Source organism: Nyctereutes procyonoides, unplaced genomic scaffold (genome assembly GCF_905146905.1).
Source record: "Nyctereutes procyonoides isolate TBG_1078 unplaced genomic scaffold, NYPRO_anot_genome, whole genome shotgun sequence".
In the NCBI taxonomy this organism is placed as follows: domain Eukaryota; kingdom Metazoa; phylum Chordata; class Mammalia; order Carnivora; family Canidae; genus Nyctereutes; species Nyctereutes procyonoides.
Genome location: NW_026575135.1, coordinates 72,249,381 through 72,320,165, shown reverse-complemented (window position 1 = coordinate 72,320,165; position 70,785 = coordinate 72,249,381). Strand labels below are relative to the sequence as shown.

General features: G+C 49.2%; 1 protein-coding gene and 1 non-coding gene across 6 annotated transcripts; both read left to right on the top strand.

Moving 5' to 3' along the window:
• The first annotated feature begins 26,570 nt into the window (after positions 1-26,570).
• On the top strand, positions 26,571-26,643 carry TRNAK-UUU (transfer RNA lysine (anticodon UUU)). Its single transcript has one exon. It is a non-coding gene; the product is annotated as a tRNA-Lys (tRNA).
• Positions 26,644-30,449: 3,806 nt separating this feature from the next.
• FLT4 (fms related receptor tyrosine kinase 4) lies at positions 30,450-70,046 on the top strand. Of its 5 annotated transcripts, none has more exons than XM_055302128.1 (31): positions 30,450-30,553; positions 43,880-43,976; positions 44,545-44,789; positions 44,993-45,105; positions 45,227-45,389; positions 45,581-45,720; positions 46,040-46,208; positions 46,477-46,594; positions 49,294-49,448; positions 49,535-49,697; positions 51,261-51,384; positions 52,445-52,553; positions 53,534-53,896; positions 54,183-54,329; positions 54,430-54,561; positions 54,728-54,834; positions 55,132-55,267; positions 55,719-55,823; positions 56,111-56,224; positions 56,377-56,465; positions 56,593-56,743; positions 57,243-57,337; positions 57,705-57,827; positions 58,920-59,031; positions 60,319-60,418; positions 60,763-60,868; positions 61,429-61,574; positions 62,650-62,770; positions 63,832-63,917; positions 68,166-68,279; positions 69,001-70,046. In XM_055302128.1, exons 1-31 carry the CDS (start codon positions 30,484-30,486, stop codon positions 69,104-69,106), a joined length of 4,119 nt encoding a protein of 1,372 aa, XP_055158103.1. In that variant the 5' UTR covers positions 30,450-30,483; the 3' UTR covers positions 69,107-70,046. The 5 variants fall into 5 exon arrangements, with proteins under 5 accessions (XP_055158103.1, XP_055158106.1, XP_055158104.1 ...); XM_055302131.1 differs by having other exon boundaries at positions 51,258-51,384; positions 63,832-63,893; positions 68,166-68,262; XM_055302129.1 differs by having other exon boundaries at positions 51,258-51,384; positions 63,832-63,893.
• Positions 70,047-70,785: the final 739 nt, after the last annotated feature.

Here is a 70,785-nt window from a genome sequence, read left to right as displayed (position 1 = left end):
GAACTGACTTCATCAAAATTTAAAATTTTTGTGTTTTAAAGTACACTATCAAGAGACCGAAAAAAAAAAAACAACAAGAACTTAACAGAGAATGGGAGAAAATATTTGCAAATCATACATCTGATAAGGTTCTAGTATCCAAGATATATAAAGAACTCCTATGAGTCAAAAAGACAAACTACACAATTTAAGAAATGGACTAGGTGCTTGAAATAGACATTTTTCCAAAGAAGATATATAAATGACCAATAAGGACATGAAAAGATGTTCAATGTGATTAGTTATTTGGGAAATGCAAGTCAAAACCACATTGAGATACCACTTAACACCCACTAGGATGGCCATAATCAACAAAATAAATATCAAGTGTTGGCCAGCACATGGAAAACTGTCACCCTCATACACTGCAGATAGGAATGCAAAATGGTGCAGCTACAATAGGAAACCATTTGATGGTTCCTTAACAAATTAGAATTACCACAGGACCTAGCAATTCTGCTCCTAAGCACATGCCCAAAAGAATTGAAAACAGGTACTCAAAACACATACCTGTACACACAAGTTCATAGTAGCGCTATCCATAGTACCCAAAAAGTGGACACACCCTAAATGTCCATCAGTGGATAAATGTATAAGCAATATGCAGTCTATCCATACAATGAAATATTATTCAGTCACAAAAAAAAATTAAGAGCTGATATAGACTACAACATAGATGAACCTTAAAACTATGCAAAGTGAGAGAAGCCAGACACAAAAGGCCATATATTGCAAGGTCTTATCTATATCTAGAATAAGCAAATTACAGACACTAACAGCTGCCAGGGGATGAGAAGCGGTGAAGTTGGGATGGCTGCTTTATAAATAAAGCATCTTCTTTTGAGGAGATGAAAATGTTATGCAACTAAATGGTGGTAATGGTTGCACATTATAAAGTACTAAGTCCCACTGAATAGCACACTTTAAAGTGGCTAAAATTGTGAATTTCATTATGTGAATTCTATCTCAACAAAAAGGAATAGATTACTGATGCAATGACTTAGATGAATCTTAAAAGCATTATGCTAATTAAAAGAAGCCGCTTCAAAAAGCTACCTAGTTACTTCATGATTGCATTTGTTTGATATTCGGAAAAAGGCAAAGTAGATTAGTGGTTGCCAGGGGTGAATGCTGCAGGACAGCATGAAGGAATTTGGGTGTGATGGAATTGTGTATCTTGGTTAGGGTAGTTGATACACCCATCTGTGCATTTGACGAAATTTATAAAACTGTGTATCAGAATTTCATTGTAACTAAATTTTAAAATAAATTTTTAAATGGGTATAGTATGAATCATGTCTTTTATTTTCTAAATGCTGATGCTTTGACATGTAGAGTTTTGTTGATCCTGGAAGGACTGTCCCTCTCAGGTTAGCTAACTCCTAGAGATAGTAAACAACTTCTAGGAAAGCAAATGTACCCTTCATATGCAAACCACATAACCCAGAGCCCCCACCCCCAACCACCTCCTTTATAGGCTTTCACACTCTACCACCTGCCCTAATAACTCAGCACCAGGTATCAGATGTCCAAGGGGCAGCCCCTATACCCCAGAGCCACTGAAATTACTCAAAACTAGCCAATCCTAAATCTGCTGACCCTGCCTCACCAGGGAAACTGGTGGAAACTACTGTAAAGGCTGTCGCCCACAATTGCTGCCTCTCCCTCAGCCTCCTGCCTGACCTCCTGCATCCCGCCCCCTTACTGTGGCATTATGTTCCCTCCTCCTGGGATCTTTCCAATGGTGTCGTCTCATCCTCTGTCCACCAAGCCAAAGCTATATAATTAAAAAAAAAACCTATATTTTAAAACAAACAACAAAATTTATTCAGAATCACCAAGACACTTCCCCAAAAAATAAAGAGGTGTGATTTGCTATACCAGACATCAGGATTTACTTCTGATTATGCCATAATAATTAGGATGGTTTGGCAGAAAGATAGATAATAGAATAGAGCAGAGAGCCCAGAAACAGACCTAGGTCATATACAACTTTAAAATAGGTCCTAGGTGACAGAGCTTAATAGTTCTGAAGATCTGGGAGGCTTCTCAATGTATATATTTTAAGTTATTTTGGATTTTTGGTAAAGATAACTGTCTTACTTAGTTTCATGAATGGAACATTCATTTCTTTGTAGGTCTTCTATGTTGTTCTTCAAATATAAAGGGAAGTTTGGCTTGTTGCACCAGCTGCTTCACAAGGGCTCAGCTCCTGTCACTGGAAGCATGCAAGCCGAAGCAGAGGCCGCCTGCAGAGGGTACTGTGCAGGGCTGGAGGACAAGCTGGATCACCTCTCAGAGCCCTTCCAACTTGTTTCCCACTCAGTAGTTCTGGTAGGCTGTTCATACATGTGTCTCCAAGAGCTCAACTGATAAGTTCCTGTTGAGTGAGCAAGTACGGAGAAAAGGCACAGACAGTAGGGGTGTGCGGAGATCTCTTGGCATGCCAGGCAGCATTCCTCACATCTGGGGCCCTTCCTGTTTGCATAATGCATCCCCCAAGATATGGCCTTTGCTTGAGACCATAGATGGCAGAGACATCTCCAAACCAGCAACAGGGTAATGCTATGGGGCAAGTCAGTTCCCAAGAAGAAAAGTGAAGATGAATATAGCACCTACCTGATAAAGTTCTGGTGAGACCAATTGATTAAAAAGGAGCAAGGAGCTCTCACTCATTCACCTCTGTATCCGAGTTCCTGTCACAGGTAAGAGTGCAAGATGTAACTATTGAATGAATAAGAAAATAAATAAATGCATTGGGTACTTTGCATGGAGGCTGGCCTGTCAATACCCAGTAAATATAACTGGATCAGTCACCTTCTCTAAAGAGGGGTCTTCTTCTCTGAGCACAAGTACCCCAGTACAGATAGAAAGGGGAAAGATGGACCCTCCTGACTCACATTGTCTATGCAGATCTTCCTCAAAATACTTCAGCTCATGTCTCCAGTGTGCTTTTCTCTATAGGTATAAAATATGTGAATTTGAAAGAGCATGCTAAAAATCATTCATAAGGCCTCACTTTGTGCACAGTTTTTGAAAATAATGTGAACCCTTCTAAATTAAAAAAATTATTGGGGCAGTGATTTTTTTTTTATGTTTCTGGACTTTCTTTTTTAAATGTTTTTATTTAAATTCCAGTTAGTTAACACACAGTGTTATATTAGTTTCAAGTGTACAATATAGAGATTCCGTTTCCATACATCACCAAGTGTTCATCACAATTGCTCTCCTTAATCCCCATCACCTGTATCTCCCATTCCCCACCCCCCTCTGATAACCATGTTTGTTCTCTATAATTAAGAGTCTGTTTCTTGGTTTGCCTCTCTCTTTTTTCCCCCATTTTGCTTGTTTGTTTTGTTTCTTAAATTCCACATATGCGTGAAATCATGATATTTGTCTTTCTCTGACTGACCTATTTCACTTAGCATTACACTCTCTAGCTCCATCCAAGTCGTTGCAAATAGCAGAGATTTTAAAGATACCCAGTCTTAGGTGCATGGCTGCACGACACAATACAGCCACACGATGGAGCCATTTAGGCGGTAACCAAATTGTCACTGCTGTTGCTTAGGACCTTGCAACCCAGGCCGCTATGCCCCATATTTCACCTGCAAGTGGTCTGTGACTCTTTCTTTCTTTCTTTCTTTCTTTCTTTCTTTCTTTCTTTCTTTCTTTCTTTCTCTTTCTTTCTTTCTTTCTTCTTTCTTTCTTCCTTCCTTTCTTTTTCTTTCTTTTCTTTTTCTTTCTCTCTCTCTCTTTCTTGTTTTTTGTCCATGACTATGCTGTTTTAAAATTTTTATCACACTGCCAGCTGTGCTCCAAAGAAGTGCCACAGTAATGTACCACATTCATTGGGTGGCAGCATTAGTGCCAGAGCTGAGAAACACAAACATGAATCAGTGCTTGAAATCACATGTGCTACAATGTTATGAGCCAAGGAAACTTCTACCACAGTATGCCATGCTATAATCCCAGAGAGTGTATGAAGAAAAGACTGTTAAAGTAGAATCACATAAGAGCCATTGATAGACAAGCACCAAGAAAAGATACACACACACACACACACACACACACACACACACACACGCACATATGCATGTTTAAGGGAAAAATTACCCTTGATAAAAGTATATTTTCAATTATGCAGTGTCTTCAGAAGCACATTATTTCAAACAAAATGGAACCACTTGAAAAGATTGTGTTCCTAAATTGGCCCCCCAGAGATGGATAGAAGGAATCAAATCCTATTCCCCACAATAGCCCATTAGTTAGTTGAGCACCAGTGCTGCCCCCATGTGGACCAATCTCAGGGGAAAATCAAGTCAAGGCCATGCCCTGTGCAGTGGGAGGGCATGAGGATGAACAGTCAGGGTGGCTGGCCTGTAGGATGGGGTCAGGGCTGCTGGTGGGGAGGGGCTCCACCTGGGCATCTTCCTTCCTGCATTCAGGTGGACCCTGAGGCCCAGATCAGCAGCGCCCTGGCCACGAGCTGGTGGCACAACAAGCAGATCCTCAGATCTCTTCATCCTTCCCACATGTCTCCCTGCCTTCCTTTCTTTTTCTCAAAGAGATCACACCATGTTTGCTCTGTCATTTGCTCCTTTTTTTTCACTTAATCATATCTCATGGACAACTCCCACATGAGTGCATATAAACCACTCAAGAGGGTCCACCTTTCCCCTTTCCACCTGTACTGTGGTACTTGTGCTCCTCTGGAATGCCCAGGTAGCTCAGTGGTTGAGCGTCTGCCTGTGGCTCAGGGCACGATCCCGAGGTCCTGGGATGGAGTCCTGCATCAAGCTCCCCCCAAGGAGCCTGCTTCTCCCTCTGCCCATGTCTCTGCCTCTTTTTCTGTGTCTCTCATGAATAAATAAATAAAACCTTTAAAAAAATAAAGCAATCACCTCCTTTTAAAAGCTGTCTGGTATTCCACAATCTGGAGCTCTATTAATTTACTTAAGTCCCTTCTTGGGCTTTTCTCTGTCTCACAAATGTGGAGGTTTTCACATAGATACATTGTACTTCAGAGACACAGAAATCCATGGTTCTTCATCCACAACTGAATGAAATTACTATCAGGCAACATCCTCCATTCCCACAGATGGCGCAAACAAACTGCCCACACATTTGATTAGTCATTTCTAGACTGAATTTCAGATCCTCCCAAGACAACTCAGGCTCTTTTGGGTCAATGCTCAGTCTGTCAAGGCTCCTACAACTCTCCATCACCTCCCCTCTTCCCTGAAGGTAATCTAAGTTTGGGAGTTGTAGACTCCTCGGAGTTCACTCTCCACCCTCAGCAGCTCTGGGCAGAGTTAGGGTCTCTGCTGTCTGTGATCACTGGCATGTGGTCAGCTGGCCCAGTGCCATGGCCTTGTTGTAACTCTGGCTTCTCCAGAGCACACCTGCTGGAGTGCATTGTAGAAACCAGTTCCAGGACCTCCCTTCAGCCTCCCTGGTATGTAGTGCATGAGGCCCACTCTGGGAGGCTTGGAGGCAGCTCCTTCAGCCCTTGCTTGTCTATCTTCCACAGGCTAGGGACCTCCAGCACTGAGCTGGATGTGAACTTCTCTGTGGTACTCATGTTATTCCCCGGCAACCCCCAAGGAAACAAAGCACTGCCTCCATGCCCTGAATTATCCCTTAATCTTCATCTCAAGACCACCTTCCTGGGACTATGCCTAATTACTGAGGACACCAAGTAGGATTAGGTCTCATCAGACTCAGGCCCCTACACTTCTTCCTGTCTACCTATGACACACGTCTTTCCCAGGGGAAAAAAATTCATAGCAACATCCCTCTTTTGTGGTGTCATTTTTTTTAACTCTATGATCTGAGTCTTCCATTCTTCGCCATTTCAGGAGTTCAACCCAAAATTTCTTCCTAACACTTGCAAATCAAAAGCTGTCTATTTTCAGGCTGGTTTCTCTACTCTTAGCTTGATTATTTTTTAAAGTTTTTATTTTAATTCTAGTTAGTTAGCATACAGTGTTCTATTAGTTTCAGGTATACAATATAGTAGATTCAGTACTTCCAAACATCACCCTGTGCTCATCATCAGTGCCTTCTTAATCCCCATCACTTGTTTCCCCCATCCATCCCACAGCTCTTCCCTCTGGTGACCATCAGTTTGTTCTCTATAATAAGGAGTCTGTTCCTTAATTTCTGTCTCTCTTGGTTTCCCCTTGCTCATCTGTTTTATTTCTTAAATTCCACATATCAGTAAAATCATATGGTATTTGTCTTTCTCTGACTGACTTATTTCATTTAGCATTCTATCTTCTAGCTCCACCCATGTTGTTGCAAATGGCACGTTTCATCCTTTTTAATGACCTGGTAATATTCTGTTGTGCGTATATCTTCTTTATCTATTCATCTATCAATGGACACTGGGGATGCTTCCATAACTTGGCTATTATAGATACTGCTGCTGTATCAGGGTGCATGTACCCCTTTGAATTATTTTTGTATTCCTTGGGTAAATACCCAGTAGTATGAATGTTGGATCATAGGGTAGCTCTATTTTTAACTTTTTGAAGAAACTCTATATTGTTTTCCAGAGTGGCTGCACCAGTTTGCATCCCATCAACAATGTAAGAGGTTCCTTGTTCTCACATCCTCACTAACACCTCTTATTTCTGTACTGTGAGGTAATATCTCATTGTAGTTTTGATTTGTATTCCCTGATGGTGAGTGATGATGAACATCTTTTTTCATATGTCTGTTGGCTATCTGGGTGTCTTCTTTGGGGAAATGTCTGTTCATGTCTTCTGCCCATTTTTAAATTGGATTATTTGCTTTTTGGGTGTTGAGTTTTAGAAATTCTCTATATATTGTGGATACTACCCCTTTATCAGACTATTGTTTGTTGGGATTTTTTTGATTACTGATTTAATTTCATTGATGGTTTGCAGTCTGTTCAAATTTTCTATTTCTTCATGTTTCAATTTTGGTAGTTGGTACGTTTGTAGGAATTTATTCATTTCTTCTATGTTGTCCAGTTTATTGGCATATAGTTTTTCATAAGTTTCTCTTACAATTGTTTGCATTTCTGTGGTGTTGGTTGTTATTTTTCTCTCATTGGTTATTTCATTTATTTGGGTCCTTTCTCTTTTTTCATAGTAAGTCTGGCTAGAGGTCAATCAACTGTATTGATTTTTTTTTCAAAGAATCATTTTCTGATTTCATTGATCTGTTCTGTTGGGTTTTTTAAGTTTCTATGTCATTTATTTCTGCCCTGATCTTTATTATTTCCTAACTTCTGCTAGCTTTAGGCTTCATTTGTTCTCTTTTCTAGCTCATTAAGGTGTAATGTTAGGTTGTTAATTTGAGATCTTTCTTGCTTCTTGAGATAGGCCTATATTGCTATATGCTTCCCTCTTATGACTACTTTGGCTGCATCCTAAAGGTTTTGGACCCTTGTGTTTTCATTTTCATTTATTTCCATGTATTTTTTTTTCTTTAATTTTCTGGTTAACCCATTCATTCTTTAGTAGCATGATATTTAACCTCCACGTATTTGTGGCCTTAACAAATATTCTCTTGTAGTTGACTTCAAGTTTTATAGCAATGTGGTTGGAAAATATGCATGGTATGATCTCAATCTTTTTGTACTTATTAAGGTCTGATTTATGACCCAGTATGTGATCTATTCTGGAGAATGTCCCATGTGCACTGGAAAAGAATGGTATTCTGCTGCTTTAGGATGAAATGTTCTGAATTTATCTGTTAAGTCCAACTGGTCTAATGTGTCATTCAAAGTCATTGTTTCCTTGTTGATGTTCAGTTTAGCTGATCTGTCCATTGATGTAAGTGGGGTATTAAAGTCCCCTACCATTATTGTATTATTATTGATTAGTTCCTTTATGTTCATTATTAACTGTTTTATGTATTTGGGTGTTCCTGTGTTGGGTGCATAAAAATTTACAATTATTATTTCTTCTTCTTGGATTGTACCCTTTATGAGTATATAGTGTCTTTCCTTGTCTCTTGTTACAGTCTTTATTTTAAAGTCTATTTTGTCTGATACATTGTTACTCTGGCCTTCTTTTGACATGCATTTGCACCATAGAAGTTTCTGTAACCCCTCACTTTTAATCTGTAGGTGTCTTTAAGTCTCTCTGGTAGGCAGTATATACATGGGTCTTCTTTTTTGTCCATTCTGTCACCCTATGTCTTTTGATTGGAGCATTTAGTCCATTTAGATTTAAAGTACTTATGATAGATATGTTTTTATTGCCATTACTTGTTTTGTGGTTGTTTCTGACAATTCTCTCTGATCCTTTCTTGGCTCTCTTTCATGGTTTGCTGATTTTTATTTAATGAAATATTTGAATCTTTATTTTTCTCTTTATTCTTTGCAAATTTTTTATATATGATTACTGTTTATATATGGGTTTTTGATATATGGTTACCGTTATATTTGTATATAACCTCTTCTGCAGATAGCAGTCTATATTAAGTTGATGGTCATTTAAGTTTGAACACATTCTTTGTTCCTCTCCTCCTCATATTTTAGGTATATGTTATCACATTTTATATTATTTTTTGTGAGTTCTTTGACTTGTTTTTTACAGAAATATTCATTTTTTACTGCTTTAATGTTTCCAATTTTATACTGTCACTTTTGGTTTCTCCTTTCCACTCAAAAAGTCTCCTTTAATATTTCTTCCAGAGCTGGTTTAATGGTCACAAATTCCATTAGTTTGTGTTTGTCTGGGAAACTCTCATCTCTCTTCTATCCTGAATGATAGTCTTACTGGATAGAGTAGTCTTGGCTGCAGATTTTTCATGCTCAGCATATTAAATATATATTGTTCCACTCTATTTTGGCTTGCAAATTTTCTGTTGAAAAATCTCAGACCTTATGGGTTTTCCCTTGTAAGTTACTCTTCTTTTGTCTTGCTGCTTTTAGAGATTTTTTTCCTTATCACTATATTTTGGAAATTTAATTACAATATGTCTTGCTGTGTGTCTGCTTCTGTTGATTTTGATAGGAGTTCTCTGTGCCTCCTGGATCTGGGTATCTGTTTCCTTCCCCAAATTAGGGAAGTTTGCAGCTATTATTTCTTCAAATAAATTTTCTGCCCTTTTTTCTCTTCTTTTTCTGAGACTCCTACAATACAAATGTTATTATGTTTGATGGAGTCACTGAGTTCCCTAAGTCTATTACAATTTTGTGTAATTCTTTTTTCTCTCTCTCTCTTTTTCAGCTTGGATTACTTTTCATTGTTCTGTCTTCTAGGTCACTAATTTGTTCCTCTGCTTGGTCCATCCTCTGTTCATTCCATCAAGCATGTTTCTCATTTCATTTATGGAAAGCTTTACCTCTACTATGCTATTCCTTACCTCTGTATTAAGGACCTCCCTGATGTTCTTCCATTCTTTTCTCAAGTCCAGTGAGTGTCCTTATGATAATTGCTTTAAATTCTGTACCACTCATGTTGCTCACATCTGTTTTGCTTAGATCTCTGGCTCTGGTTTTGTCTTCTTCTTCCATTTGGAATAAATTTCTTGGTCACCTCATTTTATCTGCTTCCCTGTGTTTCTGTGTATTAGGAAAGTCATATATGTCCTCTGCTCTTGAAAGTAGTGACTTTTGGGGCATCTGAGTGTCTCATTTGGTTAGGTGTCTGCCTTCAGCTCAGGTCATGATCTCAGTGTCCGGGGGGCACAAGACTGGGCATGGTGGGGTGAGTGGGTGCGACTTACAACAGTGGCTGAGGTCATGGTGGCTGAGTGCTGTGCTGTGGCTGGGCAAAGTGCACACAGAGGTTTAATAAGACTTTCCCTGAACCTTGGGCCAAGTGTCTGTGCAGCCCTATATCCTTCAGGCAGCTCTGTGTTTGTGTCAGGGAGTAGGGGAGAAAAATGGTACTTATCAGCTCTCTCATTTTGGAGGACATCCCCCAACATGCCCACAAATCTGAATGGAAAAAAATCTGTCTCCTATTTGCCCTGGCATTGTGTAAACTGCCATTTTTATTTTTATTTTTTATTTTTTATTGGTGTTCAATTTGCCAATATATAGCATAACACCCAGTGCTCATCCTTTCAAGTGTCCCCTCAGTGTCCACCACCCACTCACCCCCACCCACCCCCACCTCCCTTTCCACCACCCCTTGTTTGTTTCCCAGATTTAGGAGTCTCTCATGTTCTGTCTCCCTTTCTGATATTTCCCACTCATTTTTTCTCCTTTCCCCTTTATTCCCTTTCACTATTTTTTATATTCCCCAAATGAATGAGACCATATAATGATTGTCCTTCTCCGACTGACTTATTATTTCACTCAGCATAATACCCTCGAGTTCCATCCATGTCAAAGCAGATGATGGGTATTTGTCGTTTCTAATGGCTGAGTAATATTCCACTGTATACATATACCACATCTTCTTTATCCATTCATCTTTCTTTTTTTAAAATAAATTTATTTTTTATTGGTGTTCAATTTGTCAACATATAGAATAGCACCCAGTGCTCATCCCCTCAAGTGCCCTCCTCAGTGCCCGCCACCACATCTTCTTTATCCATTCATCTTTCGATGGACACTGAGGCTCCTTCCACAGTTTGGCTGTTGTGGACATTGCTGCTAGAAACATCGGGGTGCAGGTGTCCCGGCGTTTCACTGCATCTGTATCTTTGGGGTAAATCCCCAGCAGTGCAATTGCTGGGTCATAGAGCAGGTCTATTTTTAACACAGTTTTCCAGAGTGGCTGTACCAGTTCACATTCCCACCAACAGTGCAAGAGGGTTCCCCTTTCTCCACATCTTCTCCAACATTTGTTGTTTCCTGCCTTGTTAATTTTCCCCATTCTCACTGGTGTGCGGTGGTATCTCATTGTGGTTTTGATTGTGGTTTTGATTTGTATTTCCCTGTATTTCCCATTTTTATATTGCCTTTCTGTGCAGGCTGCTGTCTTCTCAAGGTGGTGGCCCAGCTATCATTTACCCTCCCTGTTCACTTAGTGCTCAGTCAGCTGACTTTTAAAGCTTCAGGCCCTAGATCCCACTGATTTTACAAACTCATGAAATTCAGACTCTCAGTTTATTTATTTTTTTTATTTTTATCTTTTTTAGAGAAAAAGAAAAGAGAGAGTGCGCAAGCTGGGGGAGAGGACGATAGAGAGAGGAGACAGAGAATGTTGAGCAGGTTCCATGTTCAGTGCAGAGCCCAGAGCATGGCTCACTCACAAATCTGAGATCATGACCTGAGATAAAATCAAGAGTCAGATACTCAAATGACTGAGCTACCCAGGCAGCCCTCAGCCTCTCTGGTTTTTAAAGCCAAACATTATGGAGATTAGTATTCCCTCTGTGAGCTCCTGGATTTCTCTGCCCTGTCCACACGTGCAGCTCCCTTCTTTCTGCCAGCAGGTTCCCTCAGCCTTTGTGACCTTCCTTTCTTTTTCTTTTTTCTTTTTCTTTTTTCTTTTTTCTTTTTCTTTTTCTTTTTCTTATGTAGGGTCCTTGACCGGCATGGGGCTTGAATTCATGACCATGATATCAGGAGTCACATGCTCTACCAACTGAACCAGCCAGGCATTCCTGACCTTCCTCAACTTCTACCTGTAGCTTCTTCTCTATATTTAGTTGTGGAGTTTGTTCTGTCTTTGGATTACTCTCCAGTTTGTTGACTTGGTTGTGGATGATATCTAGCTGTAAACATGGGATGTGGTAAGCTCAGTTCTCTTACTCTGCCATCTTTCCCAACACTTCTCTCTGCTCTGAGCTTTAAGACATTGAATTTCAAAGTCAAAGGACAGTCATTATTTGGTGATCCTTCTGCTTCCCATCCTCCAGAAGACTATTCTGGGCATGTACATGGATGGTGGCAAGTTGTAAGGGTGCAAAGAGAAAAGGTCTTCATGCTGTCAATTTCGCTGAATTCTCTTGATCAAAGTAAGACAAGAGGATCAAGAGACAAGATATCAACATCAACTCCTTATGCAAGAAGTGGCAAAGTCACATTGTAAAAGTGTATGGATACAGGGACATGTAAGGGATGGTGGCCATCTTTGCAATATACCACATTAATAGAAGGGAAAAATGTAATAATAATTTTTTAAAAACCATTGAACCCAACTTGAGCTATAGATTGGATGGAATCCAAATCAAATTCCCAGCAAGTTATTTTGTGGATATGGACAAACTGATATTAAAGTTTAAGTGGAGAGGCAAAAGACCACAATAGCCAACTCAATATTGAAAGTGAAAAACAAAGCCAGAGGCCTGGCACTACTTAACTACAAGACTTACTATAAACATACAGCAATCAAGACAGTGTGTATCAGAAAAAGAATAGGTAAATAGATCAGTGGACTAGAATAGAGAGTAGAGAAATAGGCGCACATAGATATAGTCAACTGATCTTTGACAAAAGATCCAAGGCAAGACAATGGAAAAGATTCTTTTAAATAAATGGCACATTTAGAACAATTAGACAACCACATGGAGAAAAATAAATCCAAACAGACCTTATACCCTTCACAAAAATTAACTCAGAATGGAGCATAGACCTAAATGTAAAATGTAAAACTATAGTACTACTGGAAGGTAACATAGGAAAAAAGCTAGATGACCCTGGGTATAGCAATGAGTTTTTAGATGCAACAACAAAAATGTGGTCCATAAAAGAAATAATCAGACTTCACTAAACTTAAAAATTTCTGCTCTGTGAAAGGCAATGTGAAGAGAACAGTGAGACAAGTCACAAACTGGGAGAAAATATTTGCAAAAGACACCTCTGATAAAGAACTGCTAACCAAAATATTAAAAGAACACTTAAAACTCAACAATAAAAACAATTTAAAAAGTGAGCCAAAAACATGAACAGGCATCTCACCAAAGATGACATATGGATAGCAAGTAAGCACATGAAAAGATGCTCAGTATCATCTGTCATCAGGGCATTGCAAATTAAAACAACAATGAGATACCAAATAAGAATGGCCAAAATCCAGACCACTGACACCACAAAATGCTGATGAGGATATAGAACAACAAGAACTCTCACTAAGTGCTGATGGGAATGCAAAATGGTAAAATCAATTTTGAAAGAAAGTTTAGTGGTTTTTTTAAAAAAACTAAACACACACATACCACATTGATCCAACAAAGAGCTGAAATGTATGCTCACACAAAAAGTTGCACACAGATGTTTATAGCAGCTTGCTTTATGATTGCCAAAACCTGGAAACAACCAAGATGTCCTTCAGTGGGTGAGTGGATAAATAAACTGTGGTATATCCAGACAGTGAAATATTATTCAGTGCTAAAAAGAAATGAGCTATCAAACTATGAAGACATAGAGGAAATTTAAATTTATATCACTAAATGAAAGAACCCAATCTGAAAAGCCTACATACTGCATGATTCTAACTATATGACATTCTGGAAAAAGAAAAAACTATGGAGACAGTGCAAAGATGAGTTATTGCCAGGGGCTGGGGTTTAAGGGAGGTTGAACAGGCACAGCACAGAGGAGTTTTTAGAGCAGTGAAACTAGCCTGGAATAGTGGATATTTGTTAACACCCATAGAATGTACAACCCATCATTAACCCTAATGTCAACTATGGGCTTTGGGTGATAATGTGTTAATGTAGGTTTACCAATTATAATAAATGTAGCAATGTGGTGAAGCATGTTGATAGTGGGGAAGGCTACACATGTGTGGAAGCAGGGGATATATGGAAAATGTCTGTGCCTTTGCTGTGAACCTAAAATTACTCTAAAAAATAAAATCTACCAAAAAACATTCCATTGGACATGATACTGTACATAGAAAACCCAAGAGACTCCACCCCAAGATCGCTAGAACTCATCCAGCAATTTGGCAGTGTGGCAGGATACAAAATCAATGCCCAGAAGTCAGTGGCATTTCTATACATTAACAATGAGACTGAAGAAAGAGAAATAAGGAGTCAATCCCATTTACAATTGCACCCAAAAGCATAAGATTCCTAGGAATAAACCTAACCAAAGAGGTAAAGGATCTATACCCTAAAAACTATAGAACACTTCTGAAAGAAATTGAGGAAGACACAAAGAGATGGAAAAATATTCCATGCTCATGGATTGGCAGAATTAATATTGTGAAAATGTCAATGTTACCCAGGGCAATTTACACATTTAATGCAATCCCTATCAAAATCCCATGGACTTTCTTCAGAGAGTTAGAACAAATTATTTTAAGATTTGTGTGGAATTAGAGAAGACCCCGAATAGCCAGGGGAATTTTTAAAAAGAAAACCATATCTGGGGGCATCACAATGCCAGATTTCAGGTTGTACTACAAAGCTGCGGTCATCAAGACAGTGTGGTACTGGCACAAAAACAAACACATAGATCAATGGAACAGAATAGAGAACCCAGAAGTGGACCCTCAACTTTATGGTCAAATAATATTCGACCAAGCAGGAAAGACTATCCACTGGGAAAAAGACAGTCTCTTCAATAAATGGTGCTGGGAAAATTGGACATCCACATGCAGAAGAATGAAACTGGGCCATTCTCTTACACCAGACACAAAGATAAACTCAAAATGGATGAAAGATCTAAATGTGAGACAAGATTCCATCAAAATCCTAGAGGAGAACACAGGCAACACCTTTTATGAACTTGGCCACAGTAACTTCTTGCAAGATGCATACATGAAGGCAAGAGAAACAAAAGCAAAAATAAACTCTTGGGACTTCATCAAGATAAGAAGCTTCTGCACAGCAAAAGAAATAGTCAACAAAACTCAAAGACAACCTACAGAATGGGAGAAGATATTTGCAAATGACCAATCAGATAAAGGGCTAGTTTCCAAAATCTATAAAGAACTTATTAAACTCAACAGCAAAGAAACAAACAATCCAATCATGAAATGGGCAAAAGACATGAACAGAAATCTCACAGAGGAAGACATAGACATGGCCAACATGCACATGAGAAAATGCTCTGCATCACTTGCCATCAGGGAAATACAAATCAAGACCACAATGAGATACCACCTCACACCAGTGAGAATAGGGAAAATTAACAAGGCAGGAAACCACAAATGTTGGAGAGGATGCGGAGAAAAGGGAACCCTCTTACACTGTTGGTGGGAATGTGAACTGGTGCAGCCACTCTGGAAAACTGTGTGGAGGTTCCTCAAAGAGTTAAAAATAGACCTGCCCTACGACCCAGCAATTGCACTCCTGGGGATTTACCCCAAAGATACAGATGCAGTGAAACGCCGGGACACCTCCACCCCGATGTTTCTAGCAGCAATGTCCACAACAGCCAAACTGTGGAAGGAGCCTTGGTGTCCATCGAAAGATGAATGGATAAAGAAGATGTGGTTTATGTATACAATGGAATATTACTGAGCCATTAGAAATGACAAATACCCACCATTTGCTTCAACGTGGATGGAACTGGAGGGTATTATGCTGAGTGAAGTAAGTCAATCGGAGAATGACAAACATTATATGTTCTCATTCATTTGGGGAATATAAAATATAGTGAAAGGGAATAAAGGGGAAAGGAGAAAAAATGAGTGGGAAATATCAGAGAGGGAGACAGAACATGAGAGACTCCTAACTCTGGGAAAGGAACAAGGGGTGGTGGAAAGGGAGGTGGGTGGGAGGTGGGGGTGAGTGGGGGGCGGGCACTGAGGGGGGCACTTGACGGGATGAGCACTGGGTGTTATTCTGTATGTTGGCAAATTGAACTGTAATAAAAATAAATAAAAAAATTTTTGCCTTTGACAGTCTGAAAAGTAGGTCTTGATAAGATATTCCTGGAGTTCCAAAAAATCTGAGCTAAATAAATTACACAAAATGAAAAAAAAAAACCTATCGAAAAACATTCCATTGGTTCATAAAGATAGGAAAGAAGAAATAAATTAACAAAAATATAGGACAAATAGGAAATAAATGGCAAGATGATAGACATAAACCTAAACGTCTTAGTCATTACATTAAGAATAACGAATGGCCTAAAGCCAAAGATTGTCAGTCTAGGTTTGTTTTTTTTTTTAAGTCAACTAAATGGCATTTATGAAACTTTTTGAACATAAGGGAACAGCCAGTCTGTTATGCTATAATGCCTGTTTTGAATATTTGAATTTTATGCAACACAGTTGATACATTAGGAAACAATTTGACCATAACACAAATTTTGCATTTGCTCATGTGTGAGTTCATTCGCAAGAAACATTAGTAAATGCAGAAAATTGTACCCAATCCCAGCTGATTCAGCTTCTGATTCAGAAGTGCACAAAAGCACAAAGGCACAAACTTCCAACACCTAGCAGCCACCTTGCTTCACCATGTGTTTTATGAGCTATATCCACCCATATTTGATGTAACAATTTTCCATTCTGTCTGATTTCAGATAACCTCCCTTCCACTACTTCACACTGACTCATAAGCTGCAACAGTTCCAACAACCATTTTCACAAGCAATCTTGAGCCTTATTTGTGGTAAAAATGCCATATTTATTGCAGTGTTTATCTACTTCTTAACTATTTAATGTGTACTACTAGCACTAGTAACTGTGCTACTAATTCATGTACTATAAAATTCATCCATTTAAAGCATATAATTCAATGCTTTTTTGTATGTTCAGACAGTTGTACAACCATCCCAGAATCAATTTTAGGTTGTATTACTTTAAAAAAAAAACCTGGTACTCTAGCTATCACTCTCTTATACTCTCATGCACCAACCCTAAGCAACTGCCAATATACCTTTCTGTTGCTATATATTTGCACATTCTGGAAATTTTGTGTAAGTGGATTCGTATAACATATGGTCTTTTGTGACTGGCATTTAGCGTAATGTTTCAAGGTTCATCCATGTTGTAGCATGAATCATTACTTCATTCCTTTTCATAGCAGAACAACAGTCCATTGTATTGATATACCCCCATTTAACTTATCCATTCATCAGTTGGTAGAAATTTGAGTTGTTTCACCTTTGGACTATTCTGAATAATGCTGCTATGAACATGTGTTTATACATTTTGTGTGGATATATTTATTCATTTCTCCTGTATATACACCCACCAGTGAAGTTGTTGGGTCATATGGTAATTCTACTTAACTTTTTGAGGAACTACCGGATGGTTTCCAAAGTAGTTCCCACAAGCAGTATATGAGAATTCCAATTTCTTCACTTCCTCTGCAAAACTTGTTATTTTCCATTGTTTTAATCATGGTCATCCTAGGAGGGATGAAGTAGCATTTCATTGTGATTTTGATTTGCATTACTTTGATGACTAATGATGTTGAGCATCTTTCATGTTCTTATTAGCCATTTGTGTCTCTTCTTTGGAGAAATGTCTACTCAGATCCTTTGTCCATGTTTAACTGAATTATTTGTCTTTTTATTACCATTATAAGAGTTTTTTATAGATTCTAGACACAAGTGCCTTATCATATGTATGATTTGAAAGTATTTTCTCCCATTCTGTAATCTGTCATTTCATCCTCTTGCTGGTATCTTTTGGTGTACAAAATTTGCTACTTTTGATAAACCTCAATTTATCCATGTTTTTCTTCTGTTGCTTCTGCTTTTGGTGTCATATCTAAGAATCGCTTACCAAATCCAAAGCCAAAAAGGTTTACCCCTTTGGTTTTTTTCAAGAGTTGTACAGTTCTAGCTCTTACATTCAGATCTTGATACATTTTGAGTTATTTTTTGTATGTGGTGTGAGGAAAAGGTCCAACTTAATTCTTTTGCATGTGACTATCCAATTAACTGAGCAGTTTGCTAAATAGACTATTCCTTTCTCATTGAATTGGTCAGTTGGCAGCTGTCAAAAATCAGTTGACCATATACAAATAAGTTTATTACTGGACTGTCAATTCTATCCCATTGATCTTTATATGCACATTATGCCAATGGATTATCATTGTTCGGTGGTAAATTTTGAAAACAGGAAGTTGTGAGTCCTTTAACTTTGTTCTTCCTTTTCAAGATTGTTGGCAATCCTGGATACCTTAGGTTTCAATATAAATTTTAGAACAGCCTGTCCATATCTGCAAAAGGGTCATTGGAATGTTATAGGAATTACATTGAATCTATAGTTCTATAGTTTGGGGAGTATTGTCATCTTCACAGTATAAGTCTTCCAATCCTAGAACATGAAATAGCATTCCATTTATTTAGATCTTAGAAGTTTCAACAATATCTTGTAGTTTTCACAGTGTAAGTTTTTCACTTCTTTTGTTAAATGTATTTAGGAATAAATAGGAATGTATCTCCCAGTCCCCTTCACCCATTTTGCCCAACCATTCCACCATTCTCCCCTCTGGCAGCTATCAATTTTTCCTCTGTATTTATAGGTCCTATTCTGATCTTTGTTTATTAATCACTTGGGTTGGGTTTTTTTGTTTTTGTTTTTGTTTTTTTTTAGATTCCACATATGAGGGATCCCTGGGTGGCGCAGCAGTTTGGCGCCTGCCTTTGGCCCAGGGCGCGATCCTGGAGACCCGGGATCGAATCCCACATCGGATTCCCGGTGCATGGAGCCTGCTTCTCCCTCTGCCTGTGTCTCTGCCTCTCTCTCTCTCTCTCTCTGTGACTATCATAAATAAATAAAAAAAATTTAGATTCCACATATGAATGAAGTCATATGGTATTTGTCTTTCTCTGACTTATTTCACTTATAGCATAATACCCTGTATATAGGTCCATCCATGTTGTTTCAAATGGCACACTCTCATCCTTTTATTTATTTTTTATTTTTTTAAAGATTTTATTTATTCATTCATGAGAGACCCAGAGAGACAGAGAGAGGCAAAGACACAGGCAGAGGGAGAAGCAGGCTCCATGAATGAAACCCAATGCGGGACTCCATCCCGGGAATCTAGGAGCACACCCTGGGCGGAAGGCAGGTGCCAAACCACTGAGCCACCCAGTGATCCCCGATATCATCCTTTTATATGATTGTGTAATATTCTATTGTACATATCAGCCACTTGTCCATTCATCTATCAGAGGACACTTAGATTGCTTCCATATTTTGGCCATTGTAAATAATGCAGCAGTTAACATAAAGGTGCATATATCCTTTTGATTTGGTGTTTTCATTTTCTTTGGGTAAACGCTTAATAGTGGAATTATTGAATCATTATTGAATCATCAATCTTTCTCTTGTTCCTGATAGAGACAAACACAAATCATCCAGTCTCTCACCATTAAGAATACATGAATTGTGTGATTTTCATAGATGCTCTTTATTAGTGTTGGTTTCCTTCTAGTCCCATTTTTTTTAATGTTTTTATCATGAAAAGGTGCTGCATTTTGTCAAATGCATTTTCTGCATCAATTCATATAATGTTGTTCATTTTGTTTTTTAGCTTTTGAAATGTGTACTATATTAATTGATTTTCAAATGTTAAACCAACCTTGCATTACTGGAATGAATCCCTCTTGGTTACAGCATATAGTTACATTTACATGTTGATAGATATTATTTGTTAGTATTTTGTTGAGGATTGTTGCATCTATATTTATAGAAAATATTAGGGTGTATGGGGCACCTGGGTGGCTCAATTGTTTAGCATCTGCCTTCGGTTCAGGTCATGATCTCAGGGTCCTGAGACTGAGCCCTGCATTGAGCTCCCTGCTCAGTGGGGAGTCTGTTTCTCCCTCTACTTGTACTCTCTCTCTCTTACTCATTCCTTCTTTCTCTCTCTCTCAAATAAATAAATAAAATATTTTTTAAAAAGAGAAAATATTAGGGTGTAGCTTTCTTTCCGAGTGATGTTTTTATCTTGTTTTGGTATGGGGATAATAATGACCTTGAGAATGAGTTGGAAGGTGTTCCCTCCCTCTTCTATATCTCAGGAGAGTTTGTGAACCATTGGTATTAATTCTTTAAATGTTTCACTGGATATAGTAGAGAAGCTATCTGGGCCTGAGTTTTTTCCTTGTGGGTGGTTTTTTGGGTTCCTAATCCAAATCTCTTTGCTTATTATAGGTATATTCAGATTACCTATTCTTTCTTGAGTCAATTTTGGTAGTGTGTGTATTTCTAAGAATTTGTACATTCCACCTCCATTATCTAATTACTGGCACACTATGTTCATAGTACTCCTTTACACTCCTTTTTGTTCTTGTAAGTCAGTGGTAATATCCCATATTTTATTTTTATTCTACAAATTTAAGTTGTCTCTTTTCTCATAATCAGTCTAGCTAAAGGTTGGTCAGTATTGTTGATTTTTTCATAGAATTAACTTTCTATCCTATTAATTTTCTATATTGTTTTTCTACTCTCAATTTCATTAATTTCCAGCTGTATCTTTGTTATTTCTTTACATTTTCTTTCATAAAGTTTAATGTGCTCTTCTTTTTCTGGTGTCTTAGGTCACTGTAGGTCACTTAGCTGCATCCCATAAGTTTTGTATGTTGTCTTTATTTTATTTACCTCAAAGTATTTTATTTTTTTAAGATTTATTTTTTTATTTGAGAATGTGGTGGAGAGGGGTCAAAGAGAGGGAGAGAGTGAATCTCAATCAGACTCCTCACTGAATGCAGAGCCCAACATGGGGTTTGATCTTACAACACTGAGATCATGACCTGAGCCAAAATCAAGAGTCAGATGCTTAACCAACTGAGTCACCCAGGCACCCCTCATTCACCTCAAAGTATTTCCTAATTTCCTTTTTTATTTCTTCTTTGACCACTGGGTATTTAGATATATGTTGTTTAATTTCTGTGTTTCTCAAATTTCTCTCTGCGATTGATTTTCATCTACTGTGGTGAGAGTACATACTTTATCTGATTTCAATTATTTTACATTTACTGGCATTTGCTTTATGTCCTACCACATGGTTTCCTCAGGAGAATCTTACTTGTGCACTAGAGAAGGTTTCTGTGTTGAAAGGCTGAGTGTTCTATAGGTTCTATGGATCCAACTGTATATAGTGTCATTATAGTGTCATTCAGGTCTTCTATTTCCTTGTTGATCTTGTTATTCTCTCTATTGTTAAAAGTGGGGTTTAGGGGCACCTGGGTTGCTCAGTCAAGTGAGCATCTGATTTGATCTTGGCCCAGGTTTTGATCTCAGGGTTGAACTCTGATTTTTTTTTTTAAGTTAAAAGTAGGGTTTAAAGTCTCCAACTCTGGGACTGAGTCCCACGTCGGGCTCCCTGCATGGAGCCTGCTTCTCCCTCTGCCTGTGTCTCTGTCTCTTTCCCTCTCTTTGTGTCTCTCATGAATAAATGAATAAAATCTTTAAAAAAGGGGGTGGGGGCAGCCCAGGTGGCTCAGCGGTTTAGCACCACCTTCAGCCCAGGGCCTGATCCTGGCAACCTGGGATGGAGTCCCACATCAGGCTCCCTGCATGGAACCTGCTTCTCCCTCTGCCTGTGTCTCTGTCTCTCTCACTCTCTCTCTTTGTGTCTCTCATGAATAAATGAATAATTTTTTTAAAGTCTCCAACTCTGTAATTAATAGTCTATTTCTCCCTTTCTTGCTGTCAGTTTTTGATTTGTGTGTTTTAATGCTTTGTTGTTAGGTGCATATTTGTCCATAATTGCTATACCTTCATGACGGATTAATCCTTTTATCATTGTAAAACGTTCCTCTTTATCTCTAGTAACATCATCTGTTTTGAAGTTTATTTTGTCTGAGATTAGCCTACCATTCCAGGTTTTGTATGGTGGCTGTTCATATGATGTATCTTTTTCTATCCTTTTTCTTTTCAATCAATTTGTGTCTTTGAATCTAAAGTATGTATCCTGTAGACAGCCTATTGTTGGGTCTTGTTTTTGTTCATTTTGATCATCTCTATTTTTTTATTGGATTTAATCCACTCACATTTAATGTTGTTATTAATATGATGGGCTTATTTATTTGCCATTTCATTTTCCTGTTTCCTATTCTTTGTGGTTCTTCTATTTTCTTCTATTTCTCTTCTATTCTTTTACTATTTCTTTTTCTATTCTCTTTATTTTCTTTTTTAAAATATTTATTTATTTTAGAGAGAGAGAAAGAGAGAGATATCATGAGTGGGACAGACAGAGGGAGAGAGAGAGAATCTGAAACAGACTCTGCACTGAGTGCAGAGCCTGACTAAGGGCTTGATCTCACAACCCTGAGATTGCTACTTGAGCTAAAACCAAGAGTCGGATACTTAACTGACTGTGCTACCCAGGTGCCTGTAAGTGAATATTTTCTTATCTAACATTTTAATTCCTTTAATGAGTTGTCAAACTACTTTTTTGTTATTTCCTTCGTTATTGTTCTTGGGCTTACACATACATCTGAACCATCAGAATCTACTCATCTTTTTTTAAAGATTTTATATTTATTTGAGAGAGAGGGAGCACAAGTGGAGGGGAGAGGCAGAAAAAGGAGAAATGGGCTTTCCTGATGAGCAGGGAGCCCAATGAGGGGCTCAATCTCAAGACCCTGAGATCATGACCTGAATCAAAGGCAGACACTTAACTGACTGAGCCTTCCATATGCCGCAAATCTACTCATATTTATATAAAATTAATTCCAGTAAAATATAGGACTGTTAGTACTATATAGCTCATTTCCTTTTTCCCTCTTTTTTGTGGTATTATAGTTATACATATTTCATCCCTGTTACAAATACAATACAATATTAAAACTTTAAAGTTTTAATTAGAACTTTACATAATTTTATCTTTTATTTTTTTAATTAAATTTTTTATTTTAATGCCAGTATAGTTAACATACAGTGTGATATTAGTTTCAGGTGTACAATATAGTGATTCAACAATTCTATGCATTACTCAGTGTTCCTTATGATAAGTGCACTCCTTAATCCCCATCACTTATTTCACCCATCCTCCCATTCTTCTCCCATATGGTACAGTCATCAGTTTGTTCTTTAAGACTATATTACTTGATTTATCTCTTTCTCCTTTTTTTCCTTTGCTCATTTGTTTTGTTTCCTAAATTCCATAATTAAATGAAATCATATGAGATTCGTCTTTCCCTGACTGCCTTATTTTACTTAGCATTGATTCTGTGTTGCTGCAAATGGCAAGATTTCATTCTATTTTAATTATTTTTTATGGTTGAAAAATATTCCAGTGTGTGTGTGTACCACATCTTATTAATTTTATGTCTTTTAAAGAAGCTGAGATACAAAATGATATCAAATATATAGTTACAGCATCTGTCATTTTAGGTTTCTTTTTTACCATTTCTGGCTCTATTTGTTACTATGGCTTTGAATTACTGTCCAGAGTGATGTCTTCAACCCAATATAGCTTTGTCCACATCCTCCTCCCTTGTGCTATTATTGAAAATACGTTACATTTCTACATGTTAAGGGATCAACAAGTAATTATATACATATCGTTTTATATAATCATTTTTAAATTTGTTAGTAGTAGAAAGGAAAAGAAATATGCATTTACACTGTCTTTTATAATTACATTTATGGGTGTTCTTTGTTTTTTTCATGTGGAATTGAATTATCTGTGATCACTTGCTTCCAGTCTGGAGAAATTCTGTAGTATTTTTTTGTGAGGTGGATTTTCTAGCAATAAATTCTTTCAGATTTTGTTTATCTGGGAATGTCTTTATTATGCCTTCATTTTTTGAAAGTTTTATTGTCTATAGGATTCCTGGTTGACAAGTTTTTTTCTTTAGACACCTGAAATATGTCATCCAAGTGTCTTCTGGCATCCATTGTTTCTGCTGAGAAGTCAGCCGTTAACCTTATTGGGGAGTTCCTGTATGTGATGATTCATTTTTCTCTTGCTGCTTTAAAGATTTTCTCTTTGTCTTTGGCTTTCAGCATTTCTACTAGGATATATCTGCTTGTAGATACCTTTGTGTTTATCCTGCCTATCATTTTTTTAAGGTTCTCAAATGTGAAGTTTTCCTTCAAATTTGGGAGATTTTCAGCCAATTTTTCTTCAAATGTATTTCTTCCTTTCATTTCCTTCTATTCGTCTGGCATTTTTATTACATGTATATTGGCACAGTACTGGTGTCCCACATTTCTATGAGGCTCTCGTTCATTTTTCTTTTTTCTCTCTGTTCTTCTGATTGTATGATCTTTATCCATCTATCATCAAGATCACTGATTCTTCTGCTAGTTCAAATCTAGTGTTAAGCCTACTATAGTAAAATTATTTCAATTATACTTTTCTCCTCTAGAATTTCCATTAGATTCTTTTTAATAATTTCTACTTTTATCGATGTTCTTCATTTAATGAGACATTTGTCATGATATATCCTTTATTGTAAGCATGATTTAGCTGAGTTCTTTAAAGATATTTATGGCTACTTTGAACTTTGTTAACTCAGACATCTAGTCTTTCTCACAGAAAGTTTGTACTGCCAGCTTTTTTCTTCTGAGTCAGACTTTCCTGGTTTTTTGCATGTCTTATAAATGTTTTTTGTTGGAAACTGGACATTTCAGGGAATATATTGTAGCAACTTAAGGTACTGGTCTCCACCTTCACCTTCCCCAAGATTTGTTGTTTGTTGATTTGTTTATCAATTCACTGGATTATTTTAGTGGCCTCCATTGTTCTCCACCAGTGTAAATGTTATATTGCTCCTTAGCAGGTACAGCCAGAACATGTACAGTTACCCTGGGATGACAGGGATTTGGGCCCTTTTGATTCTCTCGTTCCCGTCCACACCCAGATGCTAAGCTCCATTATTGTTGACTGAATACTCTATTGTTTTTAACAATGCTCTGGGGCTTTAATTTTTGCACAGACTGATCAAATTAAACTTGGGCTCCTTTACAGGAATAGATTTTGAAGTCAGAAATTTGTTCTGACCTCAGAGGAGCTCTTCTTGGCCCTTATGGTTTATTTTAGACCTCTAATAAATCTATGAGTGTTCCCTTCTCTTATTTTTCCCAAAACCTCCATTGTTTTGGGTATTTAAATATACCCTTAGGCTTGATCTTTCTTACTTTCTGTTCTGAATGAACTTAGTTCTTTTTGGAAGAGCTTCAAAGTACTCTATCTTATACCCACCTTTCCCTTTGGGAAAAAATCTCTGATCCAGACTCTATAGTTAAGAGTGAGAACAGTAATATGCTCCTTTCTGGGAAAAATACCTGCTTTAGGAGCCTGATGCTCCACAGAAAAGGAGGGGAAGCTGCAGCTTCTATTCTTCTTGGTTTGCCTCTCCTATCATCGGGACCCTCACTTTACAAACTAACTGTGGTGAAGGCAATCAGGGCTCCTGGATTCTCAGTGCACCATACTTGAGGTAGGTCCTCTGTCTTATGAATGGGGGCTGGGTAGAATATGGGGGCTTCACCTCTGGCTACATACACTCACCCCAAACCTAGCTTCTGCAACAGGTAACAGGTACCCAGGGGCAGGATGAGAGATGTTGATGCCCTGCCCCTTCCGGAAAGAAACCATGGGCCTCTGATTGTGGGCTAGAGGGTAGGGTACCTTATACTCTTGGCTACACATGTCTGTAGTGGAATTTCCATCACTCTGAGCTTGGGGAGGGGAGGGAGGATGCAGACTATACTTTAGCCAGAGCTCTCACTGTTTTTACCGAATTTCATACATTTTCTTGAATAAGTGTTTCTTCGTTTTCTGTATACCCTTAGGACCATTTCCAGAGAATTAACTCTTTTTGCCTTTTAAATTTTATTTAAATTCAATTAGCATATAATGTATTATTGGTTTCAGAGGTAGAGGTCAGTGATTCGTCAGACATATAATACCCAGTGCTCATTACATCACATGCCCTCCTTAATGTCCATCACCCAGTTATCCTGTCTCCCCATACCCCCTCCCTCTAGTGACCCTCTAGTTCCTTATGATTAAGAGTCTCTTAAGATTTGTCTCCCTGTCTGATTTTGTCTTGTTTTATTTATTGACTTAATGATTATTTTACAATAATTTTCACCAGTGTCTACAGACTCCTTATGTTGCTATGCCAAAAGTAGAACCTCTGCTACCATTTTTACTAGATTCCTATCTCCTTTTCTTTTTTTTATTGTGTCTGGCTGAAGTTTTTGAGTATTATGCCCCTGGTCTCATTTCCCCTCTACACTGTGGTTTTTGTTGTGAGATTTGTGTAGTCTGGTGACTTTTAGCAATGCATATGTTGAAGTAGATAATTTTTTTTATAAATTAATTTTTATTGGTGTTCAATTTACCAACATACAGAATAACACCCAGTGCTCATCCCGTCAAGTGTCCCCCTCAGTGCCCGTCACCCATTCACCCCCACCCCCCGCCCTCCTCCCCTTCCACCACCCCTAGTTCGTTTCCCAGACTTAGGAGTCTTTATGTTCTGTCTCCCTTTCGAATATTTCCCACACATTTCTTCTCCCTTCCCTTATATTCCCTTTAACTATTATTCATATTCCCCAAATGAATGAGAACATACACTGTTTGTCCTTCTCCGATTTGAAGTACAGAATTGATTGTAAGTTGGAAGAAAATGGATAGTAAGAGATAGACCAACACCTACTAGCCAACAGAAAAAGTTGGTGTGGCTATAATAATGTCAGACCAAATAGACTTTATGTTAAGATGTATTGCAAGAGATAAAAGTTATAAGTATTACATACAGGGGCACCTGGCTGGCTCAGTTGGTAGAGCATGTGACTTTTAATCTCAGGGTTGTGAGTTCAAGCCCCATGTTTGGCATGCAGATTACTTAAAAACAAAACAAAACAGGGAACCCTGGGTGGCACAGTGGTTTGGCGCCTGCCTTTGGCCTAGGGTGCGATCCTGGAGACCCGGGATTGAATCCCACGTCGGGCTCCCGGTACATGGAGCCTACTTCTCCCTCTGCCTGTGTCTCTGCCTCTCTCTCTCTCTGTGTGTGACTATCATAAATAAATAAAAATTTAAAAAAAGCAAAAACAACAAAAAAACGCAAGTATTACATACAGCTAAAAGGGTCAATTTAACAGGAAGTTATAACAACCTTAAATTCACATGCCCCCAAAAATATTCCTCCAGAGTACATGAAAGGAGGAGTTGCCAATCACATTGTAAAGGGCATGAATACAGAATGAAATAAAGGTGGCTATCTTTGCAACCTTCCACATTAATAGAAGAAAAAACGTAATGATAATACTTGATTAATCTATTAAAAAGGAAAAAAACACTTCATTAACTCATAGAAAAATAAATACATAAATACATGATAATGTATATTTAAATTACATAAAGCAAAAATTAACAAAACTAAAGAGAAAATTTACAAATCCAAATTGCAGATAGAATTTTAACATATCTCTTTCAGTAACTGACTGAACAGGGAGAAACCCAAAAGGTTAAAGATACAGGAGCTCTGCATAAAATAATTAATCAACTTAATTTAGGTACCATGCTACACTAAACAACCTTTTCAAACATTATTTCCAAGTATGTATGGGCTGTTTACCAAGATAGACCACATCCTGAGCCTAAAGGAAGCTTCAGCAAATTTCATTGGATTGAACTCACTGAGAATACATTCTCTGATCAAAGAATAACCAAACTAAAAATCAAAGTTAACCTAAAAATCCCCAGATATTTATAAATTAAGTAATGTATTTCTAAATAATTCATAATTCACAGAAGAAAGCATACTGGAAACTTTAAAATGTTATGATCTGAATTATAATAAACATAGCAATCACAACTATAAAACACTAGAGATAGAAATAAAAGATTAGATAAGTGGATGGACATAGTGTATTCATGATTGAAAGTTATTAAGATGGTAATTCCTCCAAATCTATTCAATGGAATTCTGTTCAAATTTCCGGCCAATTTTTCAATTCTGAAAATTCACAAGCTGGTTCTAAAACGAACATGGAAATGCAAAGAACCAATAAAAAAAGTAAGACACTCTGGAAAGAGAAGCAAGAATTTTAAGCACTGAGAATATCACATATTAAAAGTGATCATAAAAAAATAAATAAAAAATAAATAAAATAAATAAAATAAATAAAAGTGGTCATAAAACTACTTGGTATTGGACAAGAATATGCCAGTACACAAATGAAACATAGCAGTCCAGAGACATCTCTCCATGTAAGGTAACATGGTTTATAACAAACGTGCTTCTATGATGCAGGGGAGAAAGCTTGGTTATTTCAACAAATTATACTGAATTAATTAAATAACAATATGAAAAAAATGGAGGCATCTGGTTTCTCAGTCAGTTAAATGACCAACTCTTGGGACGCCTGGGTGGCTCAGCAGTTTAGCACCTGCCTTCGGTCCAGGGCATGATCCTGAAGTGCTGGGATTGAGTCCCACATCAGGCTCTCTGCGTGGAGTCTGCTTCTCTCTCTGCCTGTGTCTCTGCCTCTGTGTGTGTGTGTGTGTGTGTGTGAGTGTGTGTGTGTGTGTGTGTCTCATGAGTAAATAAATAAAAAAGTCTTTTTAAAAAAATGACCAACTCTTGATTTCAGGTAAGATCACCATCTCAAGGTTGAGAGATCAAGCCCCATATGAGGCTACTCACTCACCATGGAGTCTGCTTGAGATTCTCTCTCTCCCTCTGCCTCCAACCCTCGCCCTGCACTCTCTCTCTCTCTCTCTCTCTCTCTCTCTCATTCTCCCTCTCAAGTCAATAAATCTGAAAAAAGTGCTTAACTTCAACAATAATTAGGGATAAGTTAATGAAAGCCCTAATGGGATGCCACTACAAGCCAACTGGAATGGCTAAATTAAAAAAAAATCAAAACTGACAATACCACATCTACCAGTTACACTACTGTGGAGTCCAAAATGGTACAAATAACAACAACAAAAAATGGTTGGCACTGTCACAGAAATTGAAGATACACATTCTCTGACCTAGCTGTTTCACTCCTAGACACACACCTAGAAAACAGGCACATGTACACCAAGAAACATAAAGAAGCATGTTCATAGCAGCAAAATTTGGAAACTAATAACAACTGAAACTTCCATCAACAGTAAATGGACAAATAAATTGTGGTCATCTCCACAATGATGAAAATGAGTGAAGCATAGATCCTCATAGTGGTACAGATGAATCTCACAAAAGATGCTGAACAAGGGATCCCTGGGTGGCGCAGCGGTTTGGCGCCTGCCTTTGGCCCAGGGCGCGATCCTGGAGACCCGGGATCGAATCCCACGTGGGGCTCCCGGTGCATGGAGCCTGCTTCTCCCTCTGCCTGTGTCTCTGCCTCTCTCTCTCTCTCTCTCTCTGTGACTATCATAAATAAAAAATAAAAATTTTAAAAAAAAGATGCTGCACAAAAGAATATATAGGAGTCAATTAAAACAAAGTTAAAAAAAAAACAACCAACACATAAATTTGAGTACTAAAAACATAAAGAAAAGCAGAGAAATTAAAGCCAGGATTTGGTGGTTAGGGAGGAGTTTGTGATGGGAAATCTTGGGGGCTTCTATGTGGAATGCTGATGCCATTCTATATCAACTGATGTGGGCGGTGGAGACATAGGCTTTTAAATATACATTTATAATACATTGACCTATACTTTCCATATGTGTATTATATCTTAAAATAAGTTTTTATTTTAAAGCTAAAAATGCTGGAAGAAAATAAATATACAGCTGAGAAAGAGTCTAGCTTCATTTATTGGGTTGTCTAGTTTCTCCAACATCATTTTTTAAGTCATCTGAACTATCCCCACTGATTTGTGATTCCAACTTAAAACATATTTAATACTTACTCGCAGTTGAGAGTCAGTAGTGGTTATCAACAATCTGGTCTTGGTTTTGGGCCGGGATGAACGGACTTTTGCGTAGGGGGTGGGGCTGGAGTGTGAATAAAGTAGAGTAAAGCGGGGGAGGGAGGATGCGATAGTGATCGTCATGGGATTTATTTTTAAATAGGAAAATTCTAGAAACAGAACTGAAAAGAGAAAGGAAGTCTGTGAGAGGGTTGCCAAGTCCTAGAGTAAAGTGTCACCTGATACAAGAACTTTTGAATGAGCTCAGAGTAAAACTATTTGGAGGAGACCTAAAGAGGAGGCCGCGCCTGCAGGGTGGAGGTCTGTTATGCTGGAAGGTCGCCCAAGGGTACAACTTTCATCCACATCAAGTGGGCGGTCGCATAAAGCTTGAATGTTCTCGAAGATTTGACATACTGCTGTTTCTTAGTCGTGTTCGTCGCTGTATTTTTTCTTCTTAAACATTGATTAAAGGAAATTACAGAACAGTATGCGCGGACACGCTTTGTCTAATCTCGGCCGCGGGGGTCAGTCCCTTCTCCGCGAGCGGCGGAGCGGCTGGGGCGCTACCTGCCGGCGCCGCCCGGGGCCGTCCCGGGGGTGGGGCTCGGGAGCGGGACTCGGACCACCCCCAGCGGCCGGCGAGGCGCACGCGGGCTCCCCAAGCCGGGGCGGCAGGGCGGGGTGCGCGGGGCGGTCCGAAGGCCTGGCCCCGCCCCTGGGAGGGGTGTCGCCCGGTCCGGCCGCCCGCTCGCGTCCCAGCGCCCGCACTCGGCGCCCCGGGCCGCGGCAGCGCGGGTCGGACCAGCGGCGGCGGCCGGAGATGCAGCGGGGAGGAGCCGCGCTGTGCCTGCGCCTGTGGCTCTGCCTCGGACTGCTCGACGGCGAGTGCGGTGAGGCCGTGAGGGCAGCTTGCCCGGCTGGAAGGGGGCGGCGGGGCGCGGGAGCCTGGGGACCCGGGGCGGCGGGGGCGGTGCTGGGCGCCGGGGGTCGCGGACACCGGGTAGGGCGCGGCAGAGCCGGCCGGCGGGCTGGGGGAGGGCGGGCGGAGCCTGCGGACGGGCCGGGGACCGTGCTCGCGGTCGGCCCCCACGGTGGGCGCTCGCGGTCCTCGACCGGCCCCCACGGTCGGCGCTCGCGGTCCTCGACCCGCCCCCACGGTCGGCGCTCGCGGTCCTCGACCGGCCCCCACGGTCGGTGGCGGCTCAGCGCCTTTGGAGCGGGGCCGCAGCGCCCCGCATCCCCCGCCGGGTCCTTCGCTCGCGCACTACCTTCGCGGCGCGCCGCGGCCCTGCCCTGAGACCCGCCCGCAAACGGGCCGTCCCCGCCGGGCAGACCTGGGTGCGCACTTCCCGACGCCTCCCAGCGGCGCTCGCGGTCGGTCCCCAGAGGGCGCTCCGGGCAGGTGTCCACCTCCCCGGGCCAGGGATTGCGGAGGCAGGCGTTCTGGGACCAGCGGAGACCCGCACCGCAGGGCGGACTGGGCGAGGGTGATCGCGGGAACTTGGGAATCTTGAGTTGGCAACGCAGGACAGCGACCAACGTGGCGGAAGAGGCAGGATGCCCGTGCGCCCTGCACTTGGCGGGGCAGCAGCCTTGAAGGCCAAACTCAAGAGCTTGGACTCTAAGGCAGGAGCAGCCACGGAAAGCTCATAAGCACAGGAGAGGCAGGGGTAGGGTCTGTGACAGGAACAGGACCAGAAGTTGCCCCTGTGCAGGTGGAGAAAGGGGAGTGTGGGAGATGAGAAAGGGAGCAGAGAAGTATCATTGCATAGAGATGCCAGGGCGTCGGTGAGGATAAGCTCTAGTGAGCCAGGAAATCAGAAGGTAGAGGAGGGTCATGAGTCCCCAATGGCTGGGGAGAAAGTACTGGAAGGGCTGGGGTGGAGGGGTCCTTGCTATGTTTGAACACCGCAGATATTGAATATGGCTTCACATGCTTCCTCTTTTTTAATAATCCTCACAAGGGAGTGTTAGACCCATTTTACAGAGAAGGAAGCATAGAACAGGGACATATGTAACTTCTCCAATGCTCCCAAAGGCCAGCAATAAGAGCAATAGTCAACCCAGGTCTGTAGGACAACAGAGCTCTCTATTCTCTACGCCTTCACAGGCTGAAGGGCAGAGGACAGGGGAGATGAAGGAGGTGTGGATGACTCTAGAGGCAGGATGGAGGAGGACATCTGGCTGGGGCCTCTGAGTTGGGGCAGGTCAGAGATGAGGAGCTGCCCCTTTGCCCTTCCTTGCTCCCCTGCATCCAGCCCAGGGCCAGGCTCTCACAGATACTTAGTGTGCTTGCTAAGTGACCGAAGGAGTGTGGAGAGAGAAGTGAAGTGGGTCAGGCTGAGGAGTGGGAGAACCCCCTACACACCCTTTTGAGAAGACATCCAGCAGCCAGTTGGGTATAGTGTCTGAAGCTCAAGAGAGCCTGGGCTGGGGAGCTGGAAAAGGAGCAGAGCAGAGTCCAGGATGGAAGCTAAACGGGAAGAGGCTTTCAGGGAGACAGGGAACATTCTGCAAGGTGAACCTGGTGTTGGGTGATCAAGAGATGGAGGAGGGAACAGGGATGAGGCTGGTCCTGTGGGGGAGTTCAGGTGGTTCTTACCTAAGTCAGACAGTGAAGAGGAGGAGAGAGGATGTTAGCTGAAGGGGCCCATGGAGGAGGGTGGCCTAACTGGTCCATGGCATGGCTGGTGGGAAATGTGCCATGCATTTGTCCCAAAGCTCCCAGCCTGATGGAGGATGCTAGAGCAGAAGCATAAACACTTTAAGTGTAACCAAGTGTCAGGGGAGCCAGAGTGGGTGGCCAGGTACTGGTAGGTGAGAATTTCAGGGATGCTGAAGCTTAACCCTCAAAGGTATGCAGTAGCCCTACATCCAGATTTCTGTTCCAGCTCTTCCCCTAAATTCCTGGCTGTGTGGCCTGGGCCCCAACTTCCTCTCCCTGCATCTTAGTTTCCACATGCGTAGCAGGGCAATGGGCAAGCACTTGAGAGGCTGTGCTTGGGCTGGACTTTATGGCTTGGGTCCTAGTCTAGTTCCAAAAAGTAGTTCCTTGGCAATGTCCCTGTGGAGAGGGCAGGTGGCAGAGGACAGGCCCAAGAGGCTTTGTCTTCAGGGCTTAGTCTAAAGAGAAGCTGGGTTGCCCTGGCCTGAGGACTGGCCCTTGCTGAGGCTCATGTGGCCAGCCATTGTGCATCCCCCTGGCTCTGTTCCTCAGCCCTGAGCTAGATTCAGGTGTGGACAGAGGTATGGGGAAGGGACGGGGCATGCCAGCCAGGGTAGGCAGGATGTAGGGGCCACCTTACTTGGTCCTGTGGGCTGCTGGTCCCAGCTCAGTCACTGTGGCTGAAAGGCTCCCTCCCAGAAGAGGACCGTGCACAGGGCACAGTGCCCACACGACCAGGCATTAGACTGAGAATGACGTGCAACAAGAGGATTACCTGGCCAGCTCCCTGATGTTCCATTCCCAACCGGCCCCAGGCAGTGGGACCCTGACCCAAGGAAGGAGACTGCAGTTCTATGCAGGTCACAAGCCATGGTGCCTGCTCAGGGTGGCTCAGGGAGGATTTGGACCAGCTCCATCCCGCAGGGATTTCCTGAGTGCCAGACTAGCAGGGACGTAGGCATGGTATCAGACACCTGTATAGTAGGGACAAAAGTGCTCAGTGACTCCTTTGAGCCCCAGTTGGTAGCTGGGGACTGCATAGGAAGATGGCATCACTTCTAGCTGAAGGCTTCCTGAAGGGATCTGCGGACTCTAGGGAAGAGAATTCCAAGTATTGAAAAGAACTCCTCAAAAGCGCAGAGTCAGGAAAGTCTAGAGGGGGCCACGGGTAGGGTTGGGGAGGTGAGGCAGCTGGAGATGGCAGGAGCCAGCAGCACACCTAATAATGGAAAGTTCTGGGCCACGTCCCCTGAAGGCATGGTCAGAGGGGCAAACAACACAGGAGCCCACCACAAGGAAGATGAAGCAGGGGAGGAGGGGGCAGAAGGTGGAGGGATTGGGGTGTGGGGTAGGGGGATGTGTGCTAGTCTGTGGCTTAAGCCACAGAATGGGTCATGAAGGTTGTTTACTAGATGGGGACCCTGGGAGGAGGAGAGTATGTGGGGAAAGATGAGTCGCTGCCCTGGGAGGCAGGTCCTCCAAGAGATGTCCAGCAGGACTTCCCGGGAGACCCTAGTTGACCCATCTGGGCCAGATGAGGAAGGAGGACACTTGGGAGCACCTGACTGTAATAAGGCAGAGGGGAATCGGGGGATCCAGGAAAATTAAGTGGGTCTCAGCCACAAGGGCCAAGGTTCTTCCCTGGGTCTAGCCGACACTCCTCCCACTGTCACTGGAGCGTAACCCTCCCCATTGCAGGTTTCTCCCTGCCTGTCCCCCCAGCTCTCAGAGATGCCTCCTGGGGAGGCAGGGGTCTGGAGAGGCCCCTCACACTCCCTGCCCTAACTTCAGCCAGAGGCAGCCGACGTGTCCAGCTGGAGCCAGGGATTCCTGAGTTTCGATCCTTTTCAGACACTGGCTTCCTCTGGGATCTCAGTTTTCCGGCCAGGCCGAAGGGAGAAGTCTGGAGCAGGAAGGTGCGGGCATTCAGGGCTGGCAGCGCCCCGCCCCGCCCCCGCGCCCCAGGCCACCTCCGCCCCCACCCCTCGAGCCAGGCCCCTCGATGTGGGCGGCCACGAGCAGGCGCAGGGCAGGGTGGCCAGTGGGGGAGTCCCGCCACGCGGCCAGGAGGTCAGCAGGGGTTCATGGGAAAGGACTTGCCGGCCACAGGAGAGGACATCCTGCCTGCGTTTCCCTCTTCCTGCGGCAGGAGCCCACGGCCCCGATTTAGCAGCGCTGGGGGGCCACCTCTGAGCCAGCTGTACTGTCTGATAACACCGCCCGTCCTGTCTCTGGGGAGCAGAGCCCTGACCCCAGGCAGGCCCGGGGCAGCTGCCTGGCACAGCTGGCTGCACCCACAGCTGTGCTGGAGCTGGGAGCTCAGATCTGCTAGGGTACCCCTACCTCCAGGTCAACCTCAGGGGGTACTCAGGCAGCCCCTGCTCCCACTCAGCCCCCACCTCCCTCTCTGTTTCCAGAAATTGCCTCCAAGGTGCCCCAGTGGGACATCTCTAAAACACAGGTCTGAGCTTTCAGTAGCACCCCCATTGATAAGCACCAGCTTCTTCTGAGGTCCCAAGGGCAACCCTAACCAGTCCATGTAGCCTGCCCCACCACACACCCCAGACCTCAGCACATGACCTTTCACCTGCTCTAGAGACACCCTGCCTCTCACCCTGCCTTTGGGGAGGCTGCCAAGAACTCCAGGCAGAAGATGGTGCTGCTTCAAGTGGGTGGGTGAGAGGGGGTTCCATTCCCACTTACAGTGTGCCCCCAGAGCATGGAATGTGGGCTTTCAGGAGGGATTAGGGGAAGCTCTTATCCTTCCCCAACTTAAAGCACCATCCTTAGAGCTACTGTAAGTTCTACCAAACAGAGATTCATTCATATTAAGCAGCACCCACGCACCCACAGATGCATATTTGAAGTGTCTAGCAGTGGAGCCTCCCCTCAGTGTAAAATGGTTAATTAAACTGCTTTACACTAGGGTGTGTGAAGGCTTTAGCTCCATATCACAGGCTTATTGTGTCCCTTTTGGAGATTAGGAGTTAAGGGCAGAGGGATGAAATGGCTCACAAGGTGCTAGAGAAGCTTTGTAGGAATGTCAGGCATCAGCTATCTGGTCTCAGATGGCATGGGGGCCCAGGGGTTCGAAGGGACAGGTGGCTGTCCACATTCCCCAAGGAAGAGTCTGGGTGGGGGAGGCAGGTGCAGTCCTAAATTTCTGACCACTTCTTGGACACTTTTACCTTGATTGCTCCAGAGACCTTTCAAAAGCAGCATGCCCCACAGACACATTGCCTTTCCCCAAGTCCACCCCTGACCAACACGCCTACCTCAGTGCCTCCACCTCTGTCCCTCACCTCCACACCTGCCCAAACACTCTGTGCTGTCCCTTTGCTCCCCAGATCCTCACGGGGAGTCGGGACAATCACAGGCCAATCTCATGCTGGGGATACCACCACGAAAGGCAAACATAAGCCCCCTTATCCTTGCACTAAGCAGTTGTCAAATGCAATGAGCCAACCACTGCGAGGGTTGAGCCCCTCCCGCCACAATGAGAGGGCCTCAACATGTGCCACTAGGGTTGGAATGGTCACCAGTCATCTGTAAGGCCATGCAAAGAATACAGCTTTTGCTCCCAAGTAGCATAATGGTTTTAGGTGGGAGAGGGCCTTGTGTTCTAGAGAGATTATCTAACCATTGGGTAAAGTCTGAACCAGTGAGGAGAGACTGGTGTGGGGAGACACTGGTGTGGCAAGCCAGGGGATGGATGTTGAGGCAGGCCAAACAGTGGGTTGGAGAGGCGGGGGTCTGGAGTGGGGCTGTCCCAGGATCTGGCTCTCTGGGTGGAAGGCGTCCACTGCTAGGTGTCTGAGTGCTATAAGTGCAAAGCACTTTGCCAGAGGGGCAGGGAGAGAAGAGGGGTAAGCCTGGAGCTCCCAGCCACCCTGCCTTTGGTGCTGCCTCTGCGAATGGATATGACTTTGTGACCAGTTAATTGCCTGTAGGGAATGAGTGGCGTCAGGAACGCTTAACAGATGACCGCCAGCCACTAAGATGGCAAACCTAGCAAAAGGGAGAGCCAGTGCTTCCAGGACTGGTGGAGAAACGGTGGGTCCATCAGCTTATGGCCTTTACATTCCATAAACTGCAGAAATGCAAGGAATGCAGACACGTAAAGAGTCAGGAGTTGCTTCCCATAATCCTGTCCCCTGAAGATCATCTCTGTGCCTTTGTCTTCTCAATTTCAAAATGACAAGAATAGCACCCACCTCAGGGGGCATTAGAAAGGTGTGGTGTGCACAGGTGCAATGCCTGGGCTGGCACACAGAAAGTGCTAAATCCATGTTTGCTATTATTATCCTAATAGGATGTATAGGGGAAGCAGAATTTGGGAGTCAAGGAGTATAAGCATTCTTCTATCACTGTGAGCGCCTGTTTGCCTATTTGCCCACACCCTTGCCAACATGGGAATTCTCTATCCTTGAAACACTTGCTCATCTTGTAGGGTGGAGAGTTGTGTGTGCCCTGTGGCTCCAGGTGTCCTGCTCAGTGGTGGGTGTGGTGTGGTCTGAGGGGTGGAGGTGCCCTGCCAAGAGACATTTTGGAAGCCAGGTGCCCCTCAGGGCTAGGGCTCAGGAAAGCGGCCCAGAGAGGGTGGAATAGCTCAAAAGTAGAGGTGGAGCCCTGGAGGTTGCCATCACCAAGAGAAGGGAGCACACCAGTGAGCAAGGCCACGAGCCTCTGGCTGGCCTGTGACCCAGGACCCTTTGCTGTGGCCTCATTGCCCCACATCTGTTACATCTACCTGACAGCTCCAGGTCACCCATATTCCAGCCTTGCACATTCCTTCTGACCTGTGTGTTCTCCTGAGCCAGTGAGCTCCTCCTCAGTCCACAAAGCACTTTTCAGCTCCTCCTACCAGCAAGGCTTTCTCTGACCGCACACCACCCCTCCCCACTGCAGCCTGCTGTGACATACAAAACACTCAGCAGGCAGTGACAGCCAAGGGCCCAGTATGCATTTGTTCTTGACGTAGTATTATGTTGTTTGTGTTCCTGATAATTCTGGGGACAATTCTCATTTTGCAAGTGGGAAAACCGGGGCTTGGAAAGAGCAAGCCAGAGAGTGGCATCATGGAGCACAGTCAGGCTCAGGGGGCCCCAAGCACATCCTGGGAATGAACAACTCCTCTTATCTCAGCCTTCTCAGTCTTGTAGGGTCAGGGGACTGTGGCCTCTTGGCCCTCACCCTTGACCTCTGGAGGCACAGAAGTTAGCTGCCAGGTGTGGGGGGACTCTAGGACCGAACACCCTTGTGATTCTCCCTCTAAGAATGAAGGGAGAGCGACCTGGAGCAGGTCTCCCCAAAACTGCCCGGCTCTCAGACAGATGCATAGAGATCCCAGGCCCAGCCTCGCCTGGCCAGCTGTTCCCCATGTTCCTTCTTGGGCTCACCTCCGTCCTCCTGGGCACAGCTGCTAAGGAGAGTTCAGATGAGACTGGCACGACTGCCACATAGTCCCCATCCCCCACAAGGTGACCATGGCAGTTGTCTGCAGTAAGAAGCTGTCAGCATGTGGAGGGATACCCCTGAGCTCACAGACCATCCCAACTTCATCCCTGGGTTGGCCATCCATGCTGGACCTAAGGACAGAGCAGTAACCAATGACAGGGCTGGGAAAAGGACAAGGCACTCAGCCTTAGGTCTCCCAGTGAGTAGCAGTAGCCATCATCTAAGCACTGGGCACTGAGAGCAGGAAAGAATAAAGGACACAACGTGAGGCCAGCAGGGAAGTGGGCAAGGCTGGCAAGGATGTGGTGGATGCTGGATGTGGCAGGTGCATTGGGGGTTGAAGCCGGCCAGGAAGGTGGAGCCTATTGGGATGGACTTCACCCTGGAGGCCAGGCCAAGGGCATGCACAGTTCCCAAGGGCCACAGGGACCCGGTGAATGTGTCTTCAGGCTATGACGCCCCTCTGGGCTGAGGGATCAATTGGAGGCCAGAAGGGAGGCTGCTGGGGAATAGAGAGGCAGGTAGTTCTGAGAGAGCAGGGGCCAGAGATGTGAGGACTGGGACCTGGGCAGGGACAGGCCCAGACTCAGCCAGACATGAGCTCCTGCACAGCTGCCAGCCCACTGCCTCCGTGAGTCCTGGGGCCTCAGTTTCCTCATTGCCAACTGGCCTCGGATTCTTCCCTTCCTCCTGGGCTGTGTGAGGATCAAAGGAAGCAACGACTGCAAGGCTATGGTCGGTGCCTCATATTCAGGACTTCCCACATCCCCGCCCCCTGCCACTTGCCCCTCACCCAGGATCCCAGTGTGCTGCTCTCACAGCCGGCTGCCTGTGGCTGACGCCAAGGTCCCCACCGCCCAAGGCTGCTGACAGCACAGAGAAGAGAAGGTGTGCACTCTGGCCTCTCCGACCTCTGCCCGGCGCCTGCCCCGACTGCTCTGTTGCAAGCTGGGGGGCCAGGGCCGCTGGCCAGGGGAAGGAAGAAGCCAGTTCCTGGGCCAGGAACAGGAAGGCAGGGGGAGTGCAGCAGAGGCCAGGATGACAGCGCTTCCTGCTGCGGGAAAGGAAGGACAGTGGGGACAGACAACAGCCAGTCAGGAAGGATGCATCTTCTTTGGGGTTGCAGGTGGGGGCTGGGCAGCGTGGAACCTCTGGGCAAGGCAGTCATTGGGTCAAACCTGTCTTAGTTGCTGAGCATTCTAGGGTACACGTGGTCACCAGGGAGCTTGGTCTATAAAAATGGAAACATAGGGTCTGATCTAGTTCCAACATAAAGGAAAACCTGAGGTTTAGCCAGCCAGTCCGCCATTCACCTATCCTTCTATCCACTCACGCATCCATGCATGCATCCATTCATCCATCCATTCATCCTTACATCCATCCATCCATCCACTCCTCCTATCTATCCATCCACCTATCCATCTATACGTCTATCTGGCTACCCCCTTCCATCTTTCCATCCATCTTTCCATCCATTCATCCACCCACCCACCTACCTGCCCATCCATCCATCTGCCTGTCCATCTGTTCTTCTTCTAGCCTTCCTTCCATCTTTTCATCCATATATCCATCCATCCATCCACCCACCCTTCTATTCCTCTACCTGTCCATCTAATAATACAGCTAGCCATCATTCCATCCACTCACTCATTCATTCATCCATCTATCCATCCACTTATCCACTTTTTCATTCAACAAATATTTATAGAGTCTTAGTTCTGTGCCAGGTACTATGCTAAACATGCGGTGGGGTTGAAAAAAAAAAGAGAGAGAGAGGAGAAGCACATCCTACAGCTGCTCCCATATGGGGAGATGGGAGCTATCAAGGAGAAGCCTTGGGAGGGGTGAAGAGGGTGTGGGTCTGATGTTCAGCATCAGAAATGTGGGACCCAGGATGTCTGGAGGGTGTCCAAGTGCAACAGCAACTGGGTACTTCAGGCTGGAGGTGAGAGGACAGGCCATAGAGACTCGGGAGGTATCTAGACACTTAGGGGAGAGATCTACAGAAAAGAGACTGAGGTGCTGGGCAGAGGGAAAGGAGGAAGACAAGGCGACAGTGAGCTCACAGAAGGTAGCAGAGGAGGTGGTAGCCCTATTCCCTGCCTGGAGTGCCCACTGGTCCTGCAGCATGGAGATCATGGGATGCCTTGACTCCATAAAGCATCTGCACCCCAGAGGGAGGATGAGCAAATATGAGAGGAGGGGACAGCAATGAAGGGGAATAGGAAAGGGGGCAGGGCTGGAAGGGAATAGAGGATCAAGGAATTTGGGAGGGGAAGGGTTAGGTATTTATAGGATGGGAGATGGAAGGCTTGGCTTTGGGAAGGGGAGTGTCAGAAGGTTTCCAGGGCCCAGGCAGGGTGTGTGGAGTTTGGATGTGGGAAGATCTCCATCTAATGGCTTTATTTCATTAATGCTGAGAGTGAGGGAGGAGAGAACACCCTGTGCTTCAGTCCAAGGACCCATTTAGGATCTGCCTATAGGACAAGAAAGGAGGGGTGGGGTAGCAGCATAGGGCTCTGGCTTTGCACTGCATGCTGAGCCACTGAGGGCCATGGTGGTGCCGCAGGGTTGGAATGGAAGGTGAGAAACAAGGAAACAATCTGATTTGGTGGACCAAGGGCCATAATGTGCCAGGACAGGGATGGGGCCAGGAGAGGGTATCTATGCAGAGGAGACCCTGGACTGGGAATTTTGATGAGACTGAAGGACTTAGCGGTGGTAGGACAAGGGCACCTAACAAGAGGCAGAGGAGATGGGGAGAGCAGCGCAGGAAGGCAGGAACTTGGTGATGGTGTAGCTTCTGGTAAGGACCAGGTCCAGGGTGTGCCCAGGAAGTGAGTGGCTGAGAGGAGGAGGGAGGACAGTGGAGATGAGGACCACAAAGGCCAGCATGCTGGTGAGTCATCTGTGTGGATGTTGAAATCATGGGGAACAGGATGGCCTGAGTTGGGGTGATGGGAGCTGGAGAGGCAGGAACAGAGAATGAGGGGAAGTAACAGGACTGCAGCTGCTGACAGCCTTAGTGGGGAGCAGGTGGTACCATTAGAGAAAGGAGATGACCGCAAGGAGCTTCGACTGCCAGGCATGTGCAGGGGAGAGCACTACTACCTCTGGGGCAGGAGTCCTTAAGAAAGTGAGGTTTCAATTAAGCAGAAGGGATGGAGGAGGACAGTCAGGTCTACAGCAAAGTCTGCTGATCATTCAGGGCCTGGTGGAAGTGAGTGAAGACAGGGGCACTGGGACAAGAAAAGAGAGACTTGCACAGGTGGATAAAGGGTTGCCAAGGACAATGGATGGTCTCTCTGTTTAGTATAGTGATATGGACGCTTCCTTTGGTAATATGATAGCCTCTGGGAAGGGAGATCCTACAGGCCCCATTCCGTATCCATCAGCCCACTCTGGCATCCACCCTTCCATCCACAATCCACCCATCCATCCATTCCTATCCACCCACAGTCCAACCATTCAGACCCTATCAACCCATCCACCTACCACCCTTTCATTTACCCATCCACTATCCACCCATCCACCATTGATTCATCATTTCATCCATCCACTATCCATCTACCCACCATCAATCTACCCACCTATCCACCCACCCATTTATTCATCTGATCATCCATCACCCATTCTACCATTATTGAATCTCTCTTCCATCTTTGGTGTGTATCTTCTCTGTACTGAATTTAGGAATGTGAAGAAAATATAGCCTCTCCCCAATGTGAGCAGAAAACCATAATTCAGTCTGAGAAGTGTTCTAACTGTAGGGGCCCAGGGAGCCAAAGCTGCTTGAGTAACACTGATTGCCCCACCAGGGGAAGAGATGTATGAACTGGGCCCAGCGCGCGGGGGCTCCCATTAAGAAAGGAAATACAAATGTCCAGGGATAAAAGACAGGTGAAGACAAGACTTCAAGATATGAAAAGTCTGGCACTTTGGGACAAAGGTGAGAGCTCTGCACCTCTCAGAAATGTGTCCGGAGATGAAGCTGGAGAGAAGGGCAGTGGGCAGAGTCCTGGCATCCCCCTACTTTATCCGGAAGCAAAGGGAGCTGCCCAAGGAAGTGGGGCTGGCATCTGCCACAGCTGCATGGCCAGGGGTGCCAGGTGTGTGCCTTGGATGTGTACCCCAGGGGACCATGGGCCTCCCTGGGTGTCCCAGGGCAATGCTGTAGGCCTCACCATGGGCATGCACAGGCCTGGGGCAGGTGGGTGCTGGCAACCATGCCTCTCCTCTGGTGCCCACACACAAGCCTCAGGCCTGACCCCCAACTGGTCCACTGGGAGGGCCCATTCTCTCATCCCCTGCAGGTCCAGACCCAAGCCCACTGTCCCTCCTCTTCTATAGCTCAGAGGCCAGTTGTCTGCTTGCTGTGGCTTTATTCACCTTCCACTCCCTGGAAAATCCTATTTTTCCTTCAACACCCAGGCCCTAACTCCTAGAGGGGAGCTTTCCCTTTGCAGGGCACCCCCTTCCCAGTAGCCTTGCCCGGAGGTGTGCAGTGGAGGCTGGTGTGCATGGAGGGCTAACACTCACCCTAGGGAGGATGAATCTGGTGGCAGAGCCCCCTGGCCTGACTGCCAGGAGGGGGTGCACTGGGTTCAGGCTGGGTCACAGTGGCCAGGTGAGTGGCCTTCTGAGGGTGGTGGTGCAGCCCAGTAAGAGGGCCTCGTTTTCCCTGTCTGTACAATGAGACTAGATGTTCAGTGAAGACCTTCTCCTTCTGACCTGCTGTGGTGGGGTGCCTAGAAAGTTTTGGCCAGCAGGAGGCATGGAAGGGAGGGGCGAGCCAGGCCCTGGCCAGTGGCCATCCTGTCCATGTGATCTGAAATGAGATCTTGGTGTACACAGCATGCCGTCCTGGTACTGCCTCCTAGGGCAGGTCAGGGTCAGGGTGGTGTAAAGCCAACTAGGTGGAGGGTCCCTGGGATCCACGTTCCACAATTAGCTGTCAGGGTGGGACAATGCTGCATCAGGGAGCTGGGCCAGAGAGGACAAAGGAGCTGGATCTGTGGGACTGGAGAGGATGGCAGGCTGGGGCCAGTAGTGGTCAGTGCCCCCCAGGAGGACAGGGACACAGGGGGAGGGACAGGACACAGCCCTGGGCCTCCAGCCACACAGTCCTCTCTTCCTGTTGTCTCAGGATGGTCCTGGCAGGATGCATCTGCCAGAGTTCCATGTCCAGACCTCCCCCAAGGCTTGCTCCTACCCCTACCGGGATCTCACGCACACACACACACACACACACACACACACACACACAAGCCCGTGGGCACGCACACACTGACATGCCAAAGACATGCATACACATCCACTCCATAAGCACACATATCCACACCCACAAGTACAGACACATACATACACACACACACACATGTGCACGGACCCTCACCAACATGCACACAGGTGGGCACACACTGCCCTGCCAGGAGGAGGATGGTGGGCAAGAAACTACATGGGCAGCAGGGCAGCAGGAGGGTTTTCAACCAGGCGGACCAGTTAATTGTGCATTTGGGGCCAAGCCCTGGGAGGGGCTTGGAGGAGTGGGAGGAATAAAGGAACAAGGCCAGGGATTAGGGGGGAGCTAGGGTAGCCAGAGGGGGAGCGCAAGGGTGAACAGAAGCATATGGAGCCAAGGACATGAGGTAAAGTCCACAGGACCTGGGAAAGAGTGAGGTCATAGGCAGAATCTTGGGGGAAGGCCGAGGCCCTTGGTTCTGGGCATCTGGGGAGGGTCTGCACTGTAACACCAGTACAAGCAGTGGCTGTGCATCTGAGGTTCAGGAAGGAGGGGCCTCAGGCAGACATGTGAGGGTCACAATGCCAAGGTGACACATTCCAGGTCTCCCCCAGTGTAGGATCAGGCCTTGCAGTCTCCCCAGTCGAATTCATGCTGACAGCTCAGCTTATGTGGGGCCAGAGATTGGGGTTGGGTTAGGTCAGGGCTCACTGGGGTCTGGGACCTGTCTGCTGCCAGGGCCAGGAGCTGGGGCAGTCTCTACCCCAGGAAAAAGTATACTCTTAGTACTGGATTGACGTCACCATGTGAACTCATGACCCAGCACCACACTAACCCTGTCTTCCACCCCAGGCCTGGCAAGGGGCTACTCCATGACCCCCCCAACTCTAAACATCACGGAGGAGACACACATCATTGACTCCGGTGACAGCCTATCCATCTCCTGCAGGTACTCAGACCTCAGCCAGAAAAACAGGGGCCTGGGTCCCCACCCCAGGCCAAGGGGACCAGAGAAGGCCAAAGCAGGAGGTAGTAGAGGAGAGCCCAGAAGGCAGCCCCTCCCCGAGGCAAAGGGACCTCAATGCTTAGTGGGGCTCCCTGGTCACCTGGGGGTGGGCACCCGAAGGCATGGACCATCCTTGGCCCTGCAGACACCTTCCAGCCACTCCCACCTTGCCCACACTCTCACCTGGGACACTTCTTGCCTACCTCCCAGGTCACCCTGCATGGACCCCAGATCCCCTACACCCACCCCAGCCACCCTCCACTGGCACCAGGCCCACCCACCCAGACTGTGGCCCCGTTACAGTCCCTGTAGCCCCAGGGATGATCAGCAGGCTTCTCTTCAGGCCAGCCTACCTCATGCAGGCCTAGGAGCTAGTGAGCCCCAAAATTGGGCTGATCTGATCTCTGGATGAGACGGGCTGCAGGCAAGTCATGGCCCCAGGAAGGGTCCCAGGGACTGTGCCCTGGGACTGCAGCTGGGGCCTCTGTTATGCTCTCGTGTCCTCTGCCAGGGGGCAGCACCCCCTTGAGTGGTCCTGGCCAGGGGCTCAGGAGACGCCAGCCACCAGGGAGAAGGATGGCGAGGACGTGGGAGTTGTGCAAGACTGCGAGGGCACGGACACCAGACCCTACTGCAAGGTGCTGCTGCTGCCCGAGGCACACGCCAACAACACAGGCAGCTACCGCTGCTACTACAAGTACATCAAGGCCCGCATCGAGGGCACCACAGCCGCCAGCACCTACGTGTTTGTGAGAGGTGAGGGGACCCAGGCTGCCTGGCCCCGCAGCTGCCCAGGAGACATGGGCCAGGGGCTTGGATCCTGGAGCGGTAATCTGCACCTGCACCCCCCAGCCCCATCCTGCAGACCCTGGAGGGAAAGGATGCCCGACTGCCCCTCACCTGAGTGGAGGACCCCCGAGCCCCGCCTTCCCCTCTCACAACCTGCTCCCTCTCCCCAGACTTGGAGCAGCCATTCATCAACAAGCCAGACACGCTCCTGGTCAACAGGAAGGATTCCATGTGGGTGCCCTGCCTGGTGTCTATCCCCGGCCTCAACATCACACTGAGATCGGTACAGCCCTTATCCCCAGTCCCAGCCCAGGATCCAGCCATCCTGTCCCATCCATCCCAGGGAAAGGTGCCCACTGGTCTGGCTGGGAGAACGAGTACTGACGGCCACCGTGTCCCTGCAGCAAAACTTAGCACTGCAGCCTGATGGGCAGGAGCTGGTGTGGGACGACCGCCGGGGCATGCGGGTGCCCACGCCACTGCTGCGCGATGCACTGTACCTGCAGTGCGAGACCACCTGGGGTGGCCAGGCCTTCCTCTCCAATCCCTTCCTCGTGCATATCACAGGTAGGGGCCGCCCACACTGCAGGGCCCTCCCCCAGTGACCACTGCCCATGTCCCAGGAGAACTGCAGGAGGAGGACAGGGGATCCCCCAAATCCCAGTGGTGGGGCCACAGGTGCCACCACCGATCTTGGTGGGCGCCCTGCGCATGCCATCCCATAAGGAGCATGGGGGTCACTGTGCATGTATCACCAGGCAATGAGCTCTATGACATCCAGCTGTTCCCCAAGAAGTCGCTGGAGCTGCTGGTCGGGGAGAAGCTGGTCCTGAACTGCACAGTGTGGGCCGAATTCAACTCGGGTGTCACCTTCGACTGGGACTACCCAGGGAAGCAGGTGAAGCCGACGGCCCCACCACGGGCCATACTGGAACCATCCCCCAGAGTCCTTGTCACTGCCTACACCTGCCCTATGTCTGCACTGTCCCCAGGGGTCCCCATCACTGGCCACGCCCTCCTAGCCTCTGAATGGAAGAGGTGTGGACCCAGTCCCGCTTCAGAAGCCCCTGTCTGATGAAAGGGGCTACCCCAAGGAAAATTCTAGGTCTGGGCCCAAGGCTTCCAGGCCCACTTCTGGGCTGGGGTATGTGCCCTGGGCATTCAGTTCTGCCAGAGGCCACCTGCTCTGACCCTGGGCTTCCCCTGGCTGTGGGTAGGCAGAGCGGGGTAAGTGGGTGCCAGAGCGGCGCTCCCAGCAGACTCACACAGAGCTGTCCAGCATCCTGACCATCTACAACGTCAGTCAGAATGACCTGGGCCCCTATGTGTGTGAGGCCAACAATGGCATCCAGCGATTCCGGGAGAGCACCGAGGTCATCGTGCATGGTATGGCTTGCGGCTGGCTCAGGTGTCAGTCATCAGGCCTGGGGCCCCGGGGTACTTGTGCAGTGGGGGCAGGGGGCAGAGGTCAGGGTGCACCTGAGCAGTGTGGAGTCTAGCCAGAGGGAAGGGAGGGCAATGAGTAGACCCCAGGAGGGCCCGATCTGCAGGCGTCTGGCCCCTGGGGGTGCTGGATCGTGGCTGAGAGCCCCTGAGCAGTGGTGGGTCAGTGCCTTCAGGCCCCGACTTTACACTGATGCCTCCCATCTGGCAGAAAAGCCCTTCATCAGCGTCGAATGGCTCAAGGGTCCTGTCCTGGAGGCCACGGCAGGAGATGAGCTGGTGAAGCTGCCTGTGAAGCTAGCGGCATACCCTCTACCGGAGTTCCAATGGTACCAGCCCTGGTCCCCTGCCTCTCGCTACCCACCAGGTCCAGCAGGAGAACAGACCACCGGGCAAGAAGTGCAGCATCCCCCTCCCGTTAGGGTCTTTGCCCTGAGACTCTGACAGGGACTTGCCTCTGAAGACACTCTAAGGAGTGTGCACCTAATACAATAATTAAGCCAGAGGCAAAGTTATCTTGCTACGAAACTGTGCAAGCTTGCACCTACGGGGCTGCTCTATGTGTGGGTGCAGTGGGCACAGTGCAGAGCTTTAGCTTACTGGTTCCTGCACCTGCTCAGTGTATCGGAGGGCCCTGCCAGTGGGAGGGTGTTACGGAGCTCTGGCCTGCCCAGCAGCAATAGCTTTGGGTTTCCCAGGCCTCCCTGGACAGATTTGTCTCCCCGAGGACCCTCCTACCAGAAGCTGAGATGCCACAAGGGTTCCACAAACTGTTGTAGAGAAAGGCTCTGGGCCAGACCAGAGCTGTGTGGCAGTAATCAAGAGTTTCCAGGAGGCCCACAGGCTCCATTGCCCCAGCTCTGGTCTGTGAACTGAGAGTAAGACCTCTCCTATGGCATGTATCAAAGGTCAGTGAGGCAGTGAGGGAGTCCCTTAGTCATGGTCCACCCTTGCTAGGTGCTCCCAGAGAGCTCCCAAAGAGCTCAAGTTGGCATAGCATCCCCCCACACACCCTTGGGTCATCTGAGCAGTCCGTGTGGCCCAATGCTGGAAGGTCACACTCTAGCCTGACCCCCCCATGGTACAGACAGGAAACAGAGGTGGGGGAGGGGACAGGGCATTCCTACCTGAGTACTGAGTCCCCTGGGAGGGCTCTGCTTCATCCTTTCCCCATGGCCAAAGGAGCCCTGCCCTTCCCAGCCTGGGGCACCTCCCTCCAGGCAGGATAACCTTTTCTGAAAGCCTGGGGCTGAGCAAGCCAAGGCCCCAGACATTGTCAGCTGGGATCTCACTGTGCTGGCCGTGGGCTTACAGCAGGCTTCTCCTAGGAGGGCCCCAGGATGGCCTGGGCCTGGTATAACCCTACATCTGAGGCTACAGGCTTTGGGCTCCATTGCAGGGGTACCTAATATAGGACCAGCATTTGGGGGGCAGGGCGCAGCCTGGAGCCTCCTTCATATGTCAGCCTCCTAGAGACACCTGGAGCTCTGCCCTCTGCCCCCGAAGGCCAGCAGGACTGCTCCTGCTCTGAGAGGGAAGCCCAGCTCTTCTTCATTCAGGGTCTGGCCCAGGCGGCTGGCTGCTTCTCACCATTCCCACTACATCTGGTTTTTCTTCTCTCGCTTGACCAACATCTGCCTCCAAGTAGCACTCAGCTGGGCCCACTGTCCACTGAGACACCTACCCCGGGACCCTGTAGCACACAGGGGCCCACTCTACTAGGTTGTCAGGTGATGATTATCAGTACGTGAATGGATGGAAATCTAGTGGACAGATAGGCAGGCTGGTCCTCCACTCCCGAAGCACTCTGTGTCTGGGGCAGTGCTGACACGAAATGCCATAACTCCGTTCATCCTCGCGACCCCTGCAAGAAACTGCATTGTTTCCCCAATTTTCAGATGAGGACACTAGGTGCCCAGGCCCATGAGAGGGCTTTCCCCTGATCATAGATACAGCAGGTGGCAGACTTGGGATTTTGCACCAGAGCCTGGCAGACCACATGGCCTCGGGTCTGTTCTGCCCTGCCCTGCCCTGCTATGTGACCCCAGATGCGTCATGTCCCCCGCTTTCATCCCCCTTCACTGTTGCTCTCTGACCAAGGATGTGCCTCGGCCACAGCTCTGTGGCTGAATACCAGGTCAAGGCACCTGCCTGAGGGAGGACCATTTCCAGGGAAAGCATGGGTTGCAGAGTGGCCACCCTGCAAGTACTCCCAGCTCAGGCCTGGGGAAGAGCCACCCTGTGGGGTGTGAGGCATCTGCTTACTTGCATATGCATTTATTTGCATATGAATATGCACTGAATGCCTGCTTCTGCCGCTCTCTATGTGAGGGACATAGCAGTCCAGGGAGGACGGTGTCCACATGGCTCAGTGGGGGAGATGGATGGTCAATAGACACATGTGTGAAAATCAGTATGCTCATGAGCAAGCAGGTACAAACAGAGCAGAGGGCAGGAGCTGGTTCATAGGGCGGTAGGATGAATGGGTATTTATAAATGGGAGAGAGGGAGCCATACAGGTGTGTAGAGCATTGAGCATCCAAGCAAGGTGGGGACAGCGAGTGCCAAGGCCCCAAGTGGGAGTGTGGGGATGACCAAAAGTTCCTGTATCTGAAAAGCTCCAAAAGGGCAAGGCTGGGGGTCAGAAAGTGGTGATGGTCTGGGCAGTGCTTCTAGGGGACTATACCTCCGATCCTTCCCAGCACACACCACTGAAGCCTGTGAGAAATGGGGCACTCTGGGCACTGTAGTTGCCTCTGGGCCCGCAGATGTGAGACCTACCATCCCCATAGCCCTGAGGCCACCTGCTCTCCATCCCAAGTCACTGTCCCAGCCCGAGCCCCTGACACCCTTCCCTGAAGCCTTCTGGTCAGGTCTAGGAGGGGCCTTCTGCTCCAGCCAGGCCCATTAGGACTCTGGCACTAGCCTCCTCCCGCCTCCCCAGACAGTGTACGCTGTTGGTGGAGCCCGGGTGTGGTGGGGCTGGAGCGGGATCCATGCAGTCCCCTGAACTCCCTTCCTGGGCCAGGTACAAGGACAAGAAGTCAGTGTCTGGGCGCCACAGTCCACATGCCCTGGTGCTCAAGGAGGTGACGGAGGCCAGCGCGGGCATCTACACCCTCGCCCTGTGGAACTCTGCGGCCAGCCTGCAGCGCAACATTAGCCTGGAGCTGGTGGTGAATGGTATGGGGGCAGAGTAGGAGGGAGGACAGTGCGTGGCAGGTGTGCTGGCAGGGGCCTGCTGACCAGCCAACTGCCTGTGCCCCCAGTGCCCCCCCACATCCACGAGAAGGAGGCTTCCTCCCCCAGCACCTACTCCCGCCACAGTCGCCAGGCCCTCACCTGCACTGCCTACGGGGTGCCCCCCCCTCTCAGTGTCCAGTGGCACTGGCGGCCATGGACACCCTGCAAGACCTTCACCAAGCGCAGCCTGTGAGTGTGGCTCTGGCCTGTCCTTCCTCACTTCCCAGCCCTGTCCCCAACCTTGGCTGTGAGCCCCTCCTTACCACTGCCTGCACCCATCCCCAGAGCCCTGCTCAGAGCCCTACCGCCATTCAACTAGAGCCAATCCCTGACCTCACCTCTCCTAATTGAGGTCCACATGCCCCCAGTCAGGCTGGGCTGGACACAGGAATGGCGCAGTCCCCACCCATCACCCTTGAAAGTAAAGCCCCCAGGACACAAAATTACATCATCCAGGAGAACCTAGGGACCTGGGCATCAAGTGGGTGGACCTGAGCTCATTAAAGAGCCTTGTGCTCAGCCTGGGGACTTACCAACCATGCCCAGTTAGCTTTTTCTGAGCCATGCCCCTGATGACCACTTACAGAAGAGGCAGCTGAGGGTAGGAGGAGGGATCTGATTTTCCCAAGGTCATGGCTGTAAGCAGCAGAGCTAGCCTGACTGCTGGGCCATGCTCCCCAGTGCTGCCAAGCTTGTGTGCCAACAAGACAGACTGGCCTAGGAGTATGCTCAGAGCAGTGACAACTCGGGACAAGCAAGAGATGGGAGGGGGCTGCCAAGCTAGCCAGTGGTCTGGAGGGCACTAAGGTGGAGGGTCACAGCCTGGGGAAGGATGATGCTGGGAACCCGAGGAGGAGACAGAGTGGCTGCACCAGGAGACGGGCTGTAGCCCCAACATAGTCAGTGGAGGAGGCTCTACAGGGGTGGCCTGCTACACCCAAGGCTCATAAGAGATTCTTCTAGACCACCAGACACTTCCAAATTTGTTTCTCTCTGATACCTTCCCTCTACCTCTATGCTCTGGGTCAACTGACAGAACCATGGAGTTGGGAGGACTCTTGGGTGGCTCAGCAGTTGGGATCTGCCTTCAGCTCAGGGCATGATCCCAGAGTCCCAGGATCCAGTCCCACATCAGACTCCCCGCAGGGAGCCTGCTCTTCCCTTTGCCTGTGTCTTTGCCGCTCTGTGTCTCATGAATAAATAAAATCTTTTATTTAAAAAAAAAAAAAAGAACCCTGGGGTTGGGGTCTTGCTGGGGGCAGATAAAAGCCTCCCCTGGGGTCCCAGACCCATATTCCAACAAAAGACCAAAGGTGGTGGGGTCACATCCAGCCCAGGAAGGGGCTGCAGCTCTGGGAGGAGGAGAGAGATGGCTTCCTGGAACAGAAGTCGTGACTTTGCTACCCCTGGGAGATCCAGGTGGACTTTGCGGGAAGAGGCACATCTCAACTAGGGGATGGTGGGTAGAGCAGGCTAGAGATGAACCACAGGGCCACAGGTATGTGCTACTCTGAGGGCAGCAACCCTTTGCCTACTGGGGACAAGATTGTTGCAGGGCCATGAGCATAAAGGGTGGAAGACAGTGTTCCAGGCACAAAGCCCCAATCCCTGCCCTTGCCTCAGCCTGACAGCCAGCCTTACCCACCCATGTGAGTAGGTGACCCTGAGTATGACAGCAGCTGGACCCCCACCCCCTGAGGGGCAATCTCTGCCCACACCTGCCCTGCCCTGCCCCCTCCTTGCTCACAGCAGCCGGCGGCAGCAGAGAGACCACATGCCACAGTGCCAGGACTGGCGAGAGGTGACCACCCAGGATGCTGTGAACCCCATCGAGAGCCTGGACACCTGGACTGAGTTTGTGGAGGGGAAGAATAAGGTACACACCAGCCATGCCACTGACAGGGAAGGAGAAGGGAGGTGGGGAGGGCCATCTCCTGGCTTCCATCTCTACCAGGCCTGCAGAGTTAATCAGAGTTGGTGGTCTTTCTGCAGTGTTTCTGGGCCTCAGCTACCCTTCCTATATGTGCATTGGAGGGGAGGGACCTCTAGCTGCTTCCCAGACAGGGAAGCTTTGATGGAAGGTGGCCTGGCCAGGGGCCCCAGCCACCCACAGGCCCTAGGGCTAGGAAGGTCAGGCCCAGGGCCAGCTAGGTCCCCTCTGAAGGCAACCAAGCTGCTGGCCCAGCCTGGAGGCAATGCCTAGAAGAGGCCGGGGGGGGGGGGGGGAAGGGGACAAACAAAGGCACCCACTTCCTACAGTCACTTCCTGTTTTCCTGCACACCTCCAGAACCTCTTCCTGTTCCAAGCCTGGCCAGGAAGTGCCCAGCTTGGAAGGGGGGGCGGGTGTTGTTTGGATGGTAGGCAGGGCCTACGGCCTTCTCTCCTCCCCCTGCCTCCAAGCTTCTTACTGCCCAGGCCAGAGGCCTTCTGGAGACCTGGGACCCATTCTCATTCCCTTCACTGGCCACCGTGCAGGGCCCTGAGAGAGGTGGTGTGAGCAGCCCCAGGACACATGTGGCACATCACAAGGATCTTACACAGTGACCAGTCTTGCCCTGCCCTCTGAATCATAGCCCAGTGCTTGCTGGGTCTGTGCCCTGCTCAACATGGCCAGAGCCCCAGCCCATCCATGCCCAGAGGTCCCTCTTGCTCAGCCTAACATTGTCCTCGGACCTCAGCCACAGCCGATGCCAGCTGTTCATAGCTATGCCCTGGACTTTCCCAGAGAGCCATCTCTGCTGTGCAAGGGCTTCACCTTCCGCTCCCCACCTCACCCTTCTGGGTCCTGTCTCTGAGCTTTGGTCCTTTTCAGCTCTGGGCCTCTAGCATCTCTGATACTCAGCTGACCATGGCAGCCTCCCTGCAGGTAGGGAGGACGGTCAAGCTGGGAGGAACTTGGGCAGAACATGGATCTGTGTGCTTGTGCTCTGCTTAGACGGTGAGCAAGCTGGTGATCCAGGACGCCAACGTGTCTGCCATGTACAAGTGTGTGGTCTTCAACAAAGTGGGCCAGGACGAGCGGCTCATCTACTTCTACGTGACCAGTGAGTGACCTGAGCAGGTCTGGGTGGAGGTCAGGAACAAGAGGAAGGCAAGAAGGCCTGAGAGAGGACAGTGAGGCCAGGTCGGGCCCGTTGAGTTTCTGATGATGTGGGGTGTCCAGGAGAGATACTTAGGGCCCACTGGGCCCCTGGGTCTGAGCAGGCAGGATAGATTTGGAGGTCATGAGCCTATGGACCGGGGTGCTGATCCTCCAGGATGGAGTGGCACTCTCTGCCTCCAGCCCCGGAGGTGCCTCCCCACCGTGCCTTTCCTCTCCCTATGGCTCCACCTCCCTCCCAGTCCCCTTCCAACAGAGCAGCTGGCTCACAAGTACACTTCCTGGGGGAAAGGTCCATAGTTTCCTCCAATTTTCAAATGTGTTAGTGACCCCAGGAAAGCTAAGAAGCCCATTAAAGGGACAGTTGCTGGGCCCAGGAGTGTAAATGAGGCACCTGGAAGGGACATGGAGCCAGAGAGAACCCTGCAGGAGGGAGGAGGGGAGAGGAGCCCACAGAAGCCTGACAAGGAGTGTGGCCAGACAGACAAAAGGAAATCAGGAGCGAGGCATTGCCACAAGCTAATGAAACAACAAGATCATTTCAAGGAGAGGCCAGTGGTGGAGTGTGGTCAGCAGCAAGGCAGGACGCAACAGGACCGCACCAAGTGTGCTGACAAGAACCACACGGATGACCTGGGCTCCCGGGAGCATAGGGCAGCAGCCAGGTTGGGGCTCAGACGGTAGACAGCTAGAAGAAGGTGAGGCAGGAGAATCAGTGGGGCTGGCTTCAGGGAGGGCCCCGTTGGTCAGTGCTGGGGAAAAGAGTACCCAGAAAGTACCCAGTCCAGACTTAGGTGATACAAGTCTTGGCTGAGGGCAGAGTGAGTTCAAAAGCAGTTGGAAAAGCGAGAGCAAGCACCAGCGTGGGCGGGTGGGTGAGCCAGCTCCGGGTGCCCGTCACAGAGGCTCCTCCTCGCTCCGCAGACATCCCCGATGGCTTCAGCATAGAATCCGAACCATCGGAGGAGCCCCTAGAGGGCCAAGAGGTGCGCCTGAGCTGCCGGGCAGACAACTACACCTACGAGCATCTGCGTTGGTACCGCCTCAACTTGTCCACGCTGCACGATGCTCATGGGAACCCGCTGCTGCTCGACTGCAAAAACGTGCACCTCTTCGCTACGCCGCTGGCAGCCCGCCTGGAGGAGGTGGCGCCAGGGGCACGCCACACCACGCTCAGCCTGACCATCCCCAGTGTGGCACCTGAGCACGAAGGCGACTACGTATGCGAGGTGCAGGACCGTCGCAGCCACGACAAGCACTGCCACAAGAAGTACCTGTCAGTGCAGGGTGAGGCGGGCCGCGCTGCAGGGGAGGGCTGGCGGAGCTCCGCGAGGAGCTTCCTCCCGCCCCAGAACCCTGTCTTTCCGGGAGCCTGAATCTGCAGGAGGGTCCTCCTCCCCATCCCTACGGTGGAGGTCCACAGCCCACACGACCCTGCGCTCAAATCCGATCCTTCCTAGAGCTTGGCACAATCCGTCCCCACTCTTGGCTTCCAGCCCTGGAGGGCCCCTTCCCCGAACGCCCTCTTGTTTCCTGCAATCCCACTTAGCTCCCCCTTGACCCCCACCCCCAGCCCTGGAAGCCCCGCGGCTCACGCAGAACTTGACCGACCTCCTGGTGAACGTGAGCGACTCCCTGGAGATGCGGTGCCCGGTGGCCGGGGCACACGTGCCCAGTATCTTGTGGTACAAAGACGAGAGGCTGCTGGAGGAAGAGTCCGGTAGAGTGGTGGACCCCGGGGCGAAGGGCGGGGTGCAGACGCTTACCAGGTCAAGGCCCTAGACCTACCTGAACTCGAAGCCACACACCGTCCCCTACAGGAATCGACCTGGCGGACTCGAACCAGAAGCTCAGCATACAGCGCGTGCGTGAGGAGGACGCGGGCCGCTATCTGTGCAGCGTCTGCAATGCCAAGGGCTGCGTCAACTCCTCTGCCAGCGTGGCCGTGGAAGGTCCGGCCTCCCCTTAGCGCCCTTCCGCCCACCTGCCACCTGCACTTGGTGCCTTCTCGTAACCACTTCCCTCAAGTCGTGCCCACTAGAAGGGGGGCTTCCTGCAGGGTTCACCCCGTTCCCCCTAACACACACACGCAGACTGGCCCCTTTTCTGCCCACACAGGCTCCGAGGATAAAGGCAGCATGGAGATCGTGATCCTTGTCGGCACTGGGGTCATCGCTGTCTTCTTCTGGGTCCTCCTTCTCCTCATCTTCTGTAACATGAGGAGGGTGAGTCCTCCTCCCCCAACTGAGCCTCTTCACTGCTCCTATGGGGTCTCTCTAGGCCATTCACAGCCTGTAAGATAAGGAATGGGGTCCTCCACCATCCTGGCTCACCTGGAAGTCTCACCTCCCAGGAAGCCTCTCTGACCCCTCCATGCTGGGTTCCTACACAACCAGAGATTGTCAGTCTGTCTGTCCCCTCCTTGCCTGAGAGCCCCAAAGGAGATCCCACCTGTCCTGGGGAAAAGTTCACCCAAGATGGTGGAATGGCCAAATCAATTAGTTGTCCCCACCCCACCCCAGCCAGCCCACGCAGATATCAAGACGGGCTACCTGTCCATCATCATGGACCCGGGGGAGGTGCCTCTGGAGGAGCAGTGTGAATACCTGTCCTATGATGCCAGCCAGTGGGAGTTCCCCCGGGAGCGGCTGCACCTTGGTGAGGGGATCACCCAGCACCCCTCACCCACCCATCCATCCTATCCTGCCCTTGTGGACTGCTTTCTTCTGAAGTGCTGAGATGCCTCCGTTCTCAGGCCAGAAAGTTATGCCTGGCCCCCACCTGGTCTGTCCTGCCATCTGGGCGGGCATCCCAAGAACTTGGCCAGGGCTCCAGTTCTCAGGCCCCCTAGGGTCACTTCCCACAGCTCTCAGCAGGGTGGACCCAACACACCTGCCGGGAGAGGATGCAGGCCTTCCTGTCCACTTCTCTCCTCCCTCTCTTCCCACTCCTGATCTCCCTGCTCTTCCTGTTTGGCAGAGAGGCTCCCAAGTTTCCTCCCGCTCCTGGCCTTCCTTCCTGGCCCTGCACAGGAGTTGCCCCTGCTGCCAGTCCCTCCCCACCCTTGCCCTCCTACAGCTCACCTGGACCCGACTCCCTGCTCCCACAGGGAGAGTCCTAGGCCATGGAGCCTTCGGGAAGGTGGTGGAGGCCTCGGCTTTTGGAATTCACAAGGGCAGCAGCTGTGACACTGTGGCTGTGAAAATGCTGAAAGGTGCGGGGTCAGCGACTCTGAGTGGGCTGGTGGGGCCGTGGTTCAGGAGGGGAAACCGAGGCACAGAGCCAGAGTCTACCCAGGGATTTTCACGGAGGCGTTAGACTCAGATCTGAGCAGTTCTTCCCAATCCCACCTGGAACTGACTGCAGCCTCGCAGAGGCGAGCCGGCCAGGCCGGGACCCCAGCCCCCCGCGGGCAGGCGCCCTAGCTGCGCCGTGTCTAAGCAGGGGCGGGGATTGGGGGCGGCGGCCCGGCACCACGCGAAGCCCCCGTGTCCCCTCCAGAGGGCGCCACAGCCAGCGAGCACCGCGCCTTGATGTCGGAGCTCAAGATCCTAATCCACATCGGCAACCACCTCAACGTCGTCAACCTCTTGGGGGCGTGCACCAAGCCCAGCGGTAGGGAGCTCGGCCGGGGCTCCCCGCGGGGCGGGGCGGGGCGGGGCCGGGCGGGGCGGGTCGAGGCGGGGCCGGGCGGGGTCGGGGCGGGGCCGGGCGGGGTCCGAGCTGCCCGCTCGCTCCAAACTGCGCCCGCTGCTGCGCGGCCCTAGGCCCCCTCATGGTGATCGTGGAGTTCTGCAAGTACGGCAACCTCTCCAACTTCTTGCGTGCCAAGCGGGAGGCCTTCAGCCCCTATGCGGTAAGCGGGGGCCCCGCCAACGGCCCGAGCTCTGCCGGGAGCCTGCAGGGACCGGGGGCGGCGGGCGGCTGGGGGCAGGGCCTCCGCGTGGGCGCGGGGCCCCCTCACACCCGCGCTGCGTTCGCAGGAGAAGTCCCCTGAACAGCGAAGGCGCGTCCGCACCCTGGTGGAAGGTGCCAGAGCTGACCGGAGGAGGCCGGGAGGCAGCGACGGGGCCCTACTGTCCCGGCTCCTCGTGGGCAAGGGCGCGGCAGGGCGGGCGCCTGCGGGCCCGGAAGGTGAGAGCCTGGCTTCCCCTCGCCCGCAGAGGGGCCTTAGGCACGATCGGGGACCACGGGAGAAGCGGGCCTCAGGCCCTCCTGGAGGGGCTTGCAGGGGTGAGCGTGCAATGGATTTTCCTTTGGAAGGGAGGACCCCGCAGGGGCAGCTTCCACAGAGACTTTTGATGTTTGACTGGGCATCCTCACTGCCTATCTAGGCATTTGCCTTCCAGGCAAGGGTGGGAGCGGACAGGCAAAAGTAGCAGGTGCAAGGTACGAGGATGCAGCAGTATTCGCCATTCTGGGAGTGGCTCGTGGGTTTGCAGAGCGCTAGATGCTGAGGGGCAGGAGAGGGGGCCCGCCCGCTTGTGAGCTAGTGCCAGGAGCTTCAGGGGCCTGACCAGGAGGGATGAGGCCAGGCTTAGTGATGGAGTGCTCTCCTTGGGGAAGGGTATTGATGGGAGTCATGGAAGAGCCCCCCCCCACTCCCCCCCCCCCACCTTGCTCCTCTGTGCAGCCCAGGACTTGTGGCTGAGCCCGCTGACCATGGAAGACCTTGTCTGCTACAGCTTCCAGGTGGCCCGAGGGATGGAGTTCCTGGCCTCACGCAAGGTGACCGCCCCAGTAGGCCCCTCCAGAAGGGAGAAGGGTGCATATGCCCTGTTCATCTCACTGCACAGCGATGCTGTGGTCAGCACATGTTTCTCCCACTTTGCAGAGGAGGGAACTGAGACCAGAGTGTGCAAGTGATTTCATGATATCTCTAGCCAGTCAGTGTACAGAGGGGTTGTAGGATCTGTCCTACCCCACAGCCTACACTGCCTCCCCATTTCCATGAGCCCTCTGCATGGAGAATTCTGGGAGAGCATAGAAACCTCTCCCAGAAAGAGCAGGGCTCAGGTGGGGGGTGGGGGAATGAGGGGGCCTTGGGGATCTGTGCTGACCACCCTCTCGCGCCCCTCCCATCCTGTACCCCTAGTGTATCCACAGGGACCTGGCTGCTCGGAACATATTGTTGTCAGAAAGCGATGTGGTGAAGATCTGTGACTTCGGCCTGGCCCGAGACATCTACAAAGACCCTGACTATGTGCGAAAGGGCAGTGTGAGTGCAGGCCACAGAGGGAAGGCAGGAGCAGGGGGCACGGACCTCCCAGCCGAGAGTCAGCTGGGGGACTCTGTGCCATCTACATGGAAGGTCTGAGAACCCACACCTACAGGGACCTTAGTGGCCCCAGCAGGGCACATGGGGCAGGGGCACAGAGATAGGAGCTGACAAGCAGGGACCCTGGTGCTTCAGCTGGAGCCTGTGTTTGGCCCCACGGCTGTGCCCATTAGTGAACACAGCTGACTCTGCATGTCTGCTGAGCAGGATGGCCATGGAAAAGTATATGGGTGCTGGGAGCAGCGTGTGTCTCATTGGTGGTGCTCAGAGGTGGCAAGAGGCACTGGGATGAGCACTCAAAGCAAACTGGGGGTTCATCCCCAGAGGAGGAAGGAAAAGGCTTGCAGAGAGGGGGTAGTGGGCAGCGTGGGGCTAGGATGTGGTGGGTCAGCCTGCAAGGTTTTTGCCCTTCATTCTAACTCGCGAGTGGGCAGAGGCAGGTAGAGGGGAGAGTCAGGTGCACCTTCCAGAAGCCCCATCTGCAGTCTATGAGGAAAGAGGAGTCAATGTGCTGGGGGTGAAGGCAGAGGCCTATCATGGGGGCCAGGACCCTCAGGGCTCCCAGGTAGAGGCCCCTATACGTAGAGACACCGGCAGTGGATGGAGAAAGCACATCAGGAGCCACAGGACGAGGGATCAGGAGTGATGCCCAGCTTCTGGTGGGGGGCCAAGTGAACAACTGAGGGGGGATGGTGAGGGTGTGCAGGGTCCCATTTCCTCCAGAGACTGGGTCTGGGGTCTGGACGAGGAGGGGCCCAAGTGCCCCCCCCAACAGTGCATAGAGGAAGAAAGGGGCCCAGACAGACCCAGGAGAAAAGCAGCAGGGCAAAAGCCTTCAAGGAAGACACCAGGCACCTACGGGGTGGGGGCCGATTGTGACCGCCTTCTGAACAAACAAGGGGTGGATTTGGCCATAGGCCTTTCTTGGGGTGTGGCTGCAGGGTTCTGGGGAGGCTACGGGTGAGAGAGGGGTTTGGCCTCTCCCTCTCTGCCCTCCCTCCATGGAGACATAATTCCTTCGGCCTCCCCCAGGCCCGGCTGCCACTGAAGTGGATGGCCCCTGAGAGCATCTTCGATAAGGTGTATACCACGCAGAGTGATGTATGGTCCTTTGGGGTGCTGCTCTGGGAGATCTTCTCACTGGGTAAGTGCAGGGCAGGGTGTGGGGGAGGGGAGAGGCAGGGTCACAGGCTGCAGCCCTTCTGAATGAAGCGGGGTGGGGGCTGGTGGCCCAGAGGTGTGCACCTGGAGCAGTCATTCAACGGCAAGTGGTTCAAGAGCCCTCCCTGTCTCTCCTCTGCCTCCAGCATGGGCCACGCTGGCCCCACCCCTGGAGGGTGCTGTGCTCGAGCTTCTGATGAGGCAGAGCTTATGTTTACTACCTGGTCCCCGGGATCACCACAGGTCCCCGAGGAGCGGCCTCATGTGTTCCCCAGATCTTCACCTCCCTGAATGACCTGTCACTGGGGATGCTTCTCCTGCCTTCAAGGGCTGGGGAGTGCTCTGGAGAAGACTGGATGCTCACTCACAGAGTGTACCTACTTATGAGAGCTCCGCATAGGGCCCTGGGCCCTGCACCGGGAGCAAGATGAAGCCCCCGCGCCAGGGCAGAGGCAGGCAGTGAACAAAAGGAGAAGTAAAAGCACCAAAGAGCCACTATGATGAACGCTATCACTAAAAATGCGAGGGCCTGGAGAGCACAGGGAGGGCAGGAGCTGTGTGTGAGCTGGGGAGGGCCCAGCTGATGAAGGGGTTTTTTTTTGGGTCAGGCAGGCAGGCTGGAAGACAGCAGTCCAGGGTCGGGGGTACAGGTCCCCACCTGTTGGAGGTGGGCCAGGGGTGAGCAGGGGCATCAGGAGGTACAGCAGGCAGGAGGATGGGAGGTCCGTGTAGCCCCTGCAAGCTGGCCAGGGTGACGACCTGGACTAGGTCTCGGGAGCCACTCAGGGCTTTGAGCAAGGGAGAGAGCAGTGTGACTTATCTTGCAAAGATAAGCCTGCTTCTGTGGAGACAGGCTCTTCGGGGCTGTTCTTCCTGTGGTCAGAAGAGGCGAGGTGCTGTAGGGCAAGGAGGAGTTAGGTCCTGGGTATCTTGGCAAAGCCTCAAGATTTAGGAAAGGATTGGACTGAGTGGCCAGGGAGGGCATCTCTGAAGAGGGTTCATTGTGACAGGCATGGCTCCATTGGCTCAGTGTGGCTCCCTGACCCTGGTGATCCCCCATGTTTTCATCCATCATCCTCTCTTAACCAAGTGGGGAACTATCATTGGGAGCAGAAGTGCCTTGGCTGCCCACCCCCCTCAACTCTGGCCTGGAAGCAGCAGGACCAGTCCCCTGCCACAGGGGGCCAGGACAGAGGCAATTTGGGGAACTTGGCTGAGCTGCAGGTGCTGGCTCCCCACCCACCCCTACCTCGTCCTGTTCTGCCCTCAGGGGCCTCCCCCTACCCGGGGGTGCAGATCAATGAGGAGTTCTGCCAGAGGCTGAAAGAGGGCACACGGATGAGAGCCCCGGAGCTGGCCACTCCTGCCATGTGAGTCTCCCTGCTGGCTCTGCAGGTGGGGGAAGAGGGGCCAAAAGGGGGCATTGCCACAGGTGGGGGTTCTTGGATGCAGGCATAGGGAGAGCAGGATGCAGGCAAGGGGCAGCCGTGGGGAGGTAGTGCAGGCACAGGGCTGGGGTAGAGGCCTGCAGATGAAGATCTTACTCCACCCCTGACCCACCCACTGGTCCATTGACGGCTCTCCTCCCTGCAGGCAGAAGAGACTGGGTGGGCAGAGGGGTTTGAGGGACCGAGGTCACGCAGGGGAGCCGGGGTCTGCTGGTGCAGAGTGCAGGTGCGCTCCGACCACAGGCCAGAGCCAGTTTTGCCTGCAGACGCAGCATCATGCTGAGCTGCTGGTCAGGAGACCCCAAAGAGAGGCCTGCGTTCTCGGAGCTGGTGGAGATCCTGGGGGACCTGCTCCAGGGCAGGGGCCAACAGGTAAGTCCTCTGCCTGCCCCATCCAGCTATGGCAACCTCTGGCCCCAGCCCCAGAGCCATCAAGCAGGTGGCCAGGGTCCATCTTTGGCCACGAGTAGTCCCCAGGCTGGTCTTCAAGGGGTCTTCAAGGAGCCCCTGTGTCCCATAGAAGGGTAAGGTGTTCCCCCTGCCTCTTTGCACTTCCATGTCCTGCAGCCCCACCCCCTGCGCCCACCCTGACTTCATTCTCCCTCTCACTGTGTGCCTGGGTGTGCAGGGAGCAAAGCCAGACCAGGGCTTCCCCGATGCTGTGGGGTCTAGGGGAGAGAGCAGGGGCTGCCTGCAGCACTTGGAGTCCAATTCTGCCCCCAAACAGGGGCCCCCGCTGTGCCCTCCTCTTTGTAAATGGGATACCTTGGAGGGCTATTGGGAGAATTTACCAGACAGGCTCATTTAACCCTCAGAGTGCCTGGAAGCACAGTAATTCACCAGCCAGGAGCCCCAGCAGTCCCAAGCACAGGCGTGGGGGCTGAGGAGGCACGGCAGTCTCTGATACTGGTGGCCTCTGCCATTCCTTCCAGGAGGATGAGGACTGCATGGCCCCCTGCGGCTCTCAGAGCTTGGAGGAGGGCAGCTTCTTGCAGGCGTCCACCATGGCCCTGCATGCTGCCAAGGCTGACATCGAGGACAGCCCACTGAGCCTGCACCCGCACAGCCTGGCCACCAGGTCAGCCGCCCTGCCCAGATCCCCGGATTCCCTGGGGCAGGGAGAAAGCAGTTTGGACGTGGTATATTTTATTCTCACTAGTCATCAAGGAACCGCAAACTACAAGGACTTGAGAGGCCATTGTACACCAACTCAAAGAACACAGTGATTTTAAGTGACAGTACTGGGAACAGTGGCTCCCTAGAGGGCCTGCTTAGCCTTGGGGCCCCTCCAAGGCCATGTAGCCTGCGCCTTGGCTTTTCTCTGCACCCCCTCAGACCTTCTCCCTGCCCTGCAAGCCTCCTCTGGTTCTGGTACTCCTACTCCCTGAAAGCCCCTCCCTGCAATTTGAAATCTGGGATCCTGAGAGCAGAGCAGGCCAGCCACTCACTAGTATTCAGGGTTGTTTTTTTTTTTTAAGATTTTATTTATTTACTTATAAGAGACACAGAGAGAGGGGCAGAGACACAGGCAGAGGGAGAAGCAGGCTCCCTGCAGGGAGCCCAGTGCAGGACTCGATCCCAGGACCCTGAGATCACAACCTGAGCCAAAGGCAGATGCTCAACCACTGAGCCACCCAGGCGTCCCTGATATTCAGGTTTTAGAATGCAGCCTAAGTTCCTGGAGTTCTGGATCTGAGGTCTCTTGCTGATGGCTATTTACACTCCAGAGAAGGGCTCTGAGACCTGCCACCCACGTGCCCCAGGACAGGAACAGCCAGCGGGCTCCCACCAGGTTCCTTCCACCAGCCACCCCAGCACATATGTGAATGTGAACATACACACACGTACACATGCACAGTCCTGCACACACCAGACTGCCTGCCTTGCCCGGAGTGGCCCGTTCTGGGGTGAAAGCCTCCCCACATCTCACCAGCTCCATGCCACACCCCTCAGCTCCCATGCCCCTCCTCTTGCACAGGAGAGGAGATAGCTCAGCACAGGGGGGACCCCCGAGAGGAGCCCAGACCAGCAGTCAAATCCAGGCCCCATCCTCACAGCTCCAGCCTGGAGTCCTTCTGGGAGGAGAGGAGCGGAAGGAGAGGCAGAGAGAACTCTCTGGGGCACATTTCTTCAGCACTGTTTTCTCCCCTCAGATATTACAACTGTGTGTCTTTTCCGGGGTGCCTAGCCAGAGGGACTCAGACCCAGGGCCCCTCCAGGATGAAAACATTCGAAGAATTTCCCATGACCCTGACCACCTACAAGGCTTCCGTGGTAAGTAGGGTAGGGTGCGCCTGCACCCCCCAGATCAGGGTGGCTAAGCTTTCTCTGCCAAGAGGAACTATCAGGGACTCCCGAGTGCAGCAGGGGAAACCAGCTCAGGAAAGGGTACCAACTGCCCCTCGAAATTTCAAGCACAGATTATGCCTCAGGCATGTTGGGGTCCATGTTCCCCTGCAATGCCACCGTCTTTCTACTGCTTTCCCCCGTAACCTCACTCACACCAGGTCTCCCCTCCACACAGCAGAGAAACCCAGAGGATTGGTTGGATTATTATTGGATTAGCCCGAGGCAGGGCTTCCCTTTGGTGGCCTCCAAGCCATGTGGCCAAAGAGAAGGGGACAGTGTCCCTAGAGGAGGAAACTGGGGTATGGGGCCCAGGGCACAGCTGTGTCCTCAGATCTAGTCAAGCAGAGCGGGCCTCTCCTGGCACCATGAGGCTGGAGCCCCTGCATCCATTTCGTAAAAGGACAGATACATCCTCAGCCTGGTGCCAGTACACACAGCCTCCCTCCAGAAAGGCCTGCTCAGTGAGCGCTGGCCCCAGGCTCATGTTGCCAAGCACCACACAAAGAATGTTGGGGGGCCCCCAGCTCTGACAGGACTGCCGTTCCCCTCCATGTCATTCAAAACGAGAACCATGCCAAGTCCCTCACCATCTAAGGATTACAGAGCCCCGCTAAACCTGGGATGTGTCTGCATGAGGACCATTTTTTTTACACTGAATTCTTTCGATGCACTCCCTGTTTCTCCTTGTATTCCTGCTCTGTCTGAACCCTGAGCACTTGCATGGCCACCTTGTAGGTTCCTCAGTGTGTGTGCACTATCCCAGGTTTGCCGCCTCCTGAGTACAGGCCAGGCATGATCCCCGGCCTCAGTTTCCCCTCCGTGGCAGGGCTGCGTGACCCTCACTGTGCACTCCAGTGAGGAGTGGCCACCTGCTTTCCACTCACTTTCTGCAGGACAGGTGTCAGGCCAGCATGTGGGTCCGTGCCACCCATGCCATCCTGACTGAGGGGCAGCTGCCAGCAGATGGCCTTGTTCTCTGTACACAGGATAACCAGACGGACAGTGGGATGGTGCTGGCCTCTGAGGAGTTTGAGCAGCTGGAGAGCAGGTACAGACAAGAAAGCAGGCTCAGGTAGGGCATCCAGAGCCTCTTTCCCTGCAGGGGGCCGGGAGGGGGAAGCTGGGCCTGTGTGCACCCATCACTGACTCACCTGAAACCTTTTATGGCTCCCTACTGCTTTTCTGTGTATTCAAAGCAAGCTTCCCTAGAACTCTAGGCCTTTGGCCACCAGCCCTCCCAGAGAAGCCCCCTAACCATCACTATCCTGGCCCAGCACACCTGCTGCTCATCCCTACACCCCCTTCCATTTGACAGATGCTCAGATGCCACCTCTCTGTGAACCGAGTATGATCACCATGCCCACCGTACATGCACACCCCTCCACAGCTGGGGGACACCACCACCATCCCCAGACCCCACTACGTTTAAGCTTGATGGTGCAGGAGCCAGACAGATCATGTGACCTGGAGTTGGCTGGTGTCCTATGTTGATAAGAATGCAGTCACAGAGAAACCCTCATCTAAGAAGCTAGCCCCCCCACCAAAAAAAAATCCCTGAACGTTTAATCTTTTAAAGATATAGATGAAGTTATAGACATTATAGTTACATGTCTATCCATTCGCTCAATTAATCAACTTGCACATAGCTGTTTAAATGACAGGACCTATGGGGCACCTGACTGGCTCTGTCAGTAAAGCATGGGACTCTTGATCTGTGCCTTTGTCAGGAGCCCTTTTTTGGGTCATCTGACACAATTTTCCAGAACAAATCCTGGCCTCTGCCTGTGCCGTTTATTAATCATTGTATGATGTTGTCATTAAGTATTTTACCCCAGACCCCAAGTATTTATTTGTATCACATTAGAATAGTTGATGTGATTCTTCACCTTTCTGGTAGGTGCATTTATGATCTGTGCAACTGAACCAACTAGGGGTTCTTTTTCCCAGCTGCCTACAAAGGATGTGTTTGCGAAGCTGGGGATGCTGGTGGATGTGGGGGTCACATACCCAGTCATAATTACTGCATCTGCACCATGCATCTTGACCTCCTTTTTTGTTTCTATTGATTCTATCAGGTGATCTCTGTTAGTAACCTAGTTTATTTACTCATGAGAGACACAGAGAGAGAGGCAGAGACACAGTCAGAGGGAGAAGCAGACTCCCTGCAGGGAGCCCTATATGAGACTTGATCCCGGGCCCAGGATCATGACCTGAGCCGAAGGCAGAAGCTCAACCACTGAGCCACCCAGGCATCCCTGTTAGTAACCTAGTTTAATGCTAATTGCATTTTTGGAAATAGTTTCTGGCTAATGTTTCTTTACCAAACAGTATTTTATATCTCAAAAAAAAAAAAAAAAAACAACAGTAATTCCATAAAAGGGTTAGCCAGAGGATGATTGCCACTTAAATTCTAATCTCCACACATCTTCATAAAAATAGTACTTGGAGCAAGGCCACTTAGAGCCCATGCCCATGACATAAGCAGGAGAGAGACTGGAGTTTATGTGCAAGTAGGGAACTCAGTACTGGGACCAGCAGAGCCATACCTGAGTCATGGTGGAAGGAGAGAAAGAGAAGGACTTCCCTGGGAAAGAGAAGTGTTTCAAGGTCCTTGGGACAAACCAGGGGATGATGAAGGAGACAGAGGTCTGGTGAAGGAGAGCAGGGCTCCAGGGCAAATCTAAGGCACCAGATGCAGCCGTCTTGTAAAGGCATTGCTTCTGAACAGCCAGTGAGCAGGAAGTGAGTGCTTAGTGGTGAAGGAAGAAGAAAGTTGCAGAAAATAAGAATCCTCCAAAAGTAAGAATCCAGAAGACAAGGGAACCTGGGTGGCTCAGTGGTTGAGCATCTGCTTTCGGCTCAGGTTGTGATCCCCGGGATCCTGAGATCGAGTCCTGCATCAGGCTCCCCACAGGGAGCCCACTTCTCCCCCTGCCTATGTCTCTGCCTCTCTCTGTGTGTGTCTCTCATGAATAAATAAAATAAAAAAGAATCCAGAAGACAGATATACACCCAAGGAAACCATTTATTACAGAAACTGCACCTACAGGAGTAGCAACAGCCCTATTGTCCACACAGGTTGCCTTGGAAACATATGACCAGCCCCTGAGAGGTGCAACAGGTCACCTGGCAGGTACATTCACGCAGGTGGAACATTCTCCAAACAGGTGCAAGGATAGAACATGCCTTGGAGGGCGCTGTAGGGGAGAAGAAGGAGGGAGTCTACCTGCCTAGTTCTTTCCTGTCTCCTGTGAACCACTGATCTGCAACCCCTACCATGGGGTCCTCACTTCTAAGTCACTCATCTGTCCCTTTCAGTGGCCATGCAGTATAGCAGATCCACACACCCTGCTGTGTGACATTTCCTCCAAGCGTGTAGGTAAGAGGAAGACCTAGAAGCCTTGGGCTTGTGGTAGGTCAGCATGGCTGCACAGTAGCAGCCAGGCAGGACCTGGCACTCCCAGCAAAGTGACTGGTTGGTCCCTGGTGGCCATACAACACAGGACATGAATAGAACCTTTTCAAAGAAGGATGCAGTTGAAGAAATTCAATGTGATATCACAGATGTGGTTCTAATGCAACACTCCTAAATGAAGAAGCTTCTGAAGCCATTCACATTCCCAAGCCCCTTCCATAGGATAACCAGATATTTCTAGTCCAGGAAACCTCAGCATGAATAATCATGAACAGAAAAAATAAGCTCTATCCATACAGAATTATAAGAATAAAAAGAATGAGAATGAAAATTTTTTAGTAGGTGTAAAGACAAAAAAAAAAGCAGGAAAAAGTGGATACAATACTACAATGTGACTTGAATATATAATTAAACAAGAAGTTGCACTGGGAACTAGAAACTCCAATTAGAATGGAATTCCATTAGAATGGAAATGACCAGTGTGAAGGAAAGATATTGAAAGAAAAGACAAATCCCCTCAAAAATGAGATGCCCAAGGATCAGTAGATATAATTAGGGTACCCAAAGATCAATAGGTAGGATCGATTCTTCCTTCCAGGGAAAGACACTGAAGATGAACATGAAAAGACAAAAAGAAAAGAAAACCAAAATAAATAAGTAGGTTAGGAAGATCAGAAAGTTGGTAAATGCAGTAGCTGAGTAGGAAAGATCCAGTATATGTAAAATTGGAGCTTCCAAGAAACACGATGCCAGCAGTGAAACAGAACTAATATTTTAAACTTGTAATTCAAGGGGGCCCTCTTAAGTAAAAGAAGAACTGAATCTACATATCAGAAGAGGGTCTGGGAAAAATACTCCAGAGCAGTAGACTTGGATGCACATCTTTGTTGAACTGTTAGATTTTCAAAATGAACATTCTGGGAACTCAGGCAAAAAGGCTGAGTCATTTATGAAGGAAAAAAAAGTCAAATCAATGCTTAGTAGCATACAAAGGAAAATCAAAACTAATAGCAACAAAGCCATGTGTTCAAAAATCTCAAAGAATGGGGCGCCTGGGTGGCTCAGTTGGTTAAGTATGCAACTCTTGGTTTCAGCTCAGGTCATGATCTCAGGATCCTGAGATCCAGCTCTGCATTCAGTGGGGAGTCCGCTTGAGGATTCTCTCTCTCCCTCTCCTGCTACCCCTCTCCCAACTCATGCTCTATCTCTCAAATAAATAAGTAAATTTTTGTTTTTTGTTTTTTGTTTTTTGTTTTTGTTTTTGTTTTGTTTTGTTTTTTAATCTCAAAGAAAGAGCTAAGTAGGGAGATCCTAGGGCCCTCAGTGAGGAGGCAAGGGTGGCGGCTGGCATTAGCAGGGCCTCCCAGGTGGGAGAAAGAAGCCCAGGGCTCATTCTGAGAGTGACGGAGAGCCATTGGAGGGCCTGTCAGGAGGAGAAGGACATTCTCCGGAGGAAGGGGTTCTGAAGCAGGGTTGGGAGAAGAGGAGATGGGCCAGGATAGTGCAGGGCATTGGAGGTGGAGCCAAGCAGGGCACACAGAGAGGGTCTTGGGCACATTCTGGAGTCAGCACAGGCAGAACTTCCGGATTGGATGTGAAGGGTTTGGGGATAAGGGCAGAACAAGAATGATGCCCGGGAGCCTGAGTCTCGGTGCATCTACAGAGATGGGCGAGTCTGAGAGAGAAGCAGGTCTGGGGGACGTTGTCTGTTGTCCTGCCCCCGGGTTCAGGACAGAGGAAGCTTCCGTGTTTGCCAACATTCCCGTCAGTCCCATTCGATGTGAGTCAGGTCTGTGTTCCCAAGGTCTCTGGGCTCCCTTGATGCTCCAGCTCTGTCTTGGGTGATTCCAGCCAGACCCCATTTTCTCTTTGTCTTACTGACCGTCACCTTCCCTGTCTCCGCAGCTGTAAAGGATCGGGCCGGAATGTGGACATGACCAGGGTGCACCCCGACAGCCAGGGGCGGCGGCAGCGGCCAGACCAGGGGGCACAGGGAGGCCAGGTGTTCTACAACAGCGAGTACGGGGAGCTGGAGGGGCCACACGATGAGGGCGACTGCCCCCCGTTGGCCCGCACTCCCTTTTTCACCGACAACAGTTACTGAGTCAGTCCTGGGCAAGGCCCCCAAGACCTCAAGTCTAACCGTTGGTGGGGGCCACGCCTGGCTGAAGGCCCAGGCTGAGAACTCTTCTCCCTCAGCTTGAACCATGAGGTGTTTCCTCCTCCCTACTTAGGAAGAGCCAAACCCAGGCTCCAGGGGCTCCCCTAGACTCCATCACCACACGTGACCCAGGCCACCTTGTGACTCCTCCAGGGCCTTCGTCCCTCCAGATTCAGATTCCATTCACCCCCACATCTACAGGGCATCCTGATTGCCTCCTCCCACCATGGTGGGTGGTAGCATGATCCCCATCTTCTGAGGAGGACACTGAGGGTCTGTGAGTAACAGAGGTGGGGGTGGAGCCAACATGGGCTGGGGTCTCCAGGTCCCACACCACTATCCTGTGGAAATGGCTTTCTTGCCTCTCTGAAGCTGAGGTCAGGTGCCATATTTCCATCTCAAATAATAGATGAGGAACTGGAGGGGTAGGGTGTCCTCTCCTGAGCCTGGCCAGACAGCTCACCCTCCCGGGGGCCATGGTCTGTGCAGTGCCAGGCGTCACTGTGTACCTCCACTGGGTGTTGACAGCTCTTCTTCTTCTTCTTTTTTTTTTTTGTTTTTGTTTGTTTTTTTTGACAGCTCTTCAACAGATGATTTTTCATTAGAACTTCAGAGACTGGGCTGCTGTGAAGAGTTTCTCTTTCAAAACTTTAGTCTGAGGGGGGCCCAGGGAAGCTTTTTGTGAATTTAGATGATTCTTGCCTCTGAACCCCGCCCCAGTCAGGTGCCCACATAGCACAAGCCTCTCTGGCCTCACCTGCCTGGCCCAAAATTGGAAGAAGCACCTGATGGTCCAGAGCTGAGAAATGCCTGGTTCTTCCCCCTGGATCTGCCACCCAAGGCACCTTCCAAGCTGTGAATAGCCTTTTGAGAAGCAAACACCGTGGGACCCACTGAGGAAGGTCTCTAGTGCTGGCCCAGAGGAACCAGTGACATTGCTCTGTGCCAGGAGGCTGTCAGCAGGTGTTCTTGTGGCCCTGGGGGTGCCTGCGTTCTTCCCCCCGGTCTGTGCCTGATGGTGCCCTGGCCGGCCAAGCCTCTGCTCTCTCAGGGAGCAGCCCAGGGCCCTCTGGAGGCTGGAGCTGTTCTGCCCAGGTCCCCTCCCCAGTACAGCACCTACTGCCCAGTTACCCCTACTCCCAGCTGGAGAAAGACCCTTCTCCAGATAGCACCATGAAAGTGGACAGTCCCTCCACCCTCGCCATGAGGCGCTTGCAGGACAGGCGGCCGTGCAGCGAGCAGGGGCTTGCCGCAGAACCCCCCACCCCTCTGCCTGCTGTGTATTGTTCCTTTGAGATATGTCGAATGCACGTGTGACATCCTCACTGTCTCCAGTGGCCCTCCTTCTCTGATGTCACCTGGCCAGGAGACAGAGGTCTCAGGTTTACATGGTCGACATTCCAAGGCTGTTCTTAAGCAGAAGAGCAAGCTTCATGATGCAGGTGCAGGGGCGGTGCCCTGGAACCCTCCCTCCATGCATACCACCTATGTCACCTCTCTTCCTGTCACGTAACTGCACACACAAAACTGTACTGGGAAGAAAACCGACCACAGCCTTGTAGACCGTATGTTCTGAAAATATCTAAAGTATTTAACAAAAGATAATAATAAATTTGATGCCAGTCTTTGAGTTACGGTGAATGGGTTCTCCGCTAGCTGCCGGGGAAGGTTGGACTCCAGGCTCCCTCCCACGGGGTCGGCAGTCCCCGGAGGCCACCAGCAGGGGGCGCGCAGGAAGCCTTGTTCCCCAGCCTGGCCTGCTGCAAACCTGTCCTGATGTGAAGGGCCATGGCTCTCTGTCCCTGCCTGTTAGAGCCAAATGTGGCCTCAGGCCCTGAGGACCTGTGACTCATGGCCGGGGAGCACGGCCCAGGCTGGGTCGCTGCCACCGGGCCCCTGAGTTTCACTGGGCCTAGCGGGTGCCTTCGACCACCCCCATCGGCACACAGGGACAGCCCACAGGGGTGCCACGAGCACCTGGGTCACCTCCCCAGTCAATTGTGTGCCTGGCCTCTGAGGTCAGAAAGGTCTGAGCTGGGATCCCAGCTTCAGTCACCCCCAGACTGAGGCGTTCCAGCCAGGCAGGTGTGGCAGGGCCCTCCACAGCTCTGCCCTGCTGTGCTTGTGTGATTTCCCATCATAGGCGAACGCCTGGCTTAGAGGTGGCTGCAGACTGAGGCATGACACTAGCCATATGGATGTGTCCCAGCAGCAGGGGTTCAGAAGGGAGAGCAAGCCATGTCCCCTAGACTTCGCTTCAGGCTGGACCTAGGGATGTGGAAAATAGGCAGGGGACACCTCACCCAGGGAGCAGACCCTGTGGGCAGGCCTTATGCCTGCCCTGTCCAGGCCTTTCCAATGTTG

Excerpts from the sequence above, each read along its gene's own strand:
- FLT4 (XM_055302127.1), top strand. The coding sequence starts at position 30,484 with ATGCAGCGGGGAGGAGCCGCGCTGTGCCTGCGCCTGTGGCTCTGCCTC. Across the intron at positions 55,824-56,110 it reads GGCTGTGAAAATGCTGAAAG|AGGGCGCCACAGCCAGCGAG; the intron begins GTGCGGGGTCAG and ends TGTCCCCTCCAG. Across the intron at positions 60,419-60,762 it reads GAGCTGGCCACTCCTGCCAT|ACGCAGCATCATGCTGAGCT; the intron begins GTGAGTCTCCCT and ends TTTTGCCTGCAG.